Below are 70,806 nucleotides of genomic sequence, written 5' to 3' on the forward strand. Positions count from 1 at the left end.
CCGCGGGGACACCACGGGGACCCGGCCGCTCCCTCAGCCGAGGGGACACCGCGGGGCCACGGCCGCTCCCTCAGCTGAGGGGACACCGCGGGGCCACGGCCGCTCCCTCAGCTGAGGGGACACCGCGGGGACCCGGCCGCTCCCTCAGCCCGCGCGGCCGGCAGGGGGCGCGCGGCCCCGGCGCGCGGCGCGGCCGGCAGGGGGCGCGCGGGGCCGCGCTGAGGGCGGGCGGGCGGTGTGTGTGTGGGGGGGGGAAGGAGCCGCCGCCCCGCCCGCCTCAGTCGCCGGCGGAGCCGCAGCGAGCGCAGCGCTGTCCCTTCAGCACCGTGCCCCCGCGGACACCGCGGGCTCCACACCGGCCCCGCCGACGCCTCTCGCCGCCTGCTTGGCAGTAAGTAACGCGGCCGTGCCCGCGGAACCTCCCGCCGTGCCCTGACCGCCGGCGCTGGCGCTGCCGGGGAGATGGGAAGGGGGGACGGGGTTCTGAACCCTCAAGGGGGCTGCAAAAATGGGAGAAGGGTATCAAAAACCCTCCTGGGATCAGTGGGCGACGCGCCGTGTCCCCGTGTCCCACTGCGTGTCCGCGGTGGTGGCGGTGCTGGTGACATTCCAAGTGGTGCTGGTGACATTCCCGATGGTGCTGGTGACATTCCCGATGGTGCTGCTGGCATCCTCCATGGTGCTGGTGACATTCCCCATGGTGCTGGTGACATTCCCCATGGTGCTGGTGGCATCCCCCATGGTGCTGGTGACATTCCCCATGGTGCTGGTGGCATCCTCCATGGTGCTGGTGACATTCCCCATGGTGCTGGTGACATTCCCCATGGTGCTGGTGGCATCCCCGATGGCGCTGGTGGCATTCCCCATGGTGCTGGTGACATTCCCCATGGTGCTGGTGGCTCTCCTGCCAGCACTGGTGACACTCCCGGTGGCATTCCCGGTGGTGCTGTGACACTCCCGGTGGTGCTGTGGCACTCCCGGTGGTGCTGGTGACATTCCCAGCCGTGTTGGTGGCATTCCCACCAGCGCCGGTGGCTCTCCCGGCGCTTTGGGATCTGCCGTGTTTCGGCTGACAGCAAAGGGTTTAGAAGCTGTTCGTGGAGTTTGGAGACTGTTTGTGGGGTTTAAATGCTTTTTGTGGGGTTTAGAGGGTGTTTGTGGGGTACAAAGGCTATTTGTGGGGTTTGGAGGGTGCTGGTGGGGTTTAGAGGCTGTTTGTGGGGTATAAAGGCTCTTTTTGGGTTTAGAGGGTGTTTTGGGGGTGTCTGGGTAAGGCAAATGCTTTGGTGTACTGAAGTGACATTCCCTGAAACCCAGGCACCGACACCTGAACCCAAACCGAGCAGGGCAAGGCAGGAATTGTCCCCTTCCCCCTGCCTGACATTGCTCATCTCCCCCGGTTTCAGGTCTGGAAAGCCGGGTGCAAGGATGGTGAAGCTGGGGAGTAATTTGAACGACAAGAACAACAAACAACCATCCAACGAAGATGGTTTTCAGACAGTTCCTTTGATCACGCCTTTGGAAGTAAATCACCTGCAGTTCCCGGCTCCGGAGAAGGTAAAACAAAATCAGAATGTGCTTCTGCATGGTTGCGCACACGGACGTGCCCCTTGGTTGTCACTGGGCTCTGGTGATGGGAATTGTGGAACCTTTATTCAATAAATAAAAAGGGGTTATATTTCACTGTGCGTTTATCTGTTTAAACACATCAAATAAGCACGCAGCAGTCCCCCAGTGCCCTCCCTCCTCAAAAAAAGAGCACCAAATATTCCTAAATGCAACTACAAAAAAAGCTTGGTGTGTTTCTCTTGCAAGCGCTGGGGAAACTGAGGAGCAGTGTGCAATATGTTATTATCAGTAAGATTAATGGCCTGCTTTGAGAGGAGGTAATGTGATAACTCTGCCGAAATAAGCAGCTGTTTTAATTATCTCAGTCAAGCTCCGTTGTTTCCTTCTCTGTGGCTTTGCAAAGCTGATTTGGGCGCTGAGGATGCTGATTTCTCTGGGGACAGTGGCTGAGTTCCTGGGGCACAGCCCAGGGACTCGTTTGGCCCCGGGCAGGGGACATTGTTCTCCCCTGCCCTCTCAAGTCTCTCACACCTGAATGCAGCACTAAACTCCCAGGAATGTGCGATTGGCTGCGGGCTGTGTTGGGACTTTTTGGCTGCGGCGTCAGCTAGGAAATCTTTTGTCTACATCCCTGTGGGGATGATGCATATCAGTATAACATGGTGAGGACATGATGAGACTGTAAAAATCCGTATTCCCCAACAGCCCTCACCAAAACAAAGCCTGTCTGCAATGTAGTTCCCAGATACCACAGAGGTGGAGCCAGCCCACCCCAAAGTACAGACAGAATTATTAGATCTCACGGGATAATGGAATAATAGCAAAATTAACACTGATGGTTATTGAACATATATCCTGCTTTTACCGTGGTACAAAATGAATTTTCCCTAAATACATTAGGAGAACATGGTGATGGATGTGATCAACCTGTCTAGGTAGACAAATCATGTTTATTTTAGGATAGAGCTGAGTCAACTGCCTTGACATCATGGGAACCAGAGCTGTGCCAGACAAAGGAACTGGTCCCGTTCTCCACGTGCCTCATGGCAATCAGGAGCAACTTGGCTGAATTCAGGAGGGTTGGAATTCTATGAAATGTTGTGAAACAGGCTAAGCCAGCCCTTACCTGTGACTCTGATAAATAAGATGAAGCAAAATCATTCGGGCAAGGCAATAATATTTGTCATAAATGTCTGAAAAGCTCGGGGGAACCGTAGGTGTGTAAAAGTCGCTCCTTTGATGCCAATACAAAGGGCTCGTTGAGATCATCCAGTGTCACATGGCAATGTGGAATTTAAATGACTTGTGGAGCAGGTGAGACATGGATTACCCAACAAAGATCTTTCCAAGCTGATCAAGTGGTAATGAGGAAGCACCACAGTTCCCGTTGCCTGTTGGTGAGCAAACACTGGCATGGATTGGTGTGATGTGATTCCTTGCTGATTTTTCTGTTTAAACATGCCCACATCAATAATTCACGTGTTGTTAGGTTACATTTCCTTCATTAGCATATATTACTGCCAGTGCATCTACCAACATCCATATTTTTCTTTGCTGGAAGTGTGGGATGTGTCTCCGGGCGTGCTGAGCGTGATTCAGAACTCATTAGAGTCAGAGCTATTGATTTCTGCAGGCTGTGGTTCATCTCCTCCGTGCAGCAGGCCCGGAGTTAACGGGCTGGAAATCCCTTCACCAGGAGGAGAGGTTATTTATGATAAAAGCAAAATAATTCACGACCTGTTTCCTTTGCTCTCTGTAGAAGGGGTTCTGGTGGGGTGAGTTCACCCCGAGGCAGAGGGGCTGTTTAAAGAGCTGCTGATCAGGAGCTGAGCCTCAAGTGAAAAGCTTGGGCAGAGGTTAAGTGAGAGGGGCAAATTGCAGCTTTGCTCTTGAGAAAGCAGAGCTGCTGCTGAATTCAGGCAAGCTGTCCCCCTGAGGAGGAGTGGACACGGATTTCAAGTCTTTCAGGGTATATTCTTGTTTAGACTTGCTCTCAGGAGACTGGGTTAAGAAAACACCTAAAATTGACTTTTCTCCACGAGCAGTTGATTTTATCCCGGGAGAATGAGATCATAAGGCAAGGTGCTTCCTGTGCCCGGTGCATGGGATGCTGCAGGAGCGAGCAGAGCCCGAGGAGCCGCGGTGCTGGCGGTGCGGGACAGCTCCGCGGGACTCTCCAGCCGCGGGGCTTTCCTGCGATCCAGGGATCCACAGGGAGGCGATGCTGCCGGCCAGCTCCTGCATCGCATCCTCGGCGCTGCACGCACAGCGTGCGTTGTCCTGGCAGCCCCCGTAAGTGAAACCTAAAGAAAATCCAGCCCTGCTAAGTGCTCCCCTTTCTGGGCTTCTCTTCGCTGTCAGAAAGGATCTTAATTCAGGAAACTGTGCTTTTGACCTGCATCTAACCCTGGGGTCAGGGCAATCCACGGTGCCTCAAAACCAGGGCAGGGAGGTTTGGGTGCAGCTCAGGGCTCTGTCTAGAGGAAGAGTAATAACAGCTTTGGATAGTGACTCAAGAGTGTACAAGGCTTGTGCTGGGCAGCCCAGCTGCTGTCCCTATAGTAATGCCTTCACCTGCTGTGTATTTGCAAGTTCTGTTCCTTTATAGGCTTTTTGTTTCAGTTGAGTCTTAGATACCTGCGTGCAAGTTGAAGAACATCAAACCTGTTGCTTGTTGAATCCCTAAAAGCACCCCACAAAGCCTGTGGAACCTACAGACTGAAAATTGTGGTTCAAGGACCTTGAATTCTTGAATTTTTCTTTATTTTAAGGATATTTTTGTAGCTGAAACACTTTGAGAGTCACTCAAAATGACTCTCAGCATTGACCTATGTAGGTTTTTCACCAGAGCTTCCATCATCTCTTGCCAAGTGTTTTTTGTGTCTGGTTCTTCTGTCAGAGAAAGATACGGAAATAGAATATAACAATGAGGATTTTACTGAAGCCCACCTCTTTTCAGATAGTTCCTTGAAGAAATCATATGGGGGTAAGAAAGGAAAACTCTTAAAAGGTGTGCTTAAATTTCCTGTCTGTCCTTTTGGGGGTGCTTTCCTAACAGGCTTGTTCTCCAAAGCACTGAGAGCTTAGCAGCTCCCTCTGACTTCCACCTTGCTGCTGTTAGAAAAATGCAGGCAGGATTTCAGGAGACTTCAATTTGGCAACCTTTCTTTTTTAAAACTGCAGGCCACTGGAATGTCTTCTTCCTTCTCCCACCAAAGGAGGATGTCCCCTCCTCATGCTGCTCCTCCTGCTGCTCCTCCTGCATCATCAGCATTCTCATCCTTCTGTCAGCACTTGTGTGGCTGCGGGGAATTGTCCCCTTTGGGTGCTAAGCCTGCTGTGCGTTTTTATTTATGGACAATCTTGAAGCATTTCCCTTGTCCCCTGTTCCCTTGCTGGAGCAGAAGGCAGTCAGGTGCTCCTAAATCATTTTTGTATGGCCTTTTTTGTGAAATCCATCTATGTAACAGCAATAATAGCCCCATCAACAATGACAAGCCCTTGGCCTGGCTTTTTATGTCTTTGAATTTCATTTCTTCTGATTCAAAAAGGGAAAAAAAAAAAAAACCCAACAAAAAAACCCAGAAATCTTTTATCTTTTAGGACTAAAGGGAAAAAGAGGAGCTGTTGCCTTGTTTTCCAAGGCATAGACAAACAGCTTCAGCTGTGATTGTGTCCCTGCAATGATAATGCTGAAAGATGTGCAGCTTTTCAGGACCATTCTGTTCACTGAAATATGAAGTAAAACCAACAACTGGGGACCTCTTGGTCTCTTGGCTCAGTTCAGTATAATCCAGCAGGAAATACCTCTGTTCTGGCAGTAAAATCCTAATTTTACATAACACAAAAGTGCATGAAAGCTCTTGTCAGGCTGTAAAAAACATCCGGCACCTCTTTTGTGGTGAAGGCTGCAGAAAGCTTATCATGTGGTCCATTGTTCTTTATTTTGAATGCATCAGGAGGCTCCAGAATTAATTTCTCTAGTGGCAAATTCCTGCCCCTGGCCACATCCCTCTCTGAGTGGTTGAGGCCATGCATTTACACAGAGTTCCTGGAGATCGGGGGCGTCCCTGGTGTTCACAGCCTGTCCCTGTTGGTTTAACAGAAAATAACGTTTGGTCCTGGCCAGCTGAGCAGGGATAATTCAGTGTAGCTGGATGAGTGCTCTTGTACCTCGGGGACTGCTTGGAGCTCCGTCTGGCTGGCGGTGTCAGCCTGCCCTCGGTGCAGCCTGGAGGCACGAGTGGGGCTGCTTTTGGGGAGCTGCTGCTCCTGCTGGGGCTGGAGACAGCTCGGCATTCCCGGCTGAGCATTCCTGGGAAGCTGCAGGAGCTCTGGATGAGCCGGGGACAGGCAGCTCCTCCTGCTCCTCTGCTGGTGGGATGGAGCAAATGGCAAAAGCAGGGATGGAGCAGCGATAGTGATGAGGCAGGGGGAGGAAGGAAGAGGGAGGAGGAGGATAAACATGGATAAAACATGGATAAAACATGAATAAAACAAAGGAAGGGAATAACAAATAAGAAGAAACAGGCTGTCTTGCCTTTCCCTGTCCTTTCTCCACTTGGAATGCTCTGCCTCATCCCCACAAATAGCAACGTCTGAGCCTTCTTCTCCTCCCCCTCCTACACTGTGCTAATTCCTTTGTCCTCTGGATGTGTATTAGAACTGAGCACCACCCCTGCTCGTTAGGCTGTAATAAATCCTTGCAGCATCCCACTGGGGCAGAGGGGCAGAGCAGCGTTTGGGGAACTTCCTTGATGTTGTTTGCACGTTTTGGACAGCCCTGCTTGTGTCCTTGGCGGTTTCTGCTCCTGTTTGGATGTCACTCTGTGCTGGCCTTCCTCTCACACACCAACCCTTCCAGCAGGGCTGTTCACAGGGTGCTCACAGGGACCTGGAGCAGCTTCCAGCAGTCTCCCATCATCCAGGGAATGTGCTGCTGCAGCTGAGCTTCACTCTGAACATCCGAGGATTTGTGTAGCCTGGGCAGAAATCTCCCTCCTTAACTGCTCTGCCATCAGTGCCTGAATAAAGGGCTTTAAAGCTACCTGGGTTTGTGAGCTCCATTACCTCTGTTAAGCCCAGCTATGTCTGCACTGCAATTCCTGGAGCTGCATCCTGCAGAAACAGCAGGAATGGACTCAGGGAATGGCTGTTGGGCTATGGAGCCTGGGCTGAACCTGCTCTTTCTTCTACCATGAAAGCCCACTGCTGAGGTGGAAGTGATTTCAGCAAGACTGGCAAGTGAACCCCACATACCAGTTCCTTACTGATCTGGAAAGGAGAACTGGGCAAGAATCTTGGCTGCTGTAAATCAGGGCAGCTGAAGGGAAATCAGTGGAGCTCTGCTAATTCAGCCCAGCCAATTTGTGATTGATTCTTTTGTCTGCTTTGCTAAACCCTCTCCTGGATGAACCTACTGAAATCAATTTTTCTCACCCCATCTCCTGTGGGTTTCTGGTGGTTATGGGCACCCAGATATTTGTAGGGAGATGTGGCTGAATAAATTCCAAGCCACTTTTGTTCTTGGGGCTGTGCCTTGCCCTTCTCAGCTGCTTTCAGCTCCCAGTGCATCTTTTGCATTCTGTGCTGCCTTTCACTGATGATGCCAGGACTGATTACATTTGCTGTCTTTGTCCTTTTGTGATGTTCCTTATGCCTGGAATATGCTCCTGGCACTGAGTCAGGAGACCACTTTTTTCCTACCACCCCCTGTAAAACTCATTTCCAGCACAACACCCATTAGATGAGCTGATATAGGGTAAAAAAAATAGCAGAATACTGACCCTGGCTTTCTCCAGGGACTATGGATTTGATCCAAGGCATGTTTTTCTTAACATTTTCACATTTCTACTTTGTTTACTTCTTGATCTTTCAGGCACTTTATATATTCAAATAATGACTAGGATGCCATTACCTATATTCTACATGCCAATTTTAATATCAGCCTGCTGAGATGTGTCCATCCTGTAGATTTGGAAGCACAGCTGCCATTCCTGTAGGATGGGACATAGCCATGACCATTTGGGGAAGTTTTAAAGACCTAATTCTCTAAAAATCTGGGAATTTGCAGCATGGGGATTGCCAGGTAATCTGCAATTTGTGCACTTTTCCCAGTTTCTGGCAGTAGCCAGGGCAACAGTCAGGAGGAGGTACAGGAGGTGCTGCATGGAGCTGCTCATGCCTATCAATGTTTCATCCTAAGCCTGCAAGGCCAGAGATTGTTTTAAGCCCTGAAACACGATTTTCTCATTTCTTTTCCTCTATTCTTTTAGTGCTGAGCATTTTAACTTCAGCTGCTGTTGGCAATGTGCACATCTCATCTGCTCTTTGGAGCTGGCTCTGGGTGAGGATTAAGCTGCAGAATTGTGTGAGCAGGTGGTGGATTCTGGCCATTGCTTGGCTTGGAGCACATGAGGGGAGAACCTGCCCCAGTCCCAGCAGGTTTAGTGCCAGCTTTAGGCTGGGGGCACCTTTTGCTGTCACCTGGCCCCTGCTGCACCCTGAGGTCCTGCTCAGTGCTGATGCTTTGTTGGGTAACAAAGGCAAAGGAAACCACGACATTGGTGCCAGTGAAAAGCTGGTATTTTCCCTTCTGTTTCTGCAAGGAATGGAGAAAGGTGTGGAAAAGAAGGAAGCTGAGTCTCATTTTCATTTAAAAGTGACCCTGACTAATCCTCCTGGAAACGGGTGGGGGTGTTACAACCATTTTGTGGGACTACAAAGTCCAGCTTTGAACTTGGAGGGAACCGTTCTCCTTGGTAGCAGCAACACATCTTGTTTATCACTTCTGTCAATCTGACGGCTACTCCGACTGAGAGACTCTTCATTATTAATAATCCCAGGAAGTAGTATTTTAAATTTTTATGGGTTGTGCTTTGCAGCACCTGAACCACAATATATTACATGCACCGTGGCAGTGGAGTGGGAATTACAGCAGGGCTGCATGTCCTTTTCCAAATGAATAATTTAAAGTTTTCACAATGCCAGTTATGTTAAATATTATTACTCATTTCTTCAGGGAAAACCATAGAGCTCAAATGCAAATATAAAGTGGCAATGAATGATGTTACATTTAGCCAGTTGGAGACAAGGCTCAGAATTCATATCAGTTCATTTTCTGAAACACTTACTTCATCCCATTGCTGGAAAATCCTTTTCAAGGTTCCATGCTTAATGGGATATTTTTCAATTTGTCACATTTCACATCTACTCTGCTCCTTCCTCCTCACAGCAAATGCTTTTAATATAGCCTACTTGGTTAGAAGCTTGCTTTCTTTTCCCTTTCAGCAGCCCAAATCCCTGGATTTCCCAGCACTCTCCCACTGTTTACCTTCTCAAGGTTGTTGATGATGGATTTCCTGCTGGTGTAGGCAGACTCTCATCTGTTGTTTCTCACCTCAGCATACCTATAATTTTCCAAAGCATCACTACAGAGAGGGTGCATGGTCCTGCATCCATTAAAGCTGAGGAAAGATTTCCTATTGATCCCAGTCATGGCACTGGCATGAAGCCTGGAATAATAATAGCATTTAGGTTTGGGACTCAATAAATGTATTAGCAAACAGCATCATTAGAAACATCTTGTGTGGAGCAGGGTGATGGATGTGGCTTGTGGTCCTGTTATGGTGGGGTTTCACAATTTCCAGACCATTCCCTGCAGGCTGCTCTGAGCTCTTCAGAAATGTTTGAGGGACTGGAATGAGGAACCAGAAGATCCAAGGAAGAGAACAGAATGTCAAAACCTTTCCAGACACGGAATGTTGCTGAGTCTGCTGACCTGGGATGGCTGAAGGGGACAATTCTGCAGAGTGCTGCAATCTTCCATAGGTTGTCTGACTGCCTTCCCACCCCATCATCCTTTGCTAGCCCCTAATCCCAAAAACGTGACATTTATGTGGAGAATCTGCTGGAGCTGCCATTCTCTCTCATTAATGAAGGTCTGAGAAAACAGTGTATTGAAAGCAGTGAACCAACCCTGATGTGAACTCCTGACTCAGCCACCAAGAGGGACTCAGCACATTACTGAGATTCTTTTTTTGTCTTTTTTCCCTACTCCTCCACAAGTAATATGGGATGCTGGGGTCATGATGCGAGCAGAGCCCCTGAGCAATTGATGAAGAATTCCCCAGGATCCCCAAGCACCCGTGTTGGAAGTGGCTGTGGGAAGGAGCCTGAAGCCAGCTCCAATAGGCCAAAGCCCTTAAATGCACACTTAACTTGAAATATCCGGCTCATCCTGCTGATGTTAATAGGACTACTTGCATGCTTAAGTGCTTTGCTGAATTGGTGGTTAATTAGCTCAAATTCTAAACAAACCTGGTTAAGGAGGAAGCTGCAAGGACTGCAGTGAGGGTTTCCATAATTAGATATGACTTTTTGCTGGTCCATAACCTTTTTCCCTCTTCTCATATCCTCACTCTGCAAAGTCCATCTAGGAAGCAACTTTCAACGAACAGCTTTATTTTGGATGTAAAATGAAGAAAGTCCCAGGTAATTTATTGGTGTCCCCTTTACTACATATGCAAGAACAGCTCAGTTCCTGCGACTTGAAGTTGCTGTATCTCTGTGAAATGGTGTCAAAACTTTAAGAACAGATCACAGGAGCAAGATAATCTGCAGGGAGACTCCCTGAGCTAAATCCATCTGAAAAGTCCCCCTTAGAGCAGCTCTTTTCCAACGTGCCAACATCCCAGAGGAGGAAAGGAGATGGCATTTCCTTCCCTTCGGTTTCCTTGGAATTGCAGCTCTCCAGGACCCCAGTTTTGCCCTTCCTTTCCCTGATTTCAATCCAGAGCAATTCCCAAGCCAGCACCGCTGCAGAACAGCCAAGGAGAGGGGCTGGGGATGATTCTGGTGCTGTAATGAGCAGCAGCAGCTCTCCCAGGAAAGCTGTCGTGGTGTGAGATGGATGTTCCTTGTTTGCATGGGAATAGTGGGATCCGGGCTGGCTGCAGCTGCTGGGGCAGCCGCTGATAAACGAGCTCTGATCATTGCCCCGACTGCACAGTCAGGAGGCTTTTATTACTCGACGTTCAGCAGCAATTTGGGTAGAATTTCTGGAAGACTTCACTGCCAGGAATTCTTTTTTCTCGCTGACAAAATGGAAAAAGAAGGTGAAAAAGGAGTGATGGCAGGGAATGGGGGAAGGCAAATCTTTCCCACTCATCTCAAATCAGAAGTCTGGAAAATGAAAACAGAAAAAAAAAAAAAAAAAAAAAAAAAAAGGCTGAAAATGCAGAAAGATTTCTTCAGAAGATTGATTATTCCTTTTCTAAATTTGTACTTTTAACTCTGCAAGAGTAGGATCCGTGCTCAGACTGATTTATTTCGCCTGTGGGGGACTGAGCAAGAAGGAGCTCTGTTCTTCTCAATGTACACCCCATGCCCTCAGCAAAATTGCATTTTTATCGTTGCTGCCACGATATTGAATGGTCCCCCCCCTGCAGGTTTTCAGTTTTCAGTTTGACCTTTGTCATTTGATTTCTGTGCTCTCCTCTAAAAAGGAGACTTCACTGCCTGCCCTTTCTGCTGCTGAGTAATTTCAGCAGATGTTTGACAAAGACACTTCTGGAGAGCAGGTTTTTAACTTTTGCCTGCTAAAAGCCCTTTAGCAAAGGTGCTTCTTCCCTCTTCTACCAAAGCTTTTTGATACCTCTGCAAAACACTGCCCAGGGTGACTCTGGCTCTGTGCACACTCATTTCACTACTGGCACAGTCAGCAAATTGTGTTTCAAGTACCTTCTGATCTGGCTGGGGCCCGAGCTTGCTTATTTATTCCCAGATGTGATAGAATTGCTGCTGGACCTGAATCTGATGCCTGGTGAATGAAGAGCTGTGTGGGTTCATTTTCGGACTCTGTATCCCTGCAGACAGCATGATTCAAACTTTCCTGCTTATTGGTGCAATGGAACAGTTAAAAAACAGCCATAACAAAATGGTGTTGATGATGAAAAAAATTAAATTATAGCTAGAAACAAGGAAAGATTTAAATTTGATTCTTTTTCTTATATTCTGCTTTCATGGTCTTTCATTAAGACCCAGTCTTACGGTTTGTGGAAAAGCTCTCATATAAATTTTTAAAATTGTCTGCGGCTAAGATTTACACCAAGCAGGAAGCATGAATTTGGGAGAATTGGATATTGTCTGAAAACAGAAAGAGAGCAATTTCTAAACACTGGCTGGCAGGTGCTGCTGGCTGATGCTCTATAATTTACTGTACTGGGTGTGCAAAAGGCCAGGGAGAAATCTGAAGGCTGGCCAGCTGCACTGGGTGCATTTGCCTCCTCTGGAGGGAGAAAAAGAGGTCATTGCTTGTTTGGAGCTCAGAGCTGACCTGGGCCACTTTGTCTTGGCTGCAGAGGGAGCTTTGCTTTATTTTGCCCACAATGTGCTGGGCAGGGTGGGCAAAATGGGGCTTGATTCAACAAATGGGGTTCAGAGCAGGGTCAAGATTCACCCCAAACCTGCCCAAGCTTGTCCCCATTTATCATTTCCCCTCTTCTGTGGTGCGTTGTTGTAGTTTTTCATTAATAAGGTATAAAATAGTTAACAATTTTTTTGTTATAAGGTTTTTTAAGGCTAAACTATCTCATTAAGAAATGACACTTAAATTATTTTTTCTTTTAACTCAGCAACTAATTACTTGAAGTCTGCAGTGCGGACTTTTCTGTCTAATTATAAAATATTACTTAAACTTATGAAGAAGGAAGAAGAAGGTAAAGAACAACTTGCCTCCAACCTAAAATTTTTATCTTGTTTCATATATATTATTATATTCTAAAACTTCAAATTCTAAGTTTTTCATCTTGTGATATTACACACTTCTAATTAACTACACACTTGTAACCTTAGTGTTGTCAATCAATTTTGGAAGTTTTTTTTACAGCCTCAGATTAAATTTAATGTTCTCTTGGGAGTCAGAGTCTGTCAGTACAGAAAATTTAAAATTTTTAATATCTAGAACTCTAACATTGTGTCATCACAAATCCTGAGCTCCCAGCTGCTCATAGAAATGTATTTGTGTGGCTTTTTGTCCCTTCTTCTCACCAAGTATTAATATTGCAATTGCTCCTGTAATAAAAACTATTGAGAGGGATTTGCTGGAGGATGTAAATATTCATCAGTCTTTAATGATTTGCATTTGAATCCAGAAAATTGGCTTATGACTCCTCGGTGCCTCTGATTTCCACATACATTAAATGCAGGAGGATTAAATACCTGGGGTTCTCTTTGGTCCAAAGCAGACTTTGCTGTCTCCATTTGGAAATAAGTCCTTGATTAGCTGGAACTCAACCTTGTGCTTCACTTAATCTGTTCCAATCCTCCACCAGGTTTTGTTTCTAACTAAGAGCTTGGGGATCACTCTTGTCACTCTCATCTGGAGCAGGCTCCACTCCTGGAGATTTTAATTTCCACCAGGCTGCAGCTCAGAATGGAGAACCAGAACGTGGGTCTTCTGCACTGGTGTAAACCACCTCATTTTATAAGATTAGTAGGACCTGGATTAATCAGACACAGATTTTAGGGGAAAAGCCAAGGTGATAATACAAGATAAATATTGATCATCTGGAGCCTGAATGAATGAAGCTCCAAATAGCCTAAATTTAAATTGGTTTCCGAAGAACTTGTTTGGACAGAGCTTTTAATTAGTGAGGCTCTTTAGCACGGGCTGTTCTTCTGCCTGTTGAGCTTGATATAAAACTTAAATACTCCTAAACAAAAGTGTGTGTCAAACATTTTGCTGCCAGCTATTTTAAGGCTCAGTGTAATAAGCTCACTGTCCTAGTTCTGTGTATCTGCCAGTTTATCTGCCTCTTATTCCTGAGGGGGTGATGGCTTGTGCTCATTTATGGTGCTTGTGTAGGTCCAGGGTATGGTTTATATAGAAATGCTTTGATAACAAAGCTTCAAAAATCTCTGCTGTGAGCAGAAGCCTCAAAAGTGTTGTTATTTTCCAGGTAATTGTGAAAACAAGAACAGAATATCAGCCTGACCAGAAGAACAAAGGAAAACTCAGAGTGCCCAAAATTGCTGAATTCACAGTCAGTTTCACTGATGGGGTAACAGAAAGACTAAAGGTAAGAAATGGTTCTTCTGCTGCCTTCTGATGCAAATTCCACTCATTTTAAAATAACTGAATCAAAGTGACAGGAAAGACATAACAAATTTAACACTTCACTCATCACCAGGGTCAAAGAGAGGCTTATCTGCATGAGTGTGAAGAGTTTTTTTAGGACAGGCATGAAAATACCTTCATAGCTACATCTCAAGTAGAAAATGCTTTTCTTTACCAAGAAAGTAATGTAAATATATTCCAGCCCAAATTGAATATAAACCAAGTTTGAATCCTTTTTCTTCTTAAACACTGGTGTTAAAAGAAGTTTTTAAAATCCAAGTGAAGATTGGTTGAAACATTTTGTTTAGCATTTTAAAATTCCTTTTGTCTCATAGCCAGTCAACACTTTTCATATTTAAAATACTTTGGTATAATTATTATATTACTACAGATTTAAAACTACTTCAAAATGCATAGGAAAAAAATATTAGAGAAGTATCCAAGCATATCCTGCCCTGTAGGCAGTATTGCTCCACAGGAATTGGAATTTTCTGATGGAAAATGTTTCCTTGGGAAATTTTCAACAGGCTCTACTCAAACATGGAAAGAAACTCATGAATTATTGAGTGCTGTCTGTTCCTGTTGACTGCAGCACATTAGAATGGCTCAGTTCCTCCTAAAATTAGACTCCAAACGTGTAGCTGCCAGTTTTCCTCCCTTTGCACTGGGAAGACCTGGTGCTTTTTCTAAACCACAGAGCATGGCAGTGATAGAAATAGGAGATGTGATTGCTCATTTTCAAAGTCAGAAGAAATATCAATGAGTTTGAGTAAAAAACAGAGAAAATGGGCAGTGCCTGGTGACATTTCTGCTCCTTCCAAAGCATCATTTATTCTTAAGAGTTGTGGGAATAAATGTTTATGGTTCTTGGCTGGTTTATTTTTCCAATGGACATCACAGTTTGATCTGAAATTTCTTACCTGTTGTTGGTACTCACTGAATTCTTCCCTGAGCTTCTTGTATATAGTAACTATTTACCAGCAGTGGTAATTCTCTACTGTACCAGAGTAAAGTGAATTAACCATGGTTAAATCCCAGTCTTAGAAGCCTCAGCAGCCATTTCCAGTGTCCCACACAAATTAGAACCGGACACGATGTGCCTGAGAACCAACAATAAAGTGAGAGACTCCCGGACTGATGTGTTGCCTTTAACCCCAGTAAATGGCCTTGTTGGTGTTGTAAATGCTGCTGCCTCACTGGGTATTTAACACTCCATCCTGCAGCCCCGAAGCGTGAAAGGCAGGGTAAAACCAGGAAAAATCTGGCTTTGTTATTTTATAAAAGCACTCAAGAACATCTCCTCCTTACACACCAAGTTAATGTATAGCTGATAGATATATCCTATTTCATCTACTCCTTCTACTGAATACCTTGTTTTTCAAATTCCCAACTTGCTGTTGCATTCAAACCTTTCCTTTCATGCATTTTTTCCTCTTCCCATCCTGTTTTTGGTGCAGTTTTCCCATTTCACAGCTATAGCTGGGAGCCCTGGCAGAGATGGGAGCTGGGCCTCTTCCTATAGAGCCTGGCAGCATCACAATTTCATTTTTGAGCTATTTCTTTTCCCTAAAATCCATATTATTTTCATTCTCTGCTCTTCAATGTCATCTTATTCATCAGGCAGCTTCTGCTCTAATACTGGATAAGACTCTAAGCCTCTCCCTGCCTGCTTTTCATAAGGCTTCCATGTATCCCATTAAATTTGTATTATTATTTCCTGACAAAATTAGCTGAGATAATAGCTAATATTTATTACCTTTTGTACTTTTTATTGCACCACATTTTTGTCCCAGTGTATATTTTCATTGAAGTTATTAAAAACCCTGCCCTCTGGTTATAAGCTCCCCTATTATCTGGTACTGATGAAATCATCTTACATTTGATTTTTGTAAGAGGAAATCACAGTAAATACTTAACTTTTATGATCTCAGTTTGGCTACATTTTTAAAAGCTTTAAAAAAGATGATATAACTGTGATCATCATATTCTCTTTTGTGCTTTTGAGGGGGAAATGCCCTCCCAGACCATCGAGTCCCAGCTGTGCCCCATCCCCACCCTGTCCCAGCCCAGAGCACCCAGTGCCACCTCCAGCCCTTCCTGGGACACTCCAGGGATGGGATCCAAACCTCCCTGGGCAGTTCCAGTGCCTGAGCTCCCTTTCCATGGGGAAATTCCTGCTGTGCCCACCCTGAGCCTGCCCTGGCCCAGCCTGAGGCATTCCCTGCTATCCTGGGGCTGGCTGCCTGGGAAAGGAGGCTGCAGTTCTGTGATTTTGTGCTACAGAAGACCAAGACATCTGGAACAAAAGTTTTGAGACCACGTGAACTTGCCAGCCAAGTCCACAGATGCCCTTTTCCTTGCCTTTTGGGTATCTTTTATTGAAGAAACTAATGAATTATTAGACAACTTTCTCACATGAACAAGCCCAAGCCAGAATTTAAGCTTATGCTTGCATATTTTTCATCCATGCAGAATAGCCCAGATCTGAGCTCTTTAATTAACATAAAGAAGAGACTGTCCCTAGGCAACGGTTCTTATTTCACACCAGCTCTTCCAGGAATCTGAGATAGCTCCTGCCTCTTGTCACATCCCCTAATAGATGAGATTATGATTCTCTCCAGCTCAGCACACAGTGTCCTGGAAGTTTGACCAATTAGGCTGATTCTTCAGCTGCATGAGTCAGCTCATACCTCCTTTATAAAACTGTTTAAATAGTTGAGTGTAGATGGGTTACGAGAAAATGATGTTAAAATAACCTTATGGTTGAGCCATCCATACAGAAAAGAAATTTCTTTTCTCATTTTACTCCTCCACAGAGAAGCAAAGAGAACATTTTTCTAAGCTGACAGGCAGTGATTTATAGACCTTGCCTTCTCCAGACTGCTTCTACCTTTGGAGTGAGCTTTGAAGGGAGTTCCTGTTCCTGGGCTTTGCCATCCTGTGACAACACTGAGGTGCCTTAGAGAGGGTTTGTAAATGTGTCTCTGATTCCTCTGTGGGGTGACAGCTCTAACCCTCTGCATCTGAGCTTCCTGCTCCTTCTCACCAGTGATACCCCACTGTACATCTTTTAAGAACAGTCTCTCATATGTGAGTAATCATTCTGCCCTTATTTCTGTCAGTACTAAAAAGAGATTGAATCCCTTTTGCTTTTTAAACAGATTCCCCGCCAAATGAAGTCTTGTTACTTCTGGAGAACAGGGTTTTCACTGACTCCTTTTCTCTTCCAACCAGTCCAGATAGCCCAGAAATCATCCAGCAGCCTTGATTTATTTGGATGGCACCAGAAGAGGTGCTGGAGTGGCCTTTCTGTGTAGGCCTACAGAGCATTGGGTGGACACCTGGAGCTGCTGGCCCCTTACTGGTTTTACACAAACTGGTCTCTTCATCACACCAGTCTGAGCCCTTTCTCACCACTATCACAGAACTATTAAATATTTTCAGGAAGGTAATGATTTATTATCTGGGTGATAGTTACCTCCCATAGTTAGCTGATTTCTCAATTCTTCCACAGTTCTTTCCTTTTCATGGATCAGTTTCTTTAAAAAGTTTATGTTTTCAGAGTTGGAATAATTAAGCTCAGTACTAGTCTTTAACAGAACAAGTTGGGAGTGGGTGTACGGGGGAGAAGTTGAGATATTTAAGATGTTTTTTGCAAGCAGCTTATCTACCTGGAGAAATTATTTGCAAGTATTGATGAAGACTTGGAACTTCATTCTTCTTACAGCAATTCGGCAAGATGCATTTTCAAAGTCACTGGTTGTGTCATCTGTCCCTGTTGAGTGTGCAGTGGAATTATTTCTTATCATTAGATCACCCTGAAACTGCTCTGACACATGCAGATCCAGGAACCTGTGGATGTAATTCTTGCCCACACTTTTCATCAGGTCCTTAAAATGTAGTGGAACCCATTCAAGAGCTTCTGTTGTTGAAATGCTCGTACTGGAACAATTTTTTTCTTCTGACTTAATGTGAAAGATTTAGAGCAAAATCTCTTTGTCTCCAACTGCACCCTACAAAACAGAGAGTGATGCAAGAATTGTTCATGAGCAAACCCAAGCCAATACCTGAAATTCTTGGCTCCTAATTAACAAAGATTTTTCTGGGCAGGGAAATAATTTCCTGTTGGTAACAGCTTTGCTAAATGGAAGATGCTCCCCTGGTTCCCCCACTGGAAGGTGAGCCATCAAATCCCCAGGGAATTCTGACTTTTCTGCACACACAAAGGCCCAGATGTGCCATTCCTGCTCCCCCTTCCCAAACTTCCCATCCATGGCATAGATCCTGCAAACTCCTCCTGGGATGTTCTGCTTTCACTTGTATGCTGTTTTCTGCTGCTAGTTCTTCCTCTAACCTGCAAGGAACCCCCAGAAAAACGGCCGGGGCTTTTCATTGTACCCATTCAGTGGTAAATACATTTTAAAGTCTCCTTTAATTGTTGAGTTCCCACGGGGCAGGAGTAACTCCTGGTGAAAGGACTCCCTCTGCTTTTTAATGCTATCAGTGCCAGCGTTACCATGGCAACTGCCACATCCCATCGCTTATCTGAGATGCGGAGTGGCCGCTGGAGGATCCCGTTACCCTGACTAATGGGAGTGGTGCTCGGGGCTGTACACAGGGATTTCTCCTTCTGCTGGGAATTGCTGCTGGGGCTCAGGATCCAGGAGAACAAGGGACAGAACAGAGGGAAAGCAGAGATGTGGCAGGCCCAGGGGAAAACAAGGGACAAAGCAGAGGGAAAGCAGAGATGTGGCAGGCCCAGGGAGCAGGCAGCCCTGTTCAGGATCCAGGAGAACAAGGGACAAAGCAGAGGGAAAGCAGAGATGTGGCAGGCCCAGGGAAAACAAGGGACAAAGCAGAGGGAAAGCAGAGATGTGGCAGGCCCAGGGAAAACAAGGGACAAAGCAGAGGGAAAGCAGAGATGTGGCAGGCCCAGGGGAAAACAAGGGACAAAGCAGAGGGAAAGCAGAGATGTGGCAGGCCCAGGGAGCAGGCAGCCCTGTTCAGGATCCAGGAGAACAAGGGACAAAGCAGAGGGAAAGCAGAGATGTGGCAGGCCCAGGGAAAACAAGGGACAAAGCAGAGGGAAAGCAGAGATGTGGCAGGCCCAGGGAAAACAAGGGACAAAGCAGAGGGAAAGCAGAGATGTGGCAGGCCCAGGGAAAACAAGGGACAAAGCAGAGGGAAAGCAGAGATGTGGCAGGCCCAGGGAAAACAAGGGACAAAGCAGAGGGAAAGCAGAGATGTGGCAGGCCCAGGGAGCAGGCACTGCCACCAGCAGCAGGGCTGGAGCTGGGGTTTTCTCTGGAACCTTGCTCTCAGAGAGAGTGTCAGTAGGAAGGGGTTGATTTGGAGGAATATTCCCTCCCTTTGGGAGTTCCCAGAAGTTTCCAGATGATCTCCTCTCCCTGTGGATGCAGTGGGCAAGTTCCTGCGGGAATGTCAGGCAGCTCTCACTGCACCTAAGTGTTCTCCAGACTGTGGTGGATGATCTGAGTGTGGAGTCAAAGCTGTCTCTTTGGAGGCTGAATATTTTCAGTGAGTTCAGAAGGTCACAGATTCTCTTTTCCCAAAAATCCACTGCCCAGCCCTGCCTGGCATTGAGGCACCCTCACACCTGTGTGGCTTCAGGCTCTCACTCGTGCTGTGCACGCAAGCAGGTGAGAAATGGTGCTCCTCATCTTTCTGCCTGAGCTCTGAAATCCTTCTTGTGAGGATTTCTGAGAAGAGGACAGCTCACATCTGTCCCAGTGGCTCTCCCAGGCTGCATGAGGCAGATTGATGGAGCCGTTTGTGATCATCAGTGACAATAGGAGCTGTGGGGATGAGCTGAGTGGGGATTTGTGGCTCAGCTGCCAGGGAACAGATCTGTCTGATCACAGCCCCAGGTATTGCTATAAACCCTGCAGGTTTTCCCCTGTCTGGGTAGGAGTCTGGGGGTTTTGTAACAACTCCCAGCTAATTCTTTAATTGTTTTGTACAGGCAAGGACCCAAAAATGTCATGTCTATGTCTAAAATACACAAGAAAAATCTATTTTGATTTAACTGGAATGCTCTCTACTGACTTAGGAATCACTTAACAAAGCTAAGGAAAAAAAACCCAAATATGTTTTTTTTAATAGGAAATGGATTACATTTTTCGTATTTCCTTACAATGCATTCTTGTTTTATGTTAGCTTTACACACATAGATACTCTTTCAAAAAGTCAGGAAAAGCCTCGACTCTATTTATTTTTGCTATCTGTAAGCACTAACAGAATAATCAGCTGAAGAGATTTGTTCAGTCTTGGTTTGGGTTTTTTTTCCATTTAATTGATTTTTGGAGAGAAGAAGAAAGTGAATCATTCTGCAGAAAATCTCCAAAAGTGGAAGTCACAGAGAATATTCACATGCCTAAATTTTTGTGGGGTACACCTGCTGAAAGTTCATTCTTCAAACCAGAATATATTGAAGGAAAAAGATTTACAGAGCAGAAACCTTAACTAACCCTTGGCTTTGGAGCAAAATGCTTGAAAACATTTCCATAAGTGACCACATGGAGATACCCCTGTTAATTCCAGGATGTAACTGCAGTTCTCATTGGGCCTGGAGGATTTCTGACACTGCGTCTCTGTCTCTAACACCACTCTGCACTTACCTCTGGCACCCCACAGGAAATCTGCATGTTGGCCAATCTTCCTGTCAGCATTTGAGGTGAAATTAAAGATGTTTAATGCTGGTGTGGCCACTGTAGCAAAAGAGACAGAACAGGATGGAGGGGCAGGAAAGAATTTTCAGCTCAGTGAAACCAAAGCAAAGTTTATTGCCTGTTGGGAAGTGCATTTGGAGTCCTGTAGCCAGACCACTGAATGCTAAAAAAAAAATAATAGAAGTGCAAAGCTTCAGTGACACAAATTTCTCCATGCAATGTTTCACTCTCTGTAAAGCAGCACAGGCTGTGATTGAATGCTAAGCAGAGCTGAGCTGCCTCTTGTTGGTACTTGCAGATGTATTAAAGCCTGTTGGGTCGGATCCACAGCTAATGGAACTGGCCTGGTGCCTTTGGAGGCAGCATAATCACCTCGATTACTCATTTCTGTTGTTTGCTTTTAAAAGAGTAGCTCTTGTAAGTCATTTGCAGCAATAAAGCCTCATCTTTCTAATTCAAAATGGAAAGGCTTTTAATTCTTAAGTTACCCAAGGGACACTTTGCTCACCAAGTCCTCACTTTGTTCTCCTATAAAGCACCCACATAACAAGTTTTTAAAGAGAAATGGGTGTACTGAACCATAAATGCAGAAATATTATTTCCTACTCATGATGGGAGACATAAATGTTGAAATACAGGTGTATTTGTTGCCCTTCATGAAGGAACAGACTTCCAAGTGATATTTTCTTCAGGCACAAGAGTGCACTGAACAGAGGTGCTTTAATTCACACAAGCCTGACCTTTGGAAGAAGATAATTTCACAAAGCAAATGCACCTCAGCTTTTCCCTAGAGCCAGCCTGATCCTTGGCTGTGTCAATGTGGTGGTCTTTGGGTGGTTTTGCCTCAGAAAAAGCCAAGATTTGGGGAACTGAGATGTTTGCAGCTTTGGGTGGCTCTCACTGGGGTTGTCTGAGTGGGGAGTGGGCTCTGGAGCTGGGTTTGGAGGGATGCCAGGTGTCAGGAAAAGGCAGGAGCAGAGCAGGGAACACAACCTGCAGTTCCAGCTGTGTTGCCATGAGCTAATCCCTGAATCCATTCTTGCTCAGGGCTCCCAAAGCTTTTCCTGCACCAAATCCAACATCAGGGAGGAGTGAGAGGGGACGATTTTGCATTCATGAGACTGTGCAGAGGTTGAGTCTTAGCAGGCAAAGGGCAGGCAAGGAGACAGTTTATTGATGACTTGATTTATCTTGTGTTCCTGTTAATGCATTTAAAAAGGGCCTGTGATGAACTGAGGCATCCATTGCCATGTCCCACGTGGAGTGACCAGAGGAAATGTCACAGCCAAGGCTGTGCCAGGGCAGCAGGGAAGGGCTGCACATCAGGAAGGCTTGGAGAGGATGTTCCTGTCTGCTGCAGTCCCACTAATTGAAAAAACACCTCAAATTAGGGATCTGGAAAGAAGCCTCTTCCAGCAGTGCTCAGCTCCTGAAATGGGCTGCCAAGTGTTCTCAGGATGTGGCTTTGGGAAGAAAAGCTCCTTTCTGAGCAGTTCTTGAGTCACCCCACTTGTTTAATTTTGGGGCTCTACTCCATTTCTTTTAGATGAAACAGAGACAGAATCATTGAATGGCCTGGGCTGGGAGGACCTGAAAGATCACCTAGTTCCAGTGGAAAGGCCTCTGACAATTGAAAAAGAAATAAAATATTATTATAGGAGGAGGGGGAAAACACTTTTAAAAACCTGTCTGGCCTGCCAAAATGGCCTTGTATTTATTTAGTGCTCCTAGAAACAATATCACCCAGTCTCACTATACCTGCCTGCTGATGGAGGAATTTTTTATGGAATTAAATAGCAGAAAAGAGAAAGCAAACCCAACAGAGCTTTTTATTTACCTAAATGGAAATTCACTGATATTCATTGGTGAAGTAGCTTTATTTAAAATGGCATTCAGAACTTCCATAAGGAACGGGGGCTTGGAAACAGAGCCATGAATTTTCCATCCAAGGGGTTTGACTTGGCAGAGGGAGATGTCACGCAGCCCGCAGCTGGCACCAGACACTGTTAAAAAGATCTGAGGCTATTAGTGCCTAAACAGCCACTAGAAATTATATTACATGATGGAGACTGGCTAATATAATTGAGCCAGCTAGTTATTGTGTGCATAATTTAATTATTTGACAAATTGCTTAGAAACACGGTGTGCTCCTTCCACACTCGTGCTGCTCTCACAGCTTTAGGAGGCGCAGAGCAGAGGAATTGCTGCTGGCTATCCTGGAAAAGTGATGTTTCTTTTTAAGATTTTCAGACTTGGAGAGGTTCTCTGGTGTTGTCACGGTGGGCTGGGATTTGCAGAGATGGGAAAAGCTCAGGGAGATGTGGCTGGGAGGGAAAATTGGCTCAGAGACAGCCAGTGCTGCTTCAAGTGGACTCTTCTGAGACTTTGGGGCACTTGGATAAATGAGCCTCTCTGCACTCTGTGAGTGTTTTGGGCTTTGATTGCTGGGCTGTGTGGGCTGAAAGGAACCCATGGAATAGTGGAGCAGAGAATCCCAGAATAGTTTGGCTTGGAAGGGACCTTAAAAGTCATCCAGTGCCACCCCCTGCCATGGGCAGGGACACCTCCCACTGTCCCAGGCTGCTCCCAGCCCTGTCCAGCCTGGCCTTGGGCACTGCCAGGGATGCAGGGGCAGCCACAGCTGCTGTGGGCACCTGTGCCTCTCCACCCTCACAATAATTCTTTTTCCTAATACCCAGTCTAACCCTACTCTCTTGTCAGTGTGAAGCCATTCCCCTTGTCCTGTCACTTGTAAATTGTACATCTCCACCTGTCCTGTAGGCTCTCTCCAGGCACTGCAAGGCCACAGTTGCATCACCCCAAAGCTTCTCCCCTCCAGGTGAGCAATCCCAGCTCTCCCAGCAGAGCTGCTCCATCCCTCTGATCCCCTGGAGCTCCTCTGGGCTCTGCAGCAGCTCCAGCTCCTCCTGTGCTGGGGCAGGGCTGGGGCAGCTCTGCAGGTGGGTCTCACCTGAGGGGGAACAGGGGGCACAATCCCCTTTGCTGCTGCCACTGGGGATCAGCCCAGGAGCAGATGGGAGAAGTTCCTGGGCCCCAGGATGATCCCATCCTCATCTATTCTTATGAGAACTGGGGCTAGGTTAGTTTATGGTTATGAAATGTAAGTTAAAGGACCAAAAAATCCCATCTACCTTAAAACTTCATTAAGAAACCTTGCAGCACTAGAGGAGTATTATCCCATAGCCCTGAAAATGTAGAGACATGACTAAGGATATTTCCCTCTTACAAAGCATCTCCTAAACAATGCTTCTGAAGAATCTGGACACCATCTGGAATAAAGCTGTGCTGTAATAATAAAGAACAAATCCTACATCTCCTTGAGCAGTACTAAGCAAATCTGAAGACCCAATTGTGTCACTTTTTTTGCAGTTAGCCTTTCAAAATTTCAGAGGCGAAGCTGTTGCCAGAAGATCAGCAAAATCAGCAACTTATTACAAAAATATTTTTAACAGTGGGGAGTGAAATGACATTTTTGAAGAAGTGCAGTCAGATCATTTTCACTGCCAGGGTGGATCAGGGTGTCTGGGTGCTGGGCAAGGCACCACAGCAATTTTTTGGCAGAGTTTGAAGTCGGGCAGCTCTTCCTGGGGTGTGTTTGGGGGGTACCTCATCATACCTGATCCTTCTCAGTGTCCTGGCAGCCTGTGCCTCCCTCCCTGCTGAATTTCCTTTCAATTACAACCCAGATTTGGGTGTTTTCACTTGGATTCCATGCTGGAATACACAGAGACCACCAGGCTAGCTGGATCCAGCAGCTCCCGATCCTTTAATTGTACCTTCCATGTGGAAATCTGATGGTGTCAATCTTCCATTTAATTCTCAGCTGGAACAAGTTATGGCATGAAGGGGAAAAAATTGCCTTCCTGAGTTTTTCATTGTCAAGCAGAAATCCTTATAATGGATTCAGGAGTGCATGGATGTATTTGGATGCCCTTAGATGATTTTGTGATTTTTTTTCTGCAAGTTAACTGGGTTGTCAGGGACTGATGGGTTTTCAAGGTGTAATGGAATTGCCATAAACTGTAGGAAAAGCTTTGCTGCCTCTCCAAGCACAGCTCTTAAGCTCCTCTCTGAAATAACCTTGACAGAATTTCTGCCAGTTTTGTTCATAACAAATTTTGCTTTGTTCTTTGCCTTTCTTCTTCTACAAAGAGAAAAATTTAAACCAAGAGGACTTCTTCAGCTGAATTGCCTATTAAAGGTCAGAAAATTTCCCAGTACCCAGCAACACTGAAGGTATCTTGTACAACCAGACATGGCAGCAGCAGTGGGATACTTTCCTGATAAAATGAAATTTTGTGAAGGGGCTGAGAAGAGAGGAAAAATAAAAATAGGCAGCAGAAGCTTCTGAGATCCCTAATTCACATTACAGCTGCAGAGAGCAGGAGAATGGTGCAGAATTTTGTAGAAATTTTTCTGTGACAAATGATTGTCTCTTCTCTGGGCCTGGTTGCTTTTCCTGTAGGCAGCAAGGCTTTTCTTGGTGCTCTGCTCTTGGTTTAAGTGTATTAGCAGGGAGAAAAGTGTCCAGAATCAAACACTGATTTAACAGGTCTAGAAATAAAATCATGCCTGGTATCTAAGAGGTGCCACCCACTCTGAAAGAGGGGAAATTTAGGTTTGGATGCTGGCAAGAAATTCTTCCTTTTGAGAGTGGTGGGGCCCTGGCACAGGGTGCCCAGAGAAGCTGTGGCTGCCCCTGGATCCCTGGAAGTGTCCAAGGACAGGTTGGACAGGGCTTGGAGCAGCCTGGGACAGTGGGAGGTGTCCCTGCTCATGGAATGAGATGATCTTTGAGGTACCTTCCAAGCCAAGCCATTCCATGATTATATATTATATGAATAAATAAAACTGTAAAAACCTTGCAATGGAAAAAGCTGTTAAATAAATGCCCTGCTGTTTGGATGTGCCATTGTTCTCTGGATGCCTTTTAAATAAAGCTTTGTACTGGAGTGGGAGAGGGAAAAAGGGAATTTTTGATGAAAAAGGAGATCCTGGGCAGCTGATGAAATCAAAGAGAGCAGGCAGGATGCTTCCATGGGCTGCATGAAAGCCAGGTTAGCTGGAACACCACTGCAATTAGGCATCCTCAGCCTGGCACAAAACCTGCTGGCACCTGATGTCCTGCTGCCTGATGAGGATGGATCCTTTTATTCATCTGTGCTGTGTGAAAATGCAAAAAATGTTCTTTATCTCTGGGAAAAGCGGGGAACCACCCCAAGTGTGCTGTTGATGGGAGCTTGACATCATCCTTCATGGATGTTAAGGGCCTCTTCCCACATTTTTTGGAGGATGGGGGGAATGGTTTGGTGTGGTAATGATGTTCTCTCTTCTCTGTTCCCTCTTAAGGGAGCCTTTGGGAATCATGTGAGATTTTGAGGAGAGGGCAGGCAAATCCCCTCTTTCTCCCACCCACTCAAGCAGTCACATGTGACAGATTCATGCCTGCAGCACTTCTAGGTTTTATCTGCTCACTAAATTTTATTTCCCCTCTGTGAGTGTTTATATTGCTTAGAGACTGCCAAGGTTCATGTTAATCATAAAAAAAAAAAAAAAAAAAAAAAGTGGAGGTTTATTAGGTATTGCAGCTCTGTGATTCTTTGGTGTTTGAATGTTAATGAAGCTTTGTATGCTCTGGAATAGTTGGAGAGGTGGATCTTAGCTCTGGCATGGCAGAATATCCGGGGCTGGATTTCTCTTCCCTTTCCTTTGGGTTTTAACATCTTACATGACATTTCATCTGGAGCAATTTCCCACCATTTATCAGCAGGTGTAATATTGTCACAGCAATTCTGTGAGCACAGGAAAGGCAGGAGGCTGAAAACTGGCTCAGTTACAGCCTGGAGGGAGGGGAGAGCTCAGCACAGGGCCATGATCAACTGGGTGTCAGCACTTGGCCAGAGCAGAGGGGAATTTGTTATTTTTAGGGACTCAGTGGGCGGATGAGAGGAAAGAACCCCTCAAATTGCAGTTCTAATGGTTATTTCCATAGGCTGTGCATGCATGCACGTGGGATTTAGCAGAAGAGCCATGAAAAGACATTTATTCTCACTCCAAACAGCTCAGTTCTTTCTTTTTCTGAAGGCTCATTTTCAAGCAGGGTTTCTTTTCTCATTGTACATTTAATTTGGGGCACAGTAGCCAGACTGGAGAGCTGAGCTTTCCTTATTGCTGAATTTCTAGCCAGGGCTGCCCCTCAGCATTGGCTTTGGTAGAACAAGATGTACATTAACCTTCAAATTAACCTCAAAGGACACTTGTGCCACTGTCACTGTGGTTTATACCCACACTGGAATTAGAGGGAGTACCAGGCCTAGCAGGCTCCCCTTTCAGTGGGGAGGAGGTGATGGAGATGTGTTCTACAGGGGAAATGCTCCTCCACACTGACCTGTCATCAGCATTGTGGTGCCTCTTTATGGGGAGGGATCTGTTTTTCCCAGGTTGGAAAAAGTAGAGCATATTTAATCCAGGAAGTCTCTTTTTTACTATTCCAAAGGGACTATTTTTTTTTTTTCATGTGTAATACAACTTCTTCTGGGGACACAAATCATGTCAAATTCCATTTGCATCTGCCTTGAATCCAGCTGAGCCTTTATCACCATGAGAAGGGACAGACTCCCCCAGGCTGGGAACCCAAGAGCTGCCATAAAGCTGCTCTGAAATATTTCTATCTACCCCTCTGCAGTTCATACAACTGCACTCCTTCTGTGCCAGCTCCCTCTGCAGCACTCCAGAACTCCCTAACTGTGTTCTCCTAGATCCAGCAGTAAATTCTGCTCCCTCTGTTGCTGCCTTTGCCTTAATTGACCCATTTTGCAGCAGATGAGGCTCCAAGGAGAGGTTAATCCAAGCAGGAACATTAAAAGGCAGGTCTGGCCTTCAGAGAACTCTTTGTCCTTGGCAAAGCCTCTTAGCCCAAGTCTCACCTTTTTACCTTTTATTCTAAAATATTCTGATTTAACAATGAATTCAGGAAGCTCTCCTGCTAGATAAGTCTCCACAGCTCCCTCTTGCCTGAGTTCTGGATGTGATGGGTAGGTTTTGACACCAAGGATACAAATTTACTTTCACACTTTTGTGTTAACCACCAGAATTGTAGCTCTGGGTCTTCCAGGAGTAATGCAGCATGCTGTGTAGGAGCACCTTCAGCAGGCAGCTCATCCTTCTGGGGGATTGCTGGGAAGGCTTTTCCTGCCCTTCCAGCAATCCCAGTGGCCCCTGGAATCCCTGCAGGACTGCAAATCCCAGAATTGCAGCTACTGGAATGATTGAAGGGGAGAATCAAAGCAGATACCAATACTAAGCAATTAATAATATTTATTGATACATTACTAATATTACTGTTGTAAAAATAAGATTATATTGGTTAATTTTGAGCTATAACCAGCTTGCTGTTTATTAGCTGCTGTTCCTGACAAGCCTGTCCCCTCTGCTTTAGGAATTATCAGTTTTCCCACTTCCCACCATCACCTCTCATGCAAGTTAAATCTTCTATAGATAGATAGGATGCAGAGATCCTGCAAAATCCTGGTGCAGCCAGCTCTAATTTAAGCACTTGGAATCCAGAGCCATTTATGCTGCATTTGTGGAATTATGGGACCAAGAAATCTTTGGGAGAGGGGAGGATGGGAGTGTTTTACAGCTCCTTGCTCAGTCCTTGAGGAATAGACAGCTCAGCAAAAATCAGGGATCAGGGCCTCCATCCAGACATGGAGTAGGGACAGAAAACTTGCTGTTGGATGAACTATTTAAGAGGGACCTGGAAAAGCTGGAGAGAAGGGAGCTCCAGCAAAGAAACAGACTGGGTGACGTGCTGGGCAATGAGGAGAGGGGCAATATTTGAGCCCCAAAGAGGGAATTGTGTCTGGTACCTCCAGCACCAGCATCCACTCTTGGACATGCTGTGGGGTTTTGTCAGTAGTCAGGATATTGTCCTTTTACAGCTTGGAGAAATAGAGAGGGATCCCCTTTCTCCTGCAGGGCACAATTTGTCCAGGAGGCACAAAGGGATGTGAGCTACAAAGGCTTCACTGCTCCTCCCTGCTCCCGGACAAGTGGGATCTGCCCTGGTCACAGGGCACTTCATCCACACCCGTCAGACCTGGAATGGGAATCCTGGCTGCTGCTGGGCCAGAGCTGAGACCACCAAATCCTACAGCAAAACCTATGCATTTGCAAGGGGTTAAACACAGGAATGTTGGAAGTCCGAGGGGGGATGGGAATGATGTGGGAATCCAGAATATTGGATCCAGCATTCAGTCAATTACCATGCTTAGTTAAGTACTGCACGGTGGAGTGAAGGCTGCAGTCTGTTAGAATGTCTGTTCCTATAAGTCATTTAATTATGAGGTTGCTCATATGCCATTTTAACATATGTACAGTAACATTATCCCTCTTTTCTAGGTCACCATCCTCATAAGCCTGGCTCTTGCATTCCTTGCCTGCATAGTGTTCCTTGTGGTGTACAAAGCCTTCACTTACGACCACAGTTGCCCAGATGGATTTGTTTATAAGGTAAGGAACTTCAGAAGGATGAATTGCCTGAGCTAATGACAGGCTCTAATTGCCTGCATGGTTACAGCCCAGGCTGCTTTTTTTTTTTATTTTGACCAGGCCAAACAGAACATTTGGCAGGAATGTGTTGAAATTGAAAAAGTGTTCTGGGAAATGTGGCCATGCATCTGACTCCATCAGCTACTGTTACAGTGTAATTGTTGGGATTAGCATTTGGTGAACACTACAGACAGATGTTCAGCAACAATCCCTCATATTTGTGAATGGATTTATTGCAGCTGGGATCCTGCATTTGCTTCCCACACTCCCAAGTAACTGATGTTTACTGGCATACATTGTAATGCAAAGCAAACTGCTGCAGTGCTGGCACTCTGTCCTTTGAAAAGAAATTGAAATTTGCCAAATTGTTCACTTCTAGGTGCTCTTGAGCCTTTATCAAGAACAAATCCATGTAACAATTGCTAAAACCCAGTGATTTTGTATTAAATATTCACAGAACTGTTTGCCTGGTCTGCTGAGATAAAAAAAATATATATTTTGCAAAATAATTCACTGACTTCTCACTGTGAAAAAACTCATAAATTCACAGGAGGTTTGACCACACTGGGGATAATATATGAGCTGGAAAATAGAGTAAGATGTTGATGTATTAATCATTGTGAATTATTCTCTGAGGTTGTATAAAAAGGGAGTATTGGGATTGTTCAGACTGGAAAAGAAAAGGCTTTGGAGTGACCTAATTGTGACCTCCAGTACCTGAAGGAGCTACAAGAAAGATGGAGAGAGACTCTTTACAAGGGGGATTGGCCTCAAAGTGACAGAGGGAAGGTTTAGTTGGATATTGGGAAGAAATCCTTCCCAGTGAGGGTGGGGAGGCTGTGCCACAGGGCTGTGGCTACCCCTGGATCCCTGAAAGTGCCCAAGGCCAGGTTGGACAGGGCTTGGAGCCACTTGAGATAGTGGAAGGTGCCCCTGCCATGGCAGGGGCTTGGCATGAGATAAGCTTTGAGCCCCCTTCATAGAGTGAATTTCAGAATTAAATCCAAACCTGAACTTGTGAAGAGAGCTGCTCCATCGGGCTGTGCCTCCTGCCATCCCCAGCCAGGTGCTCATCCCACAGGCCAGGGTATCACTCTAACAGAGCAGCACAAAGCAGCTTTTGCTGCCTCTGCCTGTGGGGATGAATTCTGGCCGGGGAGCAGCAGGTGAGCAGAGCTGCTCAGCCAGCCCAGCCGGTCCCTCCCTCAGCCCACAGCCCCGGATCTCCGAGCTCTGCTGCCATCGGGGCTGCCAACAGCACCTTTGGAAGGCCGAGCCCGGCCTGGTGCTCTGCCAGGGCAGGGTGGGTGCAGACAGGAGCCCCCAGAGCCTGGCATCACTCTGCTTCTCTGCTTCTCTTCTGCTTTCCCCTCCCAGCACAAGCGCTGCATCCCCGCCTCGCTGGACGCCTACTACTCTGCACAGGATTCCAACTCCCGGGGCAGGTTCTACACCGTCATCAGCCACTACAGCATGGCCAAGCAGACCAGCTCCAGGGCCGTGTCCCCCTGGCTGCCCTCGGGCTCGGCCAGCCACGACAACAAGGCTGCCAAGACAGAAGGTCATTAAGGGCGAGGAGCTGGAGCGGGAGGGCGGGGGGACAACACCTGAGCGTGCCCTGCTCCCAGCGGGGCAGCAGGGAATCCAAGCCCAGTGCAGGATCAGCTTCATGGATATTTCTTTTTGTGCGTTGTTCTCGTTGATTTGTAACCGAGTTGAGCTCTTGTACAAAGGCATGTTTGATGTTGACTGTACCTTAACGATGTAAAAATATTTTTAAATCATTGCTTAACTATTTGTTAGAAAAATAAATTAAAAAACAAAAAAAGCAAGTTAGGTAAACAGCCAGAGAGGATAAAAGCAGCGAAGAGAATCCCAACAAGTGTTGTCAGTGCTGGAAAGCTGTGACAGAAGCTTCACACGCAGTGAAGGAAGAGCTGGAATCCTTTCAGGAGGGGTAGGGAGAACCTGGTACAAAGACACTGTGGTATTTGATTTGCCAAAGGGGAGATATTTTACTGTCAGATTGAATCCAGTGTCAGTGTTCTTTGCTCACATGCAAACACAAAGCCTGCACAGTGCCCCGAGGAATTCCAGAAAGTTGCTGGCATTCCTGATGAGCCAGCAGAGTGCTGCTGGTCCTGGCCAGGCTCTGAGGCTGAAATCCAGGCTGCTGCTTGGAGATGGAGCAGGATGGGAGCAGGCAGAGGCTGATGTAAGGAAATCTTGAATAAACTGTTGAGCACAGGACTCAGAGTCAGGAGTTCAGGACTCTCCTTCTGCTTCTGGCATAGATTCCCTGCATGAGCTTTGGCAATTTCCAGAGGCTTCATCCTTTGGGACCTCTCTCCTGAGGGTCACCAAAACTCAAAGAAATGCCATTATGATCAGAAGAGCATCTCAAAAATTCTTGTAGTATTGAGCCTCTAACTTTCCAGCCCCTGATTTTCCCACAAAATGGGATGCTCCTGCTTCCCTCCTTCAGCTTCAGCTCCTTCAGCATTTCCTGTCATTGCAGGTCACTAGAGAGAGGTACAAATCAAATCTCTGCTTGCAAACCCAGAGCAGACCCCAAGTTTAATCCAGTCCTGCCCAGAGAAACACATCCTCTCCCCACAAATGGCACCTGAGATTGGTGCAGGCTGGTGGGATTTAGAAAACCCCCAAGGATTCTCTTTTTCCAGAGCTGCAAGAGCAGAGTGCACAGGCAGGGCAGGGTTCACTTTGGACTTAGCTGCTTTTTCAGATTTTTGGCTAGACTGGGATGGAAATTAGGAACTGGCCCCTTCTTCCCTCTCATTGGGCAGTTTTGTCCTCCATGTCAGAGACTCTGGGCAGTGTGTGAGGGCAGAACTCCTCAGTCCTGCAGGCATCATGATAAATAACTGTATAGTGTAGCTAAAACTGTAGTGCCAAACAGCATTGTCTGACTCCCTCTCCTCCCTTCCCTTTCCACCTGTAAATTCATTTCTCACTCAAAATGTACAAACCACCCCCTCCACCAACAACCCCAACTCCAGCAAAACCACTGAACAGTTTATAATTTTGTGGTGTATTTTTTGTCAGTAGGTAGCAGAGACTGAAGTATTTTTTGGTGTAATTCTTGAACTTTTCTGACGGGATTAAAATAAAGTTCGATGTGACTGAGAGTGGCTCCCATGGGTTTTCTTGCAGGTGGTGGGTGGGATTTGTGTGGTGCTGCACCTTGCACCAGCCCCAAGGGGACTCTGAATTTCAGGAGGCATTTCCAGAGCTTCCCATTTTCCCCTTTTAATGCCTGGATTTTATCTTCTCACCCATTTCCAATAGGAAAATAGCAATTAAACTGCAGCTCATCTTCTACTGCTTTACAGTGGATCTCCATTCCAATTTTAATAGGACTTCCTTCCAATGGATTTCCTTCCCATTTTAAAACCAATGGATTACAGGAACTTTTCCTGGCACCAATGTCCCCCTTACCATCTTTTCCTGATGCAGGCATTCCTTGGAATGGGGTGTTAAAGGAAACCCCAGCTGGCAAACCAAGGGTCACAGCTGAACTTTGGGAAAGTTGAGCTCTGTACCCAAACTCCACAGCTTGATTTGTGACAAACCCCCAGCTGTATTCATCTCACATTCTTCAGAAAGCAGATTGTGTTGCCTCAAATCCTTCGGCTCTTTGAAATGGAATGATAGCCTGGCATTAAATTGACTCATTCCCAAAGGCTAAAGAACATTTTGTAAAACCTTTGGATAACTTTCCTTAAAAAAAAAAAAAGTGTATTCAGAGTTGTGAAATTGAGCTACCACAGAAGAGAAACCACTCTGGTGTTAGAGGTCAGCACTGAGTACTTGAGGAATATATTGAAAGGATCCAGAGCTGTGCAGGATTGAGTCAGGGGATAATTTAACCATGCAATTCTATTGCCAGTTTCCCAGTAATACTCTGTGTGTTTACTTGAATCAGAAGAACCCAGGAATCAAATCACTTGAATGAAAAGGGTTCTAGCTATTACTAGATAAGTGAGTCAGTGAGTGGGGATAACCATTCCTATTTAATAAGGGAAAGATCAAAATCTGTATAAAGCAGAATAAAAAAAAAATCAACCAAGAAAGACTCGGGGGGGAAAGCAAAAGAAACCAAACAAAACTCCTGCCACAAGTGCCAGCACTGTGAATATTGTTATTACGGCTCCTGTACAAGCTGCAGTTGAGCTTCCAAGATTCAGCCACGTATTTTAATCACGGGAACAGGGAGAAAATTGGAATTGTAGTGCATCATCTTATTATTTCAGTCTTTAAAAGCCTCCTTCAAGGTTGATCATGAGCTTTCAGCTCTGATTAAAGAGCGTGCTGGTGACAGCCCGGGCTCATCAGGGCTCTTGAGGGGCTCTGGAGAGCAATGTTTTCTGAGCTGTGCCTGGTGAGAGCTCAGCCCTGGCTGATCTGAGGAGCAGGAGCCCTCCCTGTGCCTCTCCCAGCATTTCTGTCCTGGCCAAGTCCATCAGCTCCAGCTTCCCACCCTGTGCCTGACCCTGCTGCAGCAGGAATCACTTCGGGTGATCCTCTCACTTATGGCAGAGCTTGAACTCCCCCCAAAATTGCCTTGTGGGCCCTGGGTCTGGCAGAGCTGTCAGTCCTGCAGGCGTGGCTGCCTGGGCTGTGTGTCTGCCCTGCTGGGGTGGCAGGAAGGGAGGAAGGAGAGCTGGCAGCACAGGGGGGAGCTCAGCTGGCAGCACCAGGGCAGGCAGCAACCCTGGGGAACAACTGGCAGGACAGGGAAAAATAACTCCACCAAAGGTGTGGTGGTGCCATGGTGGGAACTCAGCCGAGCCCAGAGCCAGAAAGAGAAGGGAAGGGAGAAACTGCTGGAGCTTGAGAAAGATGGAGAGCAAGGGAAAAGGACATTGGAACCAGGCAAGGCATGGAAGCAGGAGCTGCTTTTGTGCTGTAACTCCATGACTGTAGCAAGCACATTTCTCTCCCTCTCAGGATTTTTCATAGAGGTGCACAGAGAGAAATGAAAGAGAAAACAATTTCTATTTCTGCTCCTTGTTTTTCCTATGTGGAATGTGCTTGGAGAATTGTTTACCTGGAGTGAGCATTTGATTTGGCTTCTGATTGATAACTGACAAATTGATAAGGGAACCTCTTGAGATGTGCTTGCTTTCTTTTGCAAGGGCCCTGCAGAAGAATTGCAAATGCAGTTTTTTATTTTATTTTTTTTATATATGGAAAAGTGATATGTGGCAAGCACATTTCTCTCCCTCTCAGGATTTTTTATAGAGGTGCACAGAGAGAAATGTGCTTGCCACACATGACCCTGAACCACTGCATCCTCCTCGCCTGACCCAGCCTGTGTTCCTTTGGAAAAGCCTCTCCAAACATCTGCAGTGCCCTGAGGGGAATGACTGACTCCAGTCCACTTGGACTGCCTGCAGAACCAGGGCAAAGAGGGAAAGAGGTGCCCACAGGGCTGGCAGGGCACAAAGAGCTGAGCTGTGTCTGTCCGGGGTACTGGAGGTGATTTTGTGCTCTGGGTTCCAGACACAGCTCCAGGCGCTCCCTGAGATCAGAAAAGGAGCAGGCCCTGTCCCTTTGCATGTGATTTTTTATTCCCTTTATCCTCCCCCGTGCTTGCCAGCTGTTTCTGGTTTGTAATAGTACCTCCAGTGATAAGTGTAAGGGTCGTGCACTGAGCTGTCTACAATCACATTTTATACGATTAGTCAGGGGTTTTTAAAGCACCCTAATTATTACAGTCAAACCGGATTAAGCCATTCCTCTAATAGATTTTCAGTTCCTGTAAAATAGGCCAGGGAAAATGACTTACGGGAGGAGATGGGGGAAGGAAAGGCTCTTTCCTTCCATCTCTCTGGCCTTTGATTTTTTTAAAATGCCAGCAGTGGCAGGGGCACTACAGGGATCCCACTGGGAGCACTGGGGCAGGAGTGCCCAGCAGGGTTGGGGTCTTTGGCACTCAGTTCTCTTCCTCACCTCCACTGGTGCCCTTTGAGGGGCAAAAGAGGTCGAATCCTTTGGATTTAAAATGTTTCTTCACTGGGGAGGTGGAGGATAAGTCATTTGAGAGCTTGTGGGTTGCTTCCTCACAGGAAATAATCCATGGGAAGCTCGGGAGGGTGGGCAGTGAGCTCTGCTGTCCCTGGGGAAGGCTGGGCAGGATTAGTGCAGGACTTGTCCTGCAGCAGGCAGATGGTGATGGGAAAAGCAGAGAGAGAGAGAGGACATGGAAAAGCCTCTTAGCAGCAGAGTACACAGCTCATCCTGGCACAGCCCTGCCCCAGCAGGATCTCCTGCATCTGTGGGATGTGCTGCCTCCATCCAGGGCTCCACACGGGGCACGAACAGCAGCCCTGGGGCCTCCCCTGCTGAGCCCTCCCTGCCAGCCCCTCCAGCCCTGGCCACGTTTCCGTGCTGGGCAAATTGATTTCTGTGTATATTTTGTATGCCAGGTTATTACAATCACTCTTCAGGATCCTTTGGGATGAAAGCCTATTATAGAGATGAAAGCTCATTAACAATAAATATAAAGGGTCACAACTCCCCATAAAAATGCATTAGAAACAGATTTTAGTTTGGAAATGTAAATATAGCATTTGGCAGTAGTCCGGACTGGCTGGTCTGGTGTGCAAGAGATCTACTGGGAAGATGGGGCTACTTTTATAGCAGAATTACTGGGTGAATTATGGAGTTTTGGCTCACTGGAAAAACAATTTCTGCCTACCATCAATATATAAAAAAAAGGAATTGTTGCAGTGGGGAGGAAGAAGATTTCTCCTATTAAAAATAGGATTTTTGTGGTAGAGCTGAAAAATCTTTGGGAATTTACAAGCATAAATGCTGAGGATAAAAATAAAAGATTAAGGGAATTTTGAAATGATAGTGGTAGGAATGAAAGCACCTAAACAGCGAGAAAAAAAACCCACCTTATTTTCAGATATGTTTTCATAAATTCATATATGAAGGGGAAGCTGAACCTGGCTTTTCCCAAAAACATTTGAAGCACCAACATTCCCAACACTTTTCCCCTTCAGCAAATTCCAGCTGCCTCACCCAGCCGGGGTGTAAATGAGCCACATCCTCCCAGCTGCTGCTGCTGCTGCCCCACCCTGGGGTGCCAGGGCTGTCCCTGTGCCCCTGCCATGGGGGCACATCTCTGGGGAAGCTGTGAGCACGATTTGGGGACAAGGACTGGAGCAGAGATCAAACACAGCCTGCACTGGCAGCTGCCACAGGCTCCGAGCAGGTCCCAGGTGGCACAAACCCACCAGAGCAGACTTTTAGTGCCTCCAAGTGGGAATCCAGAGCTTCCCTCTGGCTGCCCTGGGACCCTGGCAGGGGTCAGGAACCCCCTGGACAGAGCCCCCAGAGACACTGGCTGTGATCTCTGCCCATGGAAAAGAGTTTTCAATCTTACAGGATCAATTACCAGCTCTGAGGGTTTGATATGAGTAATAATTAAGTGTGGCATGGGTTCAAAAGTAAAATTTTAGGATTCTAGATGAGGGGTCCAAAGGGGACAAGATGGAGGAAATTGGGTGTGCCTTGTCCTTTTTCTCCTTCTTCATGCCCTCCATGTCTCACTGTGGTTTGGCATTTTTCTGTTGGTTCAGGCTGGGGACACACTGTCCAACGTAGGTGACAGATATTGGCACGTTCTTGTAAATGCAGCCCAGGGAGTTTCTGGTATTTAATGTTTGTCACATCCCACTGAGGGCAGAGCCCCACACGCTGCCCTGCAGGACAGAGCTGGGCAGGGCAGCAGAACATGTGAGAGATCAACAGAATAAACAACCTGGAAACCAGCACAGATGAATTACAACTTCTTCTTTGGCAGTGGGGCTGACAGAGACTTTCTACCATCTCAGAATCATCAATACCTCAGATTCCGATACCTCAAGTAAAGGATATTCCAGGATATTCCCTTTTTCCCCATCTCCTCCTTGGGCTGGAGGAACCCAGCAGAGGGAGAGAAGCAGGTTTGGGGTTTTGCAGAGGCAAAGGCTCTGTCAGCAGCACAGGGTCCCAGCTCAGCTCAGCTGAGTCAGGCTCAGTTCACCGAGGTGCTGCAGTCACTTCATGTTTAAAGATGCAGCATTCCCTCCTTGCTCCATGCCATCCCTTGAGAAGGCATTTTTCTGGTGGTTTTGATCAATTGGCATAATCACTGAGACCTTCAGATGAGTAATTAAGACGTTAAAGTCTTTGGCTCATACAAATTGCATTAATCTGTGCACGCTGTCACCCCCCACCCTGCAGCCCACCCCACGATCTGCTCCCTTCTGTGCCTTGGCCATGCTTAAAAAAATACCAGTGAAGCTTTTTCTTAAAAGAAAAACCAACTAAGACATACCACTTTAACCTCCCCAAGCTAAATAAACAAAGAAGGGGAGAAAAATCTATTCCACGCCTTGCTCAGCTCTGGGTTTCTTGCTTTTCCCTGCTGCGTCCAATCTGCACAGCACAGCCTGTGAAAAAGGCTCTTCAGCCCTTTTATTTCCAGTGAAATTTTGGCATTACATGATGGAGAAGCTGTTGATTTTTGTGTGGGCACAAATTAGTAACAGCCATCACAGACTCCCAGAATGGTTTGGGGTGGGCTGGGACACCTTTTTATTATCCGAGATTGCCCCAAGCCCTGTCCAGCCTGGTCTTGGACACTTCCAGGGATGGGGCAAGAGATTGTGATGGGAAAATTCATATATTTTGTATAAATATATTCATACTTATATGTCTATCCCATTATTAAACTGATTAAATAGAATTTCCCTCCTTCCCTTTCTCCCACCCTTTAAAGTGTGCACATCTTCAAAAAAAGCTCTGTAATGGTTGAAGAGCCCAGGATTTCCCAACTCCATCTCCAACCCCAGCACAAGCAGCCCCTCAGGGAGATCCAAGAAAAAACTGCACCCTTTAAAATTGATATGAGAGAGCAAAATGTGGGAGAGTGGAGGTAGGGGGGAAGTTTACAGGGAAGGAAGAGAAGGAATGGGACTGGAGGACAGCCAGGGTGCTGTTCAGTGTTGGCACACAGGGATGGCAGAGCAGGGCAGCCCTGCCTGGATGTGAAATCTGGGAGCAGTCCCCGTTCCCAGAGCTCCCCATGAAGGAGAAGGATCAGGAAATCCAGAGTCAGGAAGAAATCTAACAATTATTAAAGACATAATTAAAGGAATTCTGTCCCACCCAACCACCTGCCTTTATTTGGGCTCTGCTTTCTGTGCTCTTGGGCAACCTGGATGGGTGGGGGCAACTCCAGGTGGGCTGGGGAGGCTGCCAGGAGCACAGCCCAGGGAATTCCTCTGGAATTCCTCTGGAATTCCATCCAGCACAGAGGCTGGCACAGCCCTGACTGAGTTTACTGAGATCAGGCCATGGCCCCAGGCACATATTTGGGTCCCAAATTTAATCCCAGCTTTGGATCCAGCCCTGTCTCTGCTTTGGTTCTGCCTTTTGGAAGAGGTTCCCCCAGTCCTGAACCCGGCACAAGTTGATAAATCCTGAAATAGGAAAAAAAAAGGTGTCAGTGTGTGAGTGAGACCCCAGGAACGCTGCTGACCCCACAGGTTTTGCTGGATGGCTCTTGGAGTCAGGTTTGCTGGCTTCCCTGGGATTACAGACATTTAAATGATGCTGTACTCACTTTGTACAGCATTTAAATGATGTTGTAGTCATTTTTGGTGGCTTTTCCCCCCTTTATATATATATTTTTTTTTCCCTGAAAGGCACTTGCACTCTGCTGCTGGGGGCAGGGAGGGGTCCTGCTGTGGGGACAGGGAGTGCCCTGAAGTGACCCTTTGGTGCCTATTTAAAATCAAATAAACCCTCAAAACCCTCAAAGCGCACCAAGGCTCGGCCGAGGGTGCTTTCAGACGGATCTGCCGAGGCTAATTTCGCTCGCAGGGGGGAGGATCTCGCTGTAATCACTTGTGCAGGGACTACACAAGGCATCCTAATTCCCTTCGGGAAGAGCATTTCGCAGCTGTAATTGGGACGGGGATGGCAGGGCGGGAGCTGCCGGGGGATGCTGCTGCCCCGGCAATCCCCGAGGATGCTGCTGCTGCCCCGGCATCCCCTGGGATGCTGCTGCTGCCCCGGCACCCCCGAGGATGCTGCTGCTGCCCCGGCAATCCCCGAGGATGCTGCTGCTGCCCCGGCAATCCCCGAGGATGCTGCTGCTGCCCCGGCATCCCCGAGGATGCTGCTGCTGCCCCGGCACCCCCGAGGATGCTGCTGCTGCCCCGGCACCCCCGAGGATGCTGCTGCTGCCCCGGCACCCCGAGGATGCTGCTGCTGCCCCGGCATCCTCTGGGATGCTGCTGCTGCCCTGGCACCCCGAGGATGCTGCTGCTGCCCCGGCACCCCGAGGATGCTGCTGCTGCCCCGGCATCCCCTGGGATGCGGCTTGTGCTGGGAAATGCCTGCTGAGAGGAACAAAGCCCGTGTTGATGCCACGGTCGTTCCTGGTGTAGGAACGCAGCTCGAGGTTAAAGGGAAAGGTCGGGGCTCGATTTTGGCTCTCAGGGACTGAAAGATCCTGGGAAGGGCAGGTTTGGGAGCAGGAGCAGCAGAGGGTGCCTGGCACATCCACAGCAGGCTGCCAGCAAGGCAGAGAAAATTTCATTTTGAATTCAATCTCTCTGGGCTGTTTGAAGACCACTCACTTCAGCTTCCACTGGAAAGAAGAACACTGGAATTGAGATTAAACGCTCTGTCTGTTTTGGTTTATTTTCTTTTTCTTCCTTTTCTTTCCAGTTTATTTTCCTCCCCTGCTGCTGCACGGTTCCACTTGCTCTGACAGAAATCACTTCTGCCTTCCCCTTGTTTTGCCAGTCTGCTCTTCCTCCTCTTCTGGGATCAGGATTTTAGGACAGCCCAAGGAGCAGAAGGCAAAAAGCCCTTTTTGATCCCAGTCCCAGTTCCTTTAGACACACTGGGGTGAGAAAACACAAACTCCGAGTGTGTGTCTGCCCCAAGCCCTCCTTCCCTCAGGGCAGCTGCCCTGGTGGAGGATGGATATCCTAAGCCAGGCTTTTCCTAAGCCAGGCTTTTCCCAAAACAGGCTTTTCCTAGACCAGGCTTTTCCTAAACTAGGTTTTTCCTAAACCAGGCTTTTCCCAAGACAGGCTCTTCCTAAACCAGGCTTTCCCTAAACCAGACTTTTCCCAAACCAGGCTTTCCCTAAACCAGGCTTTCCCTAAACCAGACTTTTCCCAAACCAGGATTTCCCTAAAATCCTCCATTGACTGAAAACCCCCAAATTCCTTCCTGCCTGGTTCTCAGATATAGAATTACTATTTTTAAGTAATTTCAGCTGTTTCAAATGCTTTTCTTTGCCTCCTGCCCAATGCTGAGAAACCTTGCTGCAGGCTTCAGTGGCAAATTGCACAAAGGATTTATTTTTAGTTTCATAAAATATTTTTCAAATTTGTTTTTGGTGCCACACTCAATGGCTGTGATGAAGCAGAGTGGCTGAAGGAAATTTTCAGCTTGTTGAAAGAGTCAGGGTGATTTAGTCCCAGCCTCCCTGCTAAGGAATTCTGTGCTCATCCCAAATGACAATGAGGCAGGTTTTTTACTCATTCTTGCATTCCCCTTCAAAACTGCCTTGCTAAAGCTCCTTGTAGCTCTCTGTGTATCCTAGCAGTGCTGAGGACCAAGTGAATTCACATTATCAGAGGAACAGGCCCTCTGGTTTTTAATAATTCACACCATTGATTTTTTTTTCCCCCTGTCTGTATTCCTGCAATCACCTGCAGCTTTTGCAAATTATAATGTAAACCCAAAGTGGGCTGCACTCAGATCTATTTTCCTAATACAGCCCCATCATTTCTACCCTCCCAGGTCCCTTTATGCCAGCTATAACTCTCTTTAATAGTTTTGTCCATTTTCTGCAATCTTCCTACTCGAGAGCTGAGAAAACTGAAAGGAAATGATTTAACTTGGAGAGGTTTACAATAAAGAGCAATTATTTCTCCTGTTCATTAAAGTCTTTTTATTCTCAGCTCTCAGCACCTGCATTTTGTGAAAATACCAACACAAGGCAGCAGAGCAAACACTTTGATCCCGTATTAATTGCATTAATGTTCAAGGTTAAAGCTCTGGCATTCCAGAGGGAGGAAGCCCTGAAAGGATTTCTGAGGAGGCCTGGAATGACACATTTCCTCTGACCTTGCTGCAGCCACGGGAGTCTCCAGCTGAGCTCTGAAAATTCCAAGTTTATGGAGCCTTCTCTCCCTCCTCTTTGCCGTGCCAAACCAGGATGTGCAGTCCCAGCACCTCTGGGAAATTCTGCGGGAAAACCTCCCACTACATTTTTTTTTTCTCCCCATCTTTTTTAGAAGAACAGCTAATTATTTTTTTTTTTTTTTTTTTTTTTTTTTTTTTTTTAAAGTCTGAAAGTTCTCAGCAATTCCACAGCGGGAGGAGGCGGTGGAAGGGGGCACAAAGTCGGGGGAGGAGCTGGGGATGGAGGATGTTTCTTTGACACTCTCCTTTTCACATCACCCTTCTCCCTTTTCTCCAAGTGCTGGAAAGTTTAGCGCTTCCACCCACTCCCAGCGGGGGGTTAAGAAAAGAAAAGGTTTTTTTGGGTTTTTTTTTTGTGGTTGCCTTTTGTTCCAGCCTGTTCTGCTTTACAGAGCCTGTGTGAGCTCTGCTAAATATCAGGATGAGATTGAGGAGATCTAAAAAGCTTCTCTTAAATGGGGGATGCCCCCCAAATATCCTTTTGTCTCTCCCATTTAACCCCATTGATGGAGAGGGATGGGCAGGACACAGCCTGGGGTTGGACTGGGGTGGGAGAGACTTTCCTGGGACACCCCAGGGATGGGATCCAAACCTGCCTGGGCAGTTCCAGTGCCTGAGCTCCCTTTCCATGGGGAAATTCCTGCTGATGTCCACCCTGAGCCTGCCCTGGCCCAGCCTGAGGCTGTTCCCTCTCATCCTGGATGTCCCCATGGCTGTCCCCTCCTGTCAGGAGCTGTGCAGAGCCACAAGGTCCCCCCGATCCTCCTTTTCTCCAGGCTGAGCCCCTTCCCAGCTCCCTCAGCTGCTCCAGACCCTTCCCCAGCCCCATTCCCTTCTCTCCAGCCCCTCACATTTTCTCTGTCCATTATGGACAAACCCCTCAGCCCAAAGCTCCCTTTGCTCCCTGAGGGTTGGGAAGGAGCAGGCTGAAGTTTTCCTGCCCCAGCTCAGGATGTTTTCCTGGTCCAGGCTGCTCAGCCCTGCAGAGCCAAGCACCAGAACTGCCCCAAAAGAGGGAGAAAGGGAAAGGGAGGCAACGTCAGAATGGGATGTAAAACGTGAACCGTTCTCCTGCACCCTTCAAGGTGGTGAAGGATGGGAGCATGGATGTCTCCCTTGGGTCACTCTGGTCATTTCCTTCACCCTGCAAAGGGCTGCGTGAGTCCTGGCAGGGGCAGAGGATTTGACTCCACACCCCACAGGAAAGGGGATCCCAGATCCAACCTGATCCTGACAAAGAATTCTGGTAGGGAAGCAGCCCCAGAGAGCTTTGCCCACCACGAGGTAATTAACAGATCACAGCACCACTTGGGCCATTAAAGACTCAGCAAACCAAAAGGGCTGGAAATCCTGCCAAGGCTAATTCAGCTCTGAAGCATTAAAATAAGAAAGGAGAGAACAGAAATAAATAGGCCCAAAGTCTCTCACACAGCAGCTCTGAGCTATTGCTTTTTTCTACCATCTGAAATCTTATTAACCTGCAAGTTGTCGAGGGTTTTTTAATTACTTTTTCACTGCACTTTTTTTTTTTTCTCCATTTCTTGGTTTTTACTACAGCCAAACGACTCTGGGGTGAATGAATTCCAAGCTTTTGAAGTAGTTTGTAAACGCAGTAGAAAATAGTTGTAAACTTAATTGAAAAAGGCAAGAAGAAAGCACTGTCTGCCTTTTTAGAAAGCATTGTCCCCTGGGAAGATCAAATGGACATTGAGCTCATTTTGCATGAATGAATTAAAAAGAGGGAAGCAAAAAGCCTCTTGGTCTCTGTTCTGTGGCCCAGGTGAGGGACAGGACTGCCTCCTGTCCCCTCTTCTGTCACCATTTCCCTTCTTCCCACCAGCTGGGCTGTAGGAAGAGTAAAATAATCCAGAGAATTTGCTGTTTGAAGGTCAAAAACAGCTTTTAGGTCACCAAGACCCCCTGAGTAGCCAGCAGCTGTTTAGAAGAAATTTTGCAGTGATGCTACCACAGAAATCTCAGGTACCAAAAGCTTTGAAATGAGTGTTTTAAAGGGGTTAAAGGCCATTTTCAAAGATCCCCAGCAGCTACAGACCCAAGCCATGAATCTAGACCCAGATTTCAACTTCCCTCAGTTCTAATTTAACCCTTTTTAAAAGACTAATGGCCCTATTTACCAGCTCAAGTGCTTCCAGGAAAAGCAGTCACAGAAAATTACAGCAAACCTTAGGAGGAGATACACACAACAGTCTTGTTATGTCAGAGCAGCACTGAAAAGAACATTTTTTTGTTGCTAAGATCTTCTTAGATTTGAAATAGGAAAAAATAGAGCAGAGACAGGGAGGAGTAATTTTGGCTCTTCCCCATCACTAAGGCTGGAGAGGCTTCAAAATTCAGGGCAGGAGAGAGAGAACTTGTGAAGGGAGAAGGAATCCTGCTCCTGCTCAGGGGTTTCAGTCTGCCAGCCTGACCTCACAGAGAGAGGGATGAGGATTTCCCCTGTGCTTCCCAGGAAAGGGAGGGGAAATGCTCTCACATTTAATGTCCTTCCCAAGCCCAGCTATTCCCTGGCTCTCTGATTAACCAGAAATGCCCTGCCAGCACTGTGGCAGCTGAATTTGGCCAATTTTCCCTGGACTGCTGTCACTGCTGTCTCTACCCGAGCCAGAAAAACAAATCCTTCTCTCCCATGGCTCACCCCAGCTGAAGAATTGCTCTTTTGGCCACAAAAATCCTTCCTCAAATAGCCCCCAGAGCCTCCTGATGTCCCTGGGGCAGTGAGAAATTGTCAGAACTCCAAATGTCCCTCAGACATTTTGGAGGTTCCAGGCCCAGGTCAGAAGCATTTGAGACCCTGGCAGGCAGCTGGAAGCAGCTGTGATTTTGGGTTTGAGCCATGGAATGATTTACCAACCTTGCAGGAAGAACAAGAAGTCACAAAAGTTTAGATATTAGAGTAGAAGTAGTCACAAAATAAAGGGAAGAATTTTTGAGTGCTGTACAGGGGGGTTTTGGTTTTGTACATGGGGGTCAGAAGTTTTAAGATGGATTTGGGACCTGCCCCGTCCTCCCTCTTTCTCCTTCCTCACCTCCATGTTCTTGGTGATGTTGGCACTCACAGATTGGTTTAGAGTAGAAAAGCACCATTTAATATAGGTAATAGGCATTGGGAAAAACTGTAATCATGTCACACGTAATGTACCATATAAAAGATAGAAAATCACCATTTAATATAGGTAATAGGCATTGGGAAAAACTGTAACCATGTAACACGTAATGTCCCATATAAAAGAGAGCAGCAGCCCTGGGTGGGAGAGAAGAAGCAGTCGGGGTCAGAGAGGATGTCAGGGTGTGTGTGTGCCTCTGCCTGAGCTCTGAGCAAACCACAGCAGCCCAAGGAGAAAATCTTTGAGATAACTTGCAATAAACTGCCTTGAGACCCAACAACAGAGACTGCTGAGCCTTTCTTTGGAAGCTCGGGCTGGAGGAGAGACTTTTCCAGCACATGAGACCCCAGACCCAGGGTGGTCTTTGACAAGGAATGGCTGGAGGGATCTCAGATCCCTGGGGATGCTTTTCCTGCCATCTCCATCTCCCCACAGAGGCGCCTTGGGTCTGCCCTGCCACCAGGGCTGCTCTTTGTCACCCCCCTGGGGACCAGCCAGGCCTTCCCTGGTGTCAGAACATCCTCAACACTTGTGGCCAAGTGTGGGAAATGAGGATTTGTTGAGAATTTTCAAAGCTCAAAAGTTCACAAATACATACTTATATAAATACAAAAAAATACAATTTACATACTACGTAAATCTCCTATTGAGCTTTGAAAATTCTCTACAAATCCATTTCCCACAGCCATATTTTACAATGTGGTTTTGTTTTGTTTTTTTTTCTCCTGATGCTGATCAAATCTATTTTTCCTGTTGTGAGTGTTGCCTTTGGCAACATCAGCATTTGATGTCCCAAAAATGGGACATGAAAGAAGGGCCAGTTGGCAAGAAAACAGCTGGGTGATCTTAAAAATAAAAGCTAAAGTAGAAATTATGGTTTTTCCTCGTCCCTGGCTTTCCAGGGATGCCATTCTGCACAGGACTTGCGTGCTACAAGATGGAACAGGCAGTGCATTTTTAATCTGATAAATAATCTGATGTCCCAGATTCCTCCTGCAGAATGAAAATGAGTAAGACTTTTAGGATCCTTTCTAAATCAACATCTTCAGCTTTTCTAAGCCTCCCATCACTGAACTGTCTGGATGCCAAAATAAATAATAATCCTTTCTCCAGAGCGTCTTCATAAGTCTTCAAACATTTACAGAAATAAAGAAAATAAAGCTGGTTATTGTCTGAATAATCATTTGTTTATTGATGGAGACAAGTCTGCTCCTTTTTCTTGCTCTCTGGTGATTAGATTATGATAAAATATGACATTTACTGATAAATTTGATATGGTTGGTTATGTACAGGTTTAAAAAGGGACTATCCAATTATTCTTTCCTGTGCTGGTGGAAGGTTTTGCCACCTGTGCAGGAGATTGCCACAGTCAGGAAGCAAAAGCAGCCACTGTGACAAATGCAGAGGTCACACATGTTCCCTGGCCCGTGGATTTCAGTTTTGGTGTCTCCCTTCTCACATTCCAGTAAAACCCAGAGCCCAAGCCAGAACTGCAATGAAAGCTCTGGGCTGGCTGAGGCACAGTGAGAATCTAACAGGGTAGAAATCCATCTGGATTTAGGTGAAATGTGTCACTTTGAGCTTGCTAGCATAAGTAAAATATGCTTTTTAGTCTGGTAACTGCAGCACTAGCAAAACTGCCCCAGTTAAAGAAAAAAATTCAAATTTCCACACTAAAACCTAAGAGATAAGAAAGACTCCTCGGACCTTGAAACAGACAGGGCAGAGTGACCCAGGAGTTCTTTCTGTACTTTCTGACAAAAATCTAGGTACAAGTGTAACTAGCTGTAAGTGTAATGTGAAATCAGCAGAATGAATATGCATGAACCTATTGTGAAATACTGTGCATATAGAAATTAGTAAGGGTAATAAAAAAGGATCAGAAGTTCTCAGAGGGATGCATGTCCATTGAAGGGCAATGAGTCCCCACATGAGTCCACAGCGCTGTGAATAACCACACCCATTCCCTACAAATCTGTATATTGTAGTTTTGCTAGGGCTGCATATTAACTAGACTGAACAGCATATTTAGCAAGTTCAAAGTGACACATTTCACCTAAATCCAAATAGATTTCTACCCTGTTAAGTTTTCACTCTGTCTCACCTGGTTAAGGAGAAATAATTCGAATTTCCAAGCTAAAGAGATAAGAGATAAGAAAGACTCCTCGGACAGTGAAACAGGGCAGAGTGATCCAGGAGTTCTTTCTGTACTTTCTGACAAAAAACTAGCTACAAGTGTAACTAGCTGTAAGTGTAGAAATCAGCATAATGAATATGCATGAACCTATTGTGAAACTCTATGCAGGTGTAAATTAGTAAGGGGTAATAAAAAAGGATTGGGAGTTCTCAGGGGTGCACATGGCCTTTGAAGGGGAATGATCCCCACTTGTGTCCAGCACTGTAATAAACATACTGTCCCTACAAATCCTTACAGGAATTGTGGGGTTCTGATTTTTGTCCACATTTCATGGCTGAGCAGAGGATGAATGCAGGGACAGCCAGGACCAGGCTGGGAGGGCCAGAGGAAGCCAGCTCACACAAATTAGGACTTTAGCTTTTTCCATCACTTGGAAAGAGCTCCCTGATGGATCCCAAAGGCAGATTCCCCAGGTGGTCCCTTTCTTTGGGCAGGAGTTTCTGCATTTTAACCCAATTTTAACCAAAAGCTGCAGTGAGGATTGCTGGACACAGTGCACCAGAGCAATGTCCCTGTGGGGAGGGAGGCTCTGAGGCACAGGATCAGCTGCATTCCCAGGGGCAGCAGCAAAGGAGCTGGAATTCCCTGTCCCTCCCTGGGGACAGCCCCAGATCCCAGCCTGTGGGGCAGCACCAAAAATCTCCCTGTATTGGAAATGCAGGTGAACCCAGTGGGAAGAAATGCTGATGTCTGACTCCAGTTCAGCAGGCTGAATGATTCCTTTATTACAACTGTACTACAATACATTAATATTCTATTTAAAGGAGATACTAAAACTACATACTTACTTTTCTAACTACCATATCTAACAACTCGTGACCCTCTCTCTGGAATTCAAACACAAGTAGATTAAATTAGCCACCAGGCTCAAACAATCCTCACCAGAATCCAACCAAGCAATCACCCCAGGTAAACAATTCTCCAAACACATTCCAATGGGAAAAAAAAGGAACAGAGATAGAAATTGTTTTCTTTCTTTCCTCTGTGTCTTAAGAAAGAGAAGAATGTGCCTGCCACATCCCTGATCTGCTCTCGAATCAAAGATTACCTCTGCAGCCTCACCCGCATCCCTGGCACGCCACAGCCACCCCTGTGCTGCCAGGGGCAGGGTGGCACTGCTGGCAGGTGCTCAGCTGTGCAAGGATGAGAACAAATCCCCAGGAAAGGAAGGGAAACACCCCTGGACACGACTTTCTGTTTTACAACAGTATTTGCCCTCTGGAAAAAGAGACATCCAGGACCAGGCCACCCTGCAATCCATCTGGCGCTGCTCTTTTCTGTTGCTGGCTCCTCCTTATTTCCCAGTTGCTCTTGTCTATTGAGAAAAATCATCTGTATCACCAGGATTCTGCTGCCATGAACATGAATTTTAGGATGCAGCAGCCTCTTGGCAGGAGCAGGGAGGCATCTGGGCCAGCCAAGGAGTTCAACCATCCAAACAAAGTGATTGGGATTAGTTTCAATGAGGACAGAAATCAGCAAAGCCCCTGAGGGTGCAGGGCACAGGACAGGCTCCAAAGATGGCATGTGATTAAATTCTTGGCTCGGACAACATTTTCCTTGTCCTGCTCTGCTCCTTCCCCCGGGGGCAAAGAGCCCTGTGAGAGTTTGTGTGCCCTGAGTGGTGCTTCAGACTTGTGCATCAGCTCCTCAGGCTTTGTTTGCTGCTCTCCCAGCTGTGTTTTGGTGTCCAGGAGGATCAGGTTGGTGCTGGGATGAAGGTCCCTGCTCCTGACTGCCACAGTGTCCTTGCCTGCCTTTGCCCGTTGTTATAAATGAAAATTTGTCCAGCCAAATTAAAAATGAAATAAAAACAATTTTATTTATGATTCAAATCTATCTTGCCAACCACAAGGAAAAAGGCAGTGACTGACAGGACGCCTCACTGCAGAGGTTCCTCTGGACACCCACACTCTTTTTTTTGGATCCCGCAGTTCTTATAGGAAATTTTCCACCCAGGGCGAGGATTTCATCCATCCACCTTTTCTTTCCATTCAGAGTTCCTCATATTCATAAAGTTCTTTTCTCTAGGCCAAGCCCAAACAATCCAAGTCCAGGTGTGGACAATGGTCTTGCTGATGAAATTACTGGAACTGTGGCTTTCAGATGGATCAGCCCTGAGGTCTCCAGAGATTTCGAGTTGTTACCAGGATGATCAGCTTCCAGGCATCCCAGTATGATCCCAGTATCGTCCCAGTATCGTCCCAGTTTCGGTTCCTGGAGCAGCCCATCTCCAGGCCAGCCACATGTATTAGATTGTAAATGAGATTGTTTGGCTCAGGTGGAACCCCAATATGGGGGGGTGGCTGGCTGCAGCATCAGCATGTGTTTTACTTAAAACTAAACATTTTATATAGTGAAACCTATTTAATATAACAACATTTCAGAGACACAAATTATAACCATTTCTATGGCCGTGGTGCTGCAGCCTGAGAGCTGCAGGAGTCCTGCAGGAGGGCGGGATGGGCTCGGCTGTTCCACCACCTGCATCCCCCAATTCCCAGCCTGGCCATGGGAGGATCACCAGGATCCCTCCCTCCACAGGGCACTGCCCCATCACCCCCTGTGCCACCGACCTGGGCCCTTTGAGCATCTCTCCTATCCGTATTTCTCAGAATTTATTCCATTCCTTTCATTATTCCAATTCATTCTGAATATTGTGCCAGCCTTGGCTCCATGGGGGACTTCTAATGTTTTGACTCTTCACATCATCAACCTGCCTTGGAAATGAGAGAAATTCCTTGCCAAATATTTTGTTTTTATTTAGTAGAAGCCAGAAATAAAAAAGAAGAGGGAGGAATTGGGACACTTTCTTTGCTCTTGTGGCTTTAAAGCTCTTTGGAAAATCAGTTATCAAGAGGTGGCTTTTTTGGGGAGATATTACAATGTTCAATTAAGCTTGTTGAAAGAAGATTAAGAGACAATTTAATCACAGTTTTTGAGAACCTACACAGGGAGAATATTTGATACAGGAGCATCCTTTAACAAGCAAAGACATTGAGTTACCAGATGAATTTAGCAAAATTAAATTAGAAATAAAATTATATATATTTTTTAACCAGGGCACTTTACCATCATAACAAGTGATTAAGACAGTCAGGAAATCCTGGTTTTATCAGGATGAGGTGAGCTGATGTGCTGCATTCCCAGAGTTGATCAGGTTTAGGGTTGGGAAGTGCTGACCTGGCTGCTGACTGTAGGTCATGGAATCTCAGAATGGTTTGGGTTGAGAGTGACCCCAAAAATCCCCCCTTGGGCAGGGACACCTTCTACTATCCCAGGCTGTCCCTTGGAGAGATGGGACCTGAATCCAGGCTCCACTGAGGAGCCTGGGGCAGCTGGCAGTGGGGAGGTTTGATGTGCATCACACAGAACCTGAATTATTCTGTCAGAAAGATGGCACTCTCTAGCCCTGTCAATTCAAGGATTTTCCTGACCAGAAACATGGACTGCAAGGAAATTAAAAAGAAATTGCAAAGCTCTTTCAGTCAAGGTCTGAAATCCTAAACAGATTCCCATCCTGAGCTGTAAAAACAGGAGATTCCTTTTCTAAGCAGTACAAACCACTGGGAGCCATAAATCTCCCAGAAAGGAACTTATTTTCCCCCTAATTTACATGTTATCTGCAGTCCACTGTCTTCCCATTCCCAGTTTTGGCACTGAGGTGTAGCAGTGATGTAAACATCAATATTTTAATGTCAAAGAAGAATACAAAACGAAATTGAATTCCAGTAAGTATAAAGGAAATAGAGCAATGGCTCTCCTATTGAATCCTCTGCAGATTCCAGATAATGGATTATTCAGAGACCTTCAGCTCATAAAAAGGTGCCCTTTATTCCTGGAATTTGATGCAGTTCTCCCTTAAACTGTGATTATTTTCTGATTCTGTTACCAAGTAGATTTTTGACACAGTGGTACAATTTCCTTATCTCTCCCTTAAAAGTTGCTGCACTGGGCTGTGTAAATGAAAACAGCAGCATTTTCCATGTGGACTTTCCCCCATCTGTGTGATGTTTATTAAAAAGAATAAATCTGAGGGATACTTCTCAGCACAGCAGAATGGGAAATGCAGCTGCTCCCTGCAGGTGCTTCCAGCTGATAAATAAACCCCACTGCCTGGCCACACACAGCAGGAGGTTTTAACATGCAGGAGAATCATCTGGAACTCCAAAGACCGAGCTGGGAACACAGCAGAGATGAGGAATATCTGTAATAGGTGCAAAGTGATCCCAGTTCAGACAGAAACCATCACTTGGCTGCTCCAGCACCTCCCTGACCACTCATTCCCCCAAAAATCCAGCGTGCACACAAACTTCCTCATGCTGGGGCTTGCTGGGGATGGAAACCACCAGCTCAGGGGGTTTGGAGTTGTTGGGTGTTGTGTCAACACCAGGATCTCTTGGTTTGGGTCTCCCTTGGGAATCTCATGGAAACGTGGTGCAATTCAGAAATGCAATGCAGAAATCCCCTGCTGAAATCCCTGCTCTGTCTAGAAGGGAGAATTTTCCTCTCGCAGATCTAGGAGTTCCCTAACCACCCAACAGCACCCCATGTTTATGAGGAGGTTTTGTTTCTAGGGCATTTTCATAGATATAAAATAAGGGTCCACATTGATTTCTCACTTGGCAGCAGAGAAAAATCACTCAAAGGCTTTTAATTTATTTTTTATAAAGGAGTTCTAAAAACCTCTGCTGCCTACAGTGCAGCCCATTATTCTTGGAGGATAATCCCATATTAAAAGGGGAGTGACTTGATGTTCTCACTGGGTTTTCCCCTCCCTTGCCTTTTATGATCTTTGCCCACTGATGTTCCGAGTGGCTTTGGACAAACTGGACTTTGAGAGCTCCATTTCCATTTGGGAAATGCTCACTAATTTAGCAGGGTATTAGATGGCTTAATTAATATTACAGCCTTTTGATAGGGTCAGATGTGAGACCCTCCAGAAGTGGCTGTGAAGCAGATAAAACCATCAGCTATTCCTTTCTAATGAATCCCCAACCCTGAGCAATGGGATTGGGCTGCCTCCATGCCTCCAAGGCTGAAATCCTCTGGGATTTCATCCTCCTGATGACCTGTCAGTGCTCCTTGGAGGAGAAAGCACACTTAGGGCAAGCTTAGTGTGGAATAAGCTCCAGTTTAATAACAGAGTTCATCAGAAGCTGCTCGCTTTGCAGGAGATAATTGACCTTAACACAGCTCCGTGCCTTTGCCTTTGATTTGGGCCACACAACTGAATTTGTGGGCAATTACAGAGGGAGCATGAAGACATAATTGAAGGTTAGGAAGAGGTGGACACAAAAGGAACAGCTCTGGAATAAAAGTGCACTGATTCACTCTGGCTGTGGGAACACAAACAAGCTGTCAGCTCTGCAGGGTTCACAGAAATCTGGGGTTACCTGGGCAGGGACCCCCAGCTCTCAGAGATCTCAGGGCAGCACGGACACAACACCCACATCTCACTAAGTGCCTGAAAGAAGCATTTTTGGGATGACTCAGTGTTCTTCACATTAGAAATTACACTTTCAAACACAGAAAACTGATTTCTGTGCTTTGAACCATTAAGTAGCAAGGACACAGAACTCCAGCCAGGCTCAGCATGGCTCACAGAGTTTTTGATCCACAGGAAAAAGCCCCAGTGGTACATCCATGGACAGCCCTCTGGATAAAGAGGATACATTATTCAGAGTTAAAATTAATGATGTGAAATTTAGGAGGGCAGAACTATATTTGATTTCGTGTTACCAAGTCCTCTTCAAGGTAGTTCTAGCATGACCATAGATAGGTCACCTCTCCCCCTCATAATTTGGATTCCTTACCCATAAAGTAGCAATAATTATAATTATACACCTCCAAGGAGTGCTACAAACCTCATTTAGTGATGTACATTTGGAAATCTTCATGTAGAAAGTGTTGTAAGAAATCTTTCCCCAAAAGATGTTTTTTTAGGGTTTTGTGATGCAGCATAACCTAATAAAACCCAGCCATGAAAGAACCCAGGGTGCAACACAGTCACAGTCCCTAAGGATAAATTGAGAATTCCTGAGCTCACAGCTACCTGCAATGTGCAGAAGTTCTGCATTCAGGAGGGATGGATGTGCCACTGCTCCAGAGAGAGCAATTGTCTTGGGCTGGAAATGCAGGATGTGGCTGGGGTGTGAATTCTATTTCCACCTGTCAGAGCTGGGGCATTCTCTGCTGTTCATTGGGCAGTTTTCTTTGTCTCCCACAGCAAAACCTCCCTCCAGGAGATCTCTGATGTTAACGGGTTATTAATTATTAATTATCTTCTGTGAGTGCCAGTGAGTGTCCCTGCATGGCTGAGAAAATTCCATCATCATGGGGAGATGCTTGGCCTGGAGGGAGGAGCCAAACATTCCTACTTGGATATAATCTGGGATTTTGGGACACCAGAACAGCCTTTGCCCCCTGCATTCCCAGAGGAGCCCAGGCCCATCTCCCCCAGCCCTGGAGCTCCAGAGGAAAACTCCCCCCTTGTGCAGGATCCTGCTCCAGCAGAAGCACAGCTGGCACTGCAGGAGGGCTGAGCCCCCCTGGGATGGGGCTGAGCCACCTCCCTGACACACAGGGGGATGGCTGCTCTGACTCTGGTACTGCTTTGTTTTCTTTTTTTTTTTTTTTTTTTTGTACTATTGGATTTGTATTTTACTCTTTTTTTTTTCTTCCTAATAAAGAACTCTTATTCCTGCTCCCATATCTTTGCCTGACGGCCCCTTAATTTCAAAATTACAACAATTCAGAGGGAGGGGGTTTGCATTTTCCATTTGAGGGGAGGCTCCTGCCTTCCTTTGCAGACACCTGTCTGTTCAAACCAAGACAGCACCACACCACCCAAAGGAGGAAAATCCTCTGCAAAAGCAGCAGCGTGTCAAAAGAGAATTATGGAAATGGCCCTGAGCAGCCACAGCAGTTCCACAGAAACATTTGGGTAACAACCAACACGGCAGAGAGCAGTGGCAATAACAATGCCCAGAATTGTTTCCACCAATATCTATTTTTTAAAGACAGTCATTTTAGTTCTCTCTTTGCATCTGTAAATGGGAGTTGAATTGATGATAAATACAACCAGAGCAATGAAAAGATTTCGCATTACATTCTATTATCTGCCCTCTGCTCCTGCCTGGAAGTGGCGTGGAGATATTCCTTACAACTGAACTGCAGATGATCCTGTGCCCAGTGAAGCGTGGATTGTACACAGAAACCAGGAGGCTGGGGAGGGACAAAAACCTCTCAGGCCACTGAGTGATCACCAGCAAGGTTGTAGGGATCCGTGTAGTTTAATATTTCACTGGAATGCAATTTCCCTGCTGGGATCCCTGAGCGCTTGGCAAACATTAAGGCTGAGAGGCACACGGGGTTGTGGGGAATTGCCAGGGATGGGTTCTGCTGATGTTCCAAAGGCAGAGAGGGGCTGAGGAGCCTTTGTGAGAAGGAACTTGGCATCAGAGAGGGAAAACGCGACAGGAGAGAGGGTGGGCACAATATCAGAGGGGGGGGACACAATATCAGAGAGGGGGGGCACTATATCAGAGAGGGGAAAGCTCACCAGGCCTCAGTGAGAGGTCTGTTGATGCCTCAGGATTTTAGCTTCTGTATTTTTCATCTATTTGTAATCCTGCAGTTCTTTAGTGTATAATTCTAAGCTCCATGTGCAGTGTGAGCTGCTGCTTTCCCATTTGGGGCAGACACAGCAATTCCTCTCCAGGCCTGGAAATCAAGGACACTTCACTGCCTCAGGCAAGAGAGATGGGAACAAAAGTGAGTTGGGGGAGAAAACTTGGGGTAAATGACTTCATTAGCTGAAGCTGTAATTGGAAGATTCACCCCCAATATGCAAACGGCCCAAACTTATAAAAGTGTGAAAACCCGTGACTCATCATCCATTTTTGGGCGTAGCCCCTGTGGGCTTTGTCTGCCCTAAATGTACCTGAAGACCCTTAAATAAATATAACAATTTTGTCTGGCCTGTGTTTTTAGGTAGCCCCAAAAGGCATCAGTGTGTGCAGCTGGACAAAACCAGAGGCTGACTCACAGCCAGGAGCAGCCACTGCTGGGCCAGGAGATGTCACCTCCATCAGATGGGCTGGGAAGTTGCAAAGCAACAGCCTCAGCATGACACAGGGTGTTTTAGGCATGGGGGATTTTTATTTTTATTTTTATTTTTATTTTTATTTTTATTTTTATTTTTATTTTTATTTTTATTTTTATTTTTATTTTTATTTTTATTTTTATTTTTATTTTTATTTTTTTATTTTTATTTTTATTTTTATTTTTATTTATTTATTAGTATTATTATTTTCTGGATGCATCTGGCAGGTTGATAAAGGGCAGCAGGGACTGCCCAGGCTTCCCTAACCCTTGTCTGGGAGGTGTGAGTGGTGGAGCAGCCCTCCCATCAGCTCATCCTCTCAGTGAACGTGGGAACACACTGCTCTGGGTATGGGGAGCTCAGTGCCTCTGGCTCTCCTCAGGAAATCCCATATCCCTGCTTCTCCTGCCAGCTTCATCACAGAAAGCCCTGCACCCCCAGTGACCTCACCCTGGCCTTTCCCACTGCCATTTCCAACCTGAGACTCCCCTGCTCACCTTCCTCCCTCTCCTGAGGTCCCCATGAGCCCACGAGTGTGTTTTAAACCCCAAATCCTAACCAGGCAGCGAAACAAGCTAAGACTGAGCTCATCCTGCCAAACACCAGCTGCTCTTTGCCTCCTCCAGAGGCTCTGCTCCTCGACCTGCACGTGGGGATTGCATTAGGAGCCCTCACTCCTGAGCAGAGCCATTTGCTGCTGTTCTCTCAGCAATTCCATTTTGCCCGATGTTCTGGGGAGCAGCCTGCCTTGAGAAGTGAGTCAGGGCATTACTTTACTTTTACCAGTCTGCTTTAAACAAATATTAGAGAGCAGTGCTCCCCTGGGTACCGTTACAGCAAACAGCAATTCTCAAGCAAGCTCCAGAGGAGATTGCTACTGAGATGCTTGCGTACTTGTAGGATGTCTATTATGCACTTATGGCACTGCTGAGAGGGGTGGTGGTGGGGAAAATTCCACTGGCCTTACCCAGGAATGACAGTGTGCCAAGGCAATAAACTCTGCACGTCCTCTGAGTGTGCAGGGACTGTGTGTGCTCCCCTCATTTTTCATTTCTTTCGGAGTGCAGATTTAGGGCTCATGTACGGATCCCTCTGCACAAAGGAGGGGGCACAGTGGCACGACACAGGATGCTTGCTGTCCCTTCCTGTGACACAGCTGTCCCCTGAGCCCTCTGTGCCCGTGGGACAGCCTGAGGAGCAGCAGCATGCCCCTGCTCCAAGCAGCATTTCTCAGCCCTTCTCCACACAGATTTCCTTACCTCCCTTTCAGTCCCTGTGGGAGCCCAGCACATCCCTCGGGCTGCCCTGGCTGGCTCAAAGTCACAAACGCCTGTGGCTTCCATTTTAGCCCATGGAAAAAGCTGCCAACTTTGTGTGAGGAATTACAAGCCACAAAGGTTTGAGTAGTGTGGTAGTTGAATTAACAAAGGGTGAAAAAGTAGAATTTTGGGGTTCTTAGAATGGGGTTCAAGGGGTCAAGATGGAGGGATTTGGGCATGTCCTGGCCTTCTTCTCCTTCTCCTTGCCCTCCATGTCTTGCTGTGCTGGTGACACTTTTCTGTTGGTTTAAGGTCCAGACACACTGTCCAACATAAATTACAGATATTGGCACGTTATTGTAAACATATCACAGGTAGTTTTTTATATAAAATGCAAACACCCCCTGAGGGCAGACAGAAGCCATGGCCGAGCTGCTGGCCAGAGCTCAGCAGGGCAGAGAAAGAATGTTCTAGATAAGGGAAAATAAACAACCTTGAGAAGCTGATCCTGCACATTCTGACTCCTTCTTTGGCTGCACGGGCTGGGAAATGAGGACTTTTACACTCTTGGGGTCATCCCGACACACAGACCCTGAGAAGTCCCCACCTGCCTTTTCAGCTTCTCTGCCCTGCTGGGTTCATGTCATGGAAATTGTGATTATTTCCATCCAAGTCATGCCCTTCCACACCATTTTCTCATCTCACATCCCCAGAATATTTTCCTGCACTGGGTCCTGCTGGTGTGGTAGGGTCTGTCTGTCCTGTCCAGTGGGGTCTTGCTGGAACAGACTCCAAGAGGGGCAATTCTCCCTCAAAACTCTGGGCAGGCAAGGAAATACCATGACCGCAGACCTGTTCCTCCCTCCAGTAATGGGTAGCTGTTCATTAGACTCCCAAATCTCTCCTCCATCAAGGGTCTCACCATCAGAGCTCAAAGGAAAAAGGGCAAAAAAATGACTGTAATGAAACTCACACAAGTTAAAGGTGCTTGTTCATAATCAGCTGCTAAGAGGGGTGCAAAACTGAGTTGGGAGAGAATTCCCAGCATTTCTGATGGGTCTTTCCAGAGTAAGAGCCCACAGAGTTCTCCCAGTTATTAGCTGAGGGGGTTTGGCAGTGCTGGGCTGGAGTCGGGAGCTGGGAGCATCCAGCTCCAAAACCATCCCCTCATTGCAAGGTCCAGCTCTTCCCCCCTGCTTGGAAGCTTGGTCTGGAGTGGCATTGGATTCCAGGAGGGATGAAAACATTCCTGAGAGTATGGGGAGGTGAACACTTCTTTGGAAGAGTCTCCAAACCAGGATCAGGGCAGGCAGCAAAATTGAGCTGCTGCCTCAGCTCCGCTTCATTGGTATTCCACAGGCAGCCAGGCTAGAGACTGCACAAAATAATTTTCAAGCAGGAATTACAATTGGCAAGGCAAAATGAGAGAGATGGAGAGAACTTGGGGGGCATTTGTCAGCCGAGAGCCTCGAGGTTGTGCTCAAGCTGATGACAGAGCAAACACAAGAAAAGCTGCAACAAATGGCGCTCCCTGCATCAAAGCAACGAGATTCTGCCACAGATACTCAGCAGTAAAAGGCTTTTCATTGTGGAAAAAGGGAGCCATTCCAATGTGAAATGAAAGGAAAAACAAAACTCCCTCCTGCTAAACACAGGCTGGCAAGGGAGTGCTGGTAGGGATCAACCCTGCCTGTCCTTCCCCAGGCAGATTTTTGCAGCAGTGCCTTGCTGAAGCCCCATTCCCTCCCTGCCTGCTGCTGGGCTGACACACAGGGGCTCCATTCTGCCAAATTTGTCAGTCTTGACCTGCCAGTCTGATCTGGGGGAAATTCTATTCATTGCTGAATAAATAATGCATGGGCAGCCATGCATTTTTCATGCTAAGACTTTTAAAGGCCACTGTAGTGATGCATGTAAATTCGATCTCCCCTCCCCAACTCCTTTCTCTGCACACTCAACTGCTAAATAATTATTAACATCTGACTCACGGCAGGGTGAGGGCTGCTCCAGCCACAGAATCCACTCTGACACTGCTGCCTTCACTCCACCCTCCAGAAAGTCGAGGAGAGATCATTCCAGAGATAATTTGCTCTTTTTTCTCCCTCTCCCCGGCTGGTTTGTTGGGTTTTTTTGGGCCTTTGTGTGTTTGTTGTTTTGTTTTGTTTTGGGGTTTTTTTTGTGTTGGTTTTTTTTGGGGGGAGGGAGCTGTTTTGCTTTTTGTAGGGTTTTGTTTTGTTTTGTTTTGTTTTGTTTGGTTTTGTTTTGTTTTGGGGGGGGGTTGGGGGTTTTTTTTTTTGTTTTTTTTTTTTTTTCCAAATTTCTTGGTGTTGTTTTTTTTTTTTTTTTTCATATAAAGCCCTGCAAAAACAATGTGCATGAAGTGGAGCAGAACAAAGGGAGCAGCTTGTGGATTTGACATTCTTCTGGAAGCACATCAATCCCTTCCAGAGAAGCAAAGCTGGTGCCTTTATTTGTAGCTGGTGGCCAATGTGTGACAGGGACCACGGGGGTCTGAGTGACCCAAGGGCTCAGACAGGAGCAGGGGGAAGCAGCACAGCTCCAAAGGGCTCAGGAAACACAAATTTGCCTGGTGGAGGTCGCAGGGGGAATGCCAAACCCCGCCAGGTGCACTCTCTTGGAGCTGGGGTGAGATGAGGACAGGAGCTCCTGGGGCTGCTGAGGCTGTGTCAGAGCCCAGAGTCCTCACAGGGGCTGGGATGGAGAAATCACTGGGGTTTCTCCCAGCTCCAGGTGATCTTGCTGATGTAGAAATGGTCAGAAAACCTCCCCGGGCCACCCAGGCAGCTCTGTCCTCCTTTTTTGTGGGGGGAACTGAGGCAGAGAGCCTTGAAATCTTCATTGAGCGAGCCCTCCTGCCAGGCCAGCCTCGCAGGCACTCTGCAGACAGAGCAATAAATATGGAAAAGGCAAAGCACTAAAATGCATCTCAGTCTCCATCCCCTGGGAATCAAGGTGCAAATTTGCTCAGGGATCTGCTGCAGCAAAATGGAACAGCCAGCAGGTACAAAGGGATGTGGAGAGGGCAACACTCGGTGTTGACGTTGGCACAAATAAAACTCCTGGATTTTGGGCACTTTCAGACCTATTGGCAGGAGCAAAGTGCTAATACAGTCATAAACTTGAATAATTTCCCCTATAAAGGTTTAAAGGTGATGATTTATGCGTGAATTACCCTGATTGGTTTACACGGGAAAATTTTGGGCTACCAACTTCTCAGCCTGGCAAGAACAATGCAATTTTTCCTCACCAAAACTCTATTCCTGCACACAGCCAGTGAGATTCCTCAGATGCTTAAATGAGAGCTCATGCTTAAATACTTTGCTTCCTTGGGACCTGGTTTTACCATTATATGCTTAACTTGATGACATTTCAGACCTAAAATCTGATGTGAAATCAGGGTGAAAAGGATTGAAGCGTTATTTGCTTCAGTGCTTTTTTGGGCTCTCCTTATGAAATATGTGAGGCCATTCCACAGGTCAGAAGAGGTGAGTTTGCTTGTTCAGGGTGTTGCTCACAAGAGGAGGGCATGGCACTGGATATTTATGTGGAGAACTGCAGAATTTTTTATTCAGTGGCAGAGAGAAGGAGTTGAGGAGGAAGGAGACAAAAGAAGGTGAGTGCTGAGTCTCTGTGTCACTCACTTGTCCCAGGGGATGTCACCTGTCCACAAGGACCTGCTCTGCTGTAGTAACAGTAATGTGGAGAAAAGAAATTTACCCAGATGCAGTTTGTACTTATCTCTGAACCAGCAGCCTGCACTGGGAGATTTGGGCTGGAGCTGCTCACACAACACGTGCACACACAAAAATAAACCTGCTTCCAATTCTCCTCTCCGGGCTGAGGAGCATCTCAGAATATGGATGAGAGCTGCCTGCAAACACATCCAGAGAACTTGGAGGGAAACCAGAGACAAATGATGGGAATGAAATGCCCATCTTTCCAGATCAATGCCAGGGAGTCCCTGGTGGGGAGTGTATAGATCATTTAAAACACTTCTCATCCTGTTCACTGGGATCCAGCCCCAGCGTGCCCTGGCTGATGGGGAGAGTTATTAATTTCACTGGCATTAGGGAATCAGCCACCTGTACCTCGTCCATGGATTCCTCTTGGCCTTTTTATTTTAGACTCATTCACAGGCTGGATGTGCATTTAGATGAGAGTAAATTGGTCACAGCAAGGAAAAGGGAGGGAAAAAGCTCCTTATTGATCCTGGCAGGGTGTCAGAGTCCAGGATACCCCTCTGGCTGCCCTGGCTGTCCCCAGACCCTGCCAGGGAGTTCAGAGACCTTGGCACAAAGTCACAAACACCTGTGGCTTCCATTTTAGCCCGTGGAAAAAACTGCCAACTCTGCATGAGGAATTACGAGCCACAAGGGCTTGAGTAGTGTGGTAGTTGACTTAACACAGGGTGAAAAACTAGAATTTTGGGGTTCTTAGAATGGGGTTCAAGGGGTCAAGATGGAGGGATTTGGGCATGTCCTGACCTTCTTCTTCTTCTCCTTGCCCTCCATGTCTTGCTGTGCTGATGACACTTTTCTGTTGGTTTAATGTAGAGACACACTGTCCAACATAAATGACAGATATTGGCACATTATTGTAAACATGGCACAGGTAGTTTTTGATATAAAATGCAAACACTGCCCTGAGGGCAGACAGAAGCCATGGCCGAGCTGCTGGCCAGAGCTCAGCAGGGCAGAGAAAGAATGTTCTAGATAAGGGAAAATAAACAACCTTGAGAAGCTATCCTGCACATTCTGACTCCTTCTTTGGCTGCACGGGCTGGGAAATGAGGACTTTTACACTCTTGAGGTCACCTTGACACCGCAGACCCTGAGAGTAGTGAAGCCTTCCCCTCCCCAGGCTGTTTTAATTAACAGCAAACACAATAAATGGCCCAATCTGTCTAGAAAAGGGATCAAACTCCTTGGTTTGGAATCCTGGTCCATGTCATGGTTTGTGCTGCTTTGTCCAGAAAGCTGCTACCGGGCAGCACTGACAGAACAAGAGGACACAGTCTCAAGCTACATTAGGGAAGGTATAGGTTGGATATTAGGAAAAAAAATTCCACTGAAAGAATAATAAAGCACTGGAATTGTCTTCCCAGGGAGGTGGTGGAATCACCATCTCTGGATGTGTTTAAAAAAGCCTGGACATGGCACTTGGTGCTATAGTCTAGTTGTGGTGTTAGGGCATGGGTTGGACTTGATGATCTCAGAGGTCTCTTCCAACCTCATTATTCTGAGATTCTGTGATTCTGAGATTCTGTGATTCTGTGATTCTGTGATTCTGTGATTCTGTGATTCTGTGATTCTGTGATTCTGTGATTCTAGGTCCATGTCCCCGTGTCCCTCCTGGAGCAGATTTGGGCTGGGGTTTGTGCATTGCAAGGGAAGGGCTGTGTCAGCACCATCTCCTGATCTCCTGGGTGCAGATCACACCCTGGACAAAGGTGCCTCCTTTGAGCAGGGCCAGCCCTTTCCTGATGTGCCAAAACTCCTCCCCTGGGGCCAGGCTTTGCTCTCCCTGCCTGGGGAGCTCAGCCTATTTCAGGAATTGCATCCAGCACAGTTGTCAGTCTCGGTAATGAAGAGGCTGAGGACTGGGGTGGAGAAGCTGTTAAATAAATCATAGCCATGCTTTGCATTTTGAGAGGTGCTTCTCATGTCTGGCTCACAGAATGTCTCAGGAACTGAGGGAGATCTCATTGTTCCTCCTAAGAAAACGGCTGGGGAGATGAAGCAGCTGCCTCCAGGTGAGGGTCAGAGGAAGGGGGTCAGCCTTCCTCCCTGCCCAGGCTGATGGAGGGCAGGCTGGAAGAGCAGAGGGTTTGGGAGGGCCAGGAGGGGCTTGAGGGGCAGGGAGGAGCTCCAAGAGCAGCCCCATCAGGGCTCCACATGAGGATGAAGCACCACTGAGGTTTCCATGGATTTTTTTTCCCATCCTGCAAGGACCACACAGTGCAGAAGGTTCCTGCTGGTCAGCACTGAATCTCTGTGTGTGTGTGAGGGATGGGATTGGAGGCAAAGTGACACAGAGCACACAGGGACGGTGACAAGGTGCTGTGACAACACGGGCACTTTTCTGTCGGTGTAACCCTCTCCTCCCCAGTCCTGACACCTTCCAGGTGCTGCTTCCCACCCCTCGAGTGCCAGAGGCACATCAGCACCCCAAAATTCGTGAGAACGAGCTGAAAATCCCTCTACTCCACAGAAAACTGGCAGCAGGATGGAGACAGAAATGCAGCAGCAACCCTGGGTAAATCCTGATTTTTGGGCATGGATGGAGAGCCCTGCCTGTCCTGATACCACTGCCCACACCCCCAGAAAAATCAATCCTTCTCTCCTTTTTCTCTGGACCAGCCTCAAATAGCTGCACCCTGTTGCTAGGCTACCTGGCTGCCTTCCACACATCCCAGAGCTGCTGGAAACCTCACAGCAAATTGCAGCTCACATGGGTGGGCTATTTTTATCTTTTTTGGGAAGAGGGGGGATGAATGGACAGTGGAAGGGAGGGAGAAGGAAGACGTTCCAGTTCTTGGATGCTCCGGTCATTGGGTTATGACCAGAAAAGCCTGGAAAAGCTTGGGAATATGGACATGTGTGTTTCTTCTTCCTTAAATAGGTGGAAGATATGTGGGATCATGATGAAATATCTGACTGGCTAATGAATATCAAGTGTCACCTTTTGTGCTATTTTGGATCCTTGATAATTTGTCTGGTGTGATAATTTGTCTCTCCACCCAGAAACGAGCTGCAAGCAGCTTCACAGAATGCACAGGAGCACCAGCAACCCCGTGAAGGGCTGGCAAGTGTGGGATAAAAAGCTCTTGGCATTTGCAGAGCCACGAGACCTTTCCATTTGTCCTGGCTTTGGATGACCTCACCAGGGAGAAGGCAAGAAAAAGGGGTGGAGAAGTGAAAAAGAGCTGCAGAGGAAGGACTGCCAGTCCCCCATGGAACACAAGGTTTTAGTCCCTTGTGTGTCACCAGGGGGTTCCTGCACATGGAGAACCCAGCAGGTACAAGAGGAAAGCCATGAGCAGCACTTTTCCTGTTCCAAGGGACTTATCCATGCCTCTGCTGACTCACAACATTGTGTTTTCCCCTCTGCTTTTCTTCCACAGGTGCTGGAACTGAGGCAGGCAGAGCCTGGCTGAGGAAAGCCATGGCTGGATCCCACCATGGGCCATGTCCCCTTGAATTAGAAAAACCTATTGAACAAATCACATCATTTCCTATATGAATATATAAACCACCTCTAGGGTTGAGGGTTTCTATACAGAGCAGCAATAAAGTACAAGAAAATGGAGTTGCTCTATGGTTTTCTCTGTCCCTTTTCTTCCCATGAAACGTGCTGCAGTCATATGAGGTGAGAAACGCACTGCAGTTCCCATGTGCTGGGTCACCAAAAAGCCTTTCTGACTCAGTTTTCAGGTTCAGAAGAGAAAGAAAAAGACTTCAAAAGGGGTGTTTTAAATCCCCACTTTTCCCCTGTGTCCTAGATTGCAAGGCAAGATGGATTCTATTTGCCATCTGTCAGAGGTGTGGCAGTTATCTTCTGGGCAGTTTTCTTTATCTCTTCCCCAAACCAACCCTCCCCCTGTGGATACATCTGCTGTTCATGGGCTACTGAATGTCACTGCAGACTGATAAAAGTGACAGCATCCCATTGTGAGAAGCTCTGCCCACAGGGAGGAGCCAAGCATTCCTACCTGGATATAATCTGAGTTTTTGGGACACCAGACACAGCCTTTTCCTCTGGATTCCCAAGAGGAACAGCTGGGTTTTCCCACTGGACCTTCAGAGGATGAGTACACCCTTCTGCAGGATCACTGCTCCAACAGAACCACACCTGCCACTCCAATTTGGACAGCGACCAACACCCTGACCAACAGGGTGTCAGGTTGTGTTCTGACTCCGTCAGTGGCTTTTCTTTTGTATTATTGCATGTATTGTGTTTGCTTTTTCCCTTTACCTAATAAATTGCACTTCTGACTTGGAGTCTCTCACTGGTTTTGCTTTTCAAACCAGAGCACCCTGCTTTAAGTGAGGCCCTCAGTTGGGAGGTGGATACAACCCACCAAGTGACCTCTCCTTGGTCATCAGGGGACCAAGAAGGAGCCACTGGAAGTGGCCATTCCCAGGGAGCAAAATGCCACTCACAGCTACTGAGCTGCTGTTCAAAGCGGGGGAAAGAAAAAAGGGAACCCCCCCATTGCTTAGGATCCATTTAAACCTCCCAATCCAGGAACCTTTCCCAGCCAGGGAGGGATTCTCCCTGAGATCCCCAATTAGAAATGAAATAAATCCCAGCCACACAACGGAGCCCAGACCAGGTTTCCTGCCCTCGTTCCCTCTGTTCCCCTGCACATCGAGCAGCCCCCAGGGCTGGGCCCTGGCACTCCCCACAGAGCTGTTGGGTTGGCAGCTGCCATCAGCGACAGGGAGGTTATTTCTGTTTTCTCAGCAGCTGTTTGAAGGGAAATAATCCTGGAAGAGCCTAATGAATTAGCATTCTGAAAGTTATCTGAACTAATGAGAAGGGGTGGAAATAGGCTGAGGAGAGGGAGCTGCTTTTCAAAGCAATGCAGTGCCTTCATTGGCTCTCTTATGCTTTGGAGGTTCAAAGACACTTTTTTTTCCTTTTTTTTTTTTTTTTCCCTATAGAAATTTATTTCCTGAGTGATTGAAGAACAAAAACAATTACAAACTGTACCATTTTCCCCCTCTGAGCTTTCTCCATTTCACATAGTGAGATGCTCAAACTTCCCATCTTTCCTTTCCCTTCCCTCTTCTGCAAGACCCAAATAATTATGGACTAGACAAAAACTAACCAGGGTAGCAGAACTTTTCTGGGCTATGCAGGATCAGGTCCTGGGCCAGAGCATTCTAGTGAAATTTAAATAAAAATGGGGAAAGGAAGGAAAAAAAAAAAAAATCTTTCTGGTGCTTCTGAGATCAAAGGAAAAACACTTGAAATTTGATGGTTGGGAACTTGTCAGGAAGGAGGCTGTTAAACCACTCCTGACTTCTGTGGCTGTTTTATCAGCAGGGAGGCAGTGACATTGTTTGAACTAGATACTGACTTTTCCCCCACAGAGGCTGTGTGATGATTTCTGAGCGTGTTCCCCGAGGCTCAGGCTTTGCTGGGGGAGATCAGGAGCAGGGGAGATGCTTCCACTTCAAACAGATTCCACAGAGGCAGCTCAGGAGTGGGAGCTCCCTGCACTGCCCAGGGCCACAGACTTTTGCTGTGCACCTCACACAGTTCTCACACCTTCTTCTCTCTCTTTTCCTCCTCACCTTCTCCAGGTCTCACAACTCAGCCTTGGCTTCCCTGGAAAACGCAGCCCTCCCTCCTTCCCAGGTTTTTTCCTCCTCAGCACCAAAACCAAAATTTTGTAGGAAGGTGTTTAGTGTTTGTTTCTCTGCACGTGAACACTGAGGGTTGATGCAGTCAGATATTGAGGGAAGGGTTTGAGTAAGAGCAGCCCTGGATCTGAAGCACCTCCCTGAGATGCTGTTGGACACAGGTCTTCTTCTGGCACTGTGAAGGCTGAAAAGTGTCCCCACCATCTGCCACCCAGTCCCCTCTGCCCCTTGGCTGTGGCTGAGCTGCTGGTGTGGTCACTGCTTAATGACCTTCAATTAAAACACATTAATTTAGCTGTGATCTACTATTTAAATGAGCTCATCTTCTCTGGAATAGCCCAAAGAGCAGCCAGATGAGCCCAGGCAGGCAGAGGTGAGAGGCTGGTTGTGACCTGCTGGTGGGACAGGGTTTGTGGCACTGATGCCTCAGGTTGTAGATTTTATATTTTCACATTCTGAGCTGCTTCAGTGTGCGGGTCTGGGATTCACATCAGGGGATGCTGAGCTCTCTGCACAGAGCAGGGACAAAACAATTCCTGCTCCAGCTGGGCACCAAGGACAATGATCCAAATCTCAGCCCAGGAGCACAAACACCGTGGGCTGGAGAGAGAAAAACAAGCAGGATGGGACTGATGGGCTGGAGCTGGAATGGGACAATGAACTCCAAGGTGCCAATGGAGCAGAACTGATCACAGTGAGAGACCCCGTGAGCAGTCGGGGATTTTGGGACCATTTTGGTTCACCTTGGGTTCATTTTGTGCCATTTTGGCTCATCTTGGGTTCATTTTGTGCCATTTTGGTTCACCTTGGGTGCAGCCCTGGCTGGGCTCTTGTGCTGCCCAAGGTGGATCCATTGAGGAGATCTTTTAATAAATCCCTGCTTTATTCTGTAGCTCTGCCCAGCCTCTGCTCTAGCTCAGCCTCCACAAGGCAGCAGCCCAGTGGTTACCATGTCACTCCCATGCCCTCCTCCCAGCATATCCTGTTATTTGCACTAAATACATTTCACTGCTCTTTTTTTCCACTAAATACATTTCACTGCCCTGATGAGCTCAGGGAGTCGAGGCCAAACACCGGGAAATGCAGCATCCCCAGAGGAGCTTTGTGAGGTCCAGCTCATCTCCAGGGCACAAAAACCCCTAAATTGTGTCTCATCTGCCTACTTCACCTGACCTAATTATTAATAAAATATCCTTTATCTGAGAAATATGTTATCTGGGAAATCTGGAAAAAATTTCCTAAATTCTAGGAAGGAAAAACATCTCAGCAAGCATCCATATGGAAAAGGATTTGGTGAGGCCTCCTTTGAATCCCTGCTTCTGCTTTACTTCACTGAGGAAAGAAAGTCTCGTGTGCCAGAAATGCAAAAATAATATATGCATAGCAGAAAGTAGCTGAAATAGTTAGAAATAGGAGTGAAGCTGCTTGATGAAGGTTCATCACTCAAAATGAAATGGGTAAAGAAAACACAGAGCAAAAGAAAGGGAGAAAAGTTGAAATGTAAATTCAAAATTTAAAATTCTCACCTCATTTACAAATGGGGAATTGTAATGGTGGCGAATTTGTTTAGAAATAGATTAATGTTATGTTCTCTGTCTCACTAAAATTATAGTTTTGAAATTACATGAAATATTCATGGAGGATGGGGGGGGAACTAACATCACCTTGGCTTTGCTGCTGAAATGAAACAAACTGAAATGAAGGAGACAGGGAGTGACTGAGGAGCTTTTTGCATTTCAGGAGGGCAGGAGGGAAGAAAATTTCCCTTTCCTGTATTCAACGATTAAAATGATAATGGCTACACAAGAACCTAGACAGAGAAATTTCCAACCCCTCTGAAATTCTCTGCAGCTTGCAATTACACACTGGCAAATTTATCACGGGTGCCAGATGGCACAGCGAGCATATTGGCAGGGATTTGTGAAAGAAAGGAGGAAAAATAGCTGGCCTGCTCCGTGCCTAGCTTGCCTTCCCTTCTCCCTCCCACCCCCAATAACCTGCTCCTATTTTTTCCTCTCCATGCAAATTTTCCTTCCTCTGTGTAAACCAGTCATTTGGGGAAAGAAACAATCAGATTTATTTGGGGTTAAGGCTTCAGTGAGATACCCACGAGTTCCCTGCGTTGTCAGTGGGTGAAATCACTGAGCTCAAAGGCTTTTCTTGCAAGCAGCCCTGTTATTCTCACTGGGATGAGGGTGAGAACAGACCCTCTCTGCAGTCTGGGAGGTGGGCATGGAGGTTCTGCTGTCAAAAACTAAATGCTGAGAAGATATTTCTTCGTGGTGACATGCAAAAAACCCCCAAAACCCCAAATCAACAGATGATGTTGATTGCAGACCCTCCCAAATGCCTAATCCAGTTTTTTTTTGCAAGGGTTAGAATCCCATTTTAAGTGGCCAGCCACCAGCTGCTTCTCTGGTGTCACTTGTGGTCAGGTTTTAAGCATCCCCATCCCCTCCAGGAGTGCTGTGACAAGCAGTCTGCTCCCTGTCTCCAAGGAGGCAGCATTCCTTTGAAATCCTGGCCCAGATGGGCCATGCCAATTAATTTGGGAAGAGTCTGTGATGCCCAGCACACAGCTGAGCACCTCGGAACAGGGAGCTGGGCTGTCCTGAACGAGGTGAGGAATTCCTGCCAGATCTCCCTGTGCTTCACAGAATCCCACAATCAGCTCTTTCTATTGACAGAAACTTCGATTCTCCACGGTAATTGGAATTGCTGCTTTTTGTTTCTCTGAGAGTTAATTGCCTGACTGCAGCTGGAGGCACAGAGCCTGGTTTATCCATTTATCTGGGGGTCTCTCCTGCCATCCACCAGCTTTATCCCACTCCATTACTCCAATCCCAACGTTTGGGGGTTGCTTTTAGAGCTGTGTGTCAAGTGCAACAACTCCATATATATGTTTTTTTCCCCCTGAGCAGTGTTGACAGCTCTCACTCTCGGGATATTACAGGTTAAAAGCTGTTGTCTTCCTGTGTGCACACACTCTGTGCTTAAATGAACATTTAGAGGTGGGAAGGAGGCAGGGAGGGAATGCTGCAGTGACTGCCTTTAATCCCAGCCCTTGTACACAGCCCTGTTCACAGGAAGGGAGCTAACCCTGCATCACGCCACAGTTTTCATTTTCCATTCCCTTCCCGAGTGGGTGGGTGGCTGTGGATTGATCAGGAGGAAAAAGGAGACTGCACAGGCAAGGCGAGGCTGCTGCTGGTGTTCAGAGGTGCCCACAGAGCCTTTGTTCCTCAGCAAGCCCCAGGCTGTGTGCCCACCTTCCCTCCTGGCCACGTCTCCTGGGTGTGGGGCACGCAGGGACACCTGGAAGGTGAGTTCACACCACTCCTGCCTCCTGCACTCCCCTGGTTTTCACTCCTCATGGGAGGTCTCAGGGTCTCAGTGTCCAGGTGACTCCATGATTGTAAAAGTCCTCATTTCCCAGCCCGTGCAGCCAAAGAAGGAGTCAGAATGTGCAGGATCAGCTTCTCAAGGTTGTTTATTTTCCCTTATCTAGAACATTCTTGCTCTGCTCTGCTGAGCTCTGTCCAGCAGGTCAGCCACGGCATTCTATCTGCTCCCCAGTTTGGTGTTTACATTTTATACCAAAAACTACGTGTGCTATGTTTACAATGTATTACCAATATCTATCATCTATGTTGGGCAGTGTGTCTGTGCCTTAAACCAACAGAAAAGTGTCACCAGCACAGCAAGACATGGAGGGCAAGGAGAAGAAGAAGTCCAGGACACGCCCAAATCCCTCCATCTTGTCCCCTTGAACCCCATTCTAAAATCCCAAAATTCTAGTTTTCTACCCTGTGTTAATTCAACTACCACACTGCTCAAACCCTTGTGGTTTGTAATTCCTCATACAGAGTTGGCAGTTTTTTCCACGGGCTAAAATGGAAGCCACAGGCGTTTGTGACTTTGTGCCAAGATCTCTGAGCCCCTGGCAGGGTCTGGGGACAGCCAGGGCAGCCAGAGGGATGTGCTGGGCTCCCACAGGAGAGGTTTATCCAGGAGCAGCAAATGGCAGCTGAATTCCAGCTTGGAGCATTCGGGGTGCTGCGAGGACACAGCCCCGACCTGGGCACTGCTGGGGGAGCAAGGCTGCTGCCTCTCAGAACCGTGTACAGCCAGATGAAGAGCAGTCACTCAGAAAATTAAATGCCTGCTTTGCTCTCTCTTGCTCATCTTTTTCTCCTCAACGTGTCAGCTCTAACACCCCCTTGTCAGCGCCGTGCAGTGTGTGTGGGGCCTGGGCAGCCTGGGGGATGTGCAGCAAACCAGGGCAAGATAACAGCACACGGGGCTGCTTGGGGACTGCCAATGTCCCTGCCCTGCCTTCTCCAGCTCCAGTCTGAACCAAAGCCTTGCTGAGCACTGGGGAGGCCCTGCTCTCCTCCCTGCCTTGCAGCTTGTTGATATTTCCTAGTGCAGCTCCTTTATTCACTCCTGCCACTGTCAGTGCCTTGGGTTTCCACGTGTGTGGGAGACCCTTGGCGAGGAGGGAAGAAATAACAACGCCACAAATAATTGTCTTGGCGTTCTGGAGAAGGAAGGCAGAGGTTTGTGCCTGGGAAACAGCTTGTCATTTGTCTTCAGAACAGGATGATTGCAAGCAGATTTCCTACTGCAGATTGCACTCGTTAAAGATCGTGTCCTCGTTGCTTGCTGTGTTCTTCCCCCTCGGCTGCCACGCTCTGTCCCCTCCTGGGAGCTTTGGTGACGGGGTCTGCTTTGCTTGGAATGACCCCGAAATTGTAAAAGTCCTTGTTCCCCTAGCCCAGCAGCCGAAGAAGAGGTCTGGAATGTGTGAAGTCGAATTTTCAAGGTTGTTTATTTCTCCTTATCTATAACATTCTCTCTCTGACCTGCTGAGGTCCATCTAGTACAGAAGCCATGGCAGTCTGCCTCGAGTCTCGGGCAGCTCCCACATTATACACTCAAAATTACGTGTGGTATGTTTACAGACTTGTGCCAATTCCTATCACCTACGTTAGACAGTGTGTCTCTACCTTAAACCAACAGAAAAGTGTCACCATCCCACCAAGACATGGAGGGCAAGAAGAAGGAAGAAAAGGCCAGGACACGCCCAAATCCCTCCATCTTGTACCCCTGAATTACATTCTAAAAACCCCAAAATTTTACTTTTCCACCCTGTGTCAATTCCCCTATTACAGTACTCAAACTCTTTTGGCATGTAATTCCTCATACAGAGTTGGCAGCCTCTCCCATGGGCTAAAATGGAAGCCACAGGTGGTTTTGCCTTCATGCCAGGGTCCCAAAGCCCCCTGCCAGGGCAGCCAGAGGGATGTGCTGCACTCTGACAGCTTGGCCACATCACCCCTGAGCTCTCAGGGTGCTCCTGAGGGTGATGCCTCATGCCAGGTTCAGCCAGAGCCCAAGGGGAGCTGCCAGGCTGCACTGCATGCTCAGGAGGGGCTGAGGATGACAAGGGATGATAAAGGCTCCTGCAGGGATGCAGATGAGGCTGGAGATTCCTCCCTGTCCTGTTGCCTTGTCTGTTCAGACA

General features: G+C 46.9%; 1 protein-coding gene and 1 long non-coding RNA gene across 2 annotated transcripts; both read left to right on the top strand.

Annotated features, from left to right (window-relative positions):
• The first annotated feature begins 248 nt into the window (after positions 1–248).
• NSG2 (neuronal vesicle trafficking associated 2) lies at positions 249–32,099 on the top strand. The gene is made up of 5 exons (XM_021532136.3): positions 249–391; positions 1,407–1,557; positions 13,530–13,649; positions 28,801–28,911; positions 30,328–32,099. Exons 2-5 carry the CDS (start codon positions 1,429–1,431, stop codon positions 30,517–30,519), a joined length of 552 nt encoding a protein of 183 aa, XP_021387811.1. The 5' UTR covers positions 249–391; positions 1,407–1,428; the 3' UTR covers positions 30,520–32,099.
• A 30,296-nt stretch (positions 32,100–62,395) lies between these two features.
• On the top strand, positions 62,396–63,902 carry LOC116184121 (uncharacterized). Its single transcript, XR_004148860.2, has 2 exons — positions 62,396–62,926; positions 63,032–63,902. It is a non-coding gene; the product is annotated as an uncharacterized LOC116184121 (long non-coding RNA).
• Positions 63,903–70,806: the final 6,904 nt, after the last annotated feature.

Source organism: Lonchura striata, chromosome 15 (assembly GCF_046129695.1).
Source record: "Lonchura striata isolate bLonStr1 chromosome 15, bLonStr1.mat, whole genome shotgun sequence".
NCBI lineage: Eukaryota > Metazoa > Chordata > Aves > Passeriformes > Estrildidae > Lonchura > Lonchura striata.

What these genes read in the sequence shown, in the direction of transcription:
- NSG2 (XM_021532136.3), top strand. Translation starts at nt 1,429, where the DNA reads ATGGTGAAGCTGGGGAGTAATTTGAACGACAAGAACAACAAACAACCA. An exon ending in AGTTCCCGGCTCCGGAGAAG is followed by an intron (nt 1,558 to 13,529) that starts GTAAAACAAAAT and finishes GTTATTTTCCAG; the next exon opens with GTAATTGTGAAAACAAGAAC. An exon ending in GGGTAACAGAAAGACTAAAG is followed by an intron (nt 13,650 to 28,800) that starts GTAAGAAATGGT and finishes CCTCTTTTCTAG; the next exon opens with GTCACCATCCTCATAAGCCT.